Source organism: Cydia fagiglandana, chromosome 13, assembly GCF_963556715.1.
Source record: "Cydia fagiglandana chromosome 13, ilCydFagi1.1, whole genome shotgun sequence".
Taxonomy (NCBI): Eukaryota; Metazoa; Arthropoda; class Insecta; order Lepidoptera; family Tortricidae; genus Cydia; species Cydia fagiglandana.
This window is the reverse complement of record NC_085944.1, coordinates 11,638,232-11,709,180: the sequence shown is the minus strand read 5'-3', so window position 1 is coordinate 11,709,180 and position 70,949 is coordinate 11,638,232. Positions and strand designations below refer to the sequence as shown.

Here is a 70,949-nt window from a genome sequence, read left to right as displayed (position 1 = left end):
TGTGTTTTTCAATTAAAAGACGTCAAGATTGTTTACCTTATTTCTAATGCTAAAAAAAACAAACTATAGTAATAATTGTGTTTTTCATTCATAGACAAAATCCATTATTTTTAACCACAGGAAATTTTATACATTTCTTTTTTATTGCAGTGAGGATGTCCTGATTGTAAAAATAAGAGAGATTAGGTAGAGTATAATTTCTAATTTTCTTTGTCAAAAATAAACGAATACGTGTAGCCCATACTTAATCAATCGATTAATGATAATAAGAAAAATTAAATAAAAATAAAAAACAATACGAAATTTAGATGTAACAAAAATACAAAAAGTTATGTTCCAGCATACAATGACTGGGGATCGAACCGAGAATCTTCCGTTTGTAAGCAAAAAAGCGACTGTCTGCATAACACGCCATGATAGTTCTTAGTTAAGCTGACGAACTTCGGGTACTTATTCTCACTTAGGTCAATTAAGTACCTGTCAAACGTCAGTGTCAACAAAATTGCACTAAACATGACGGCACTCCAAATTCGCGCCGTGGTCAGCCCGGCAACGTCGGAAATGGTATGGCAACGTCGCAAATGTATCTGTACACGACATTTGTGACACACACATACGTAAAATTGATGAAAATTTAACTATGATTTTTGCATGATTTCTGTATGAAACATTGTTTTCCTGTTAGTTTCGCGCAAACGAATATTCGAAGGAAGATAAATGCGGAAATATTTATGTACTAATAGTGTGTAGTTACTTAATGAGCTTTGATTGAATTTTGTATGAAAATCGAACCACCTTAATCAGTGTTGATTTGCGAGTTTATAAAAAAATACCTGAATTCGACAACCTCCACATGCGCACGTAGCCGGGGAATCCATGGGTCGGGGTGTCTTTGATCACTTATACGTGGTGAAATTGATCAAAAGATTAAAGAATAATTTTGACAGCTTACAATTTTTTTTATGTATTCTTTTCAATAGTAATGTAATAAATAGGCATCGTTTGAGTCAGTGGAAGAGTTAGAGGTTGTAGAATTATAAATTTGTATCTAGGAGTTGATCTCTGGAACTGCTTATTTGATTATAAATATTCTTTTACCCGTTTCTTCCATACCGTTGTCGTATGGAATTAAGTTTATGGGTGGAATTTGGCTGTATTTTATCCTGCGGCTTTGCTTTAGGTGTTTTATTATACGTGCGTAAGGCCACCAGCCCACCAGGGCATTAAATCTACAATAAATAAATATGCATTGTTTTTTTATAGAAATAATGCCATAGATTACAAATAAATATCGGGTAACGAGACTACAAAAAATACCAAGAAGAACAACTTAATGATGCTTTCGCAAACATTGGCACAAAATCTATTCGTGCCGCATCGAAAGCACACAATATTTTTTATAGAACTTTATACAATAAGTATAAAGGTAACATATCAAAAACCCGGGTGCACAGACCAAATTTACTGACACGGAAAAGCTTGCAATTCAAAAATCTGTTGCTAAGTGCGATGATAAGTTTAATTCCTACGTTATTTATAGTAAATAAGCGTTTATTTTTTTGTATAATTATTAAGTATTTATATCATATTATTAAGTTGTATCATTTCATATGATATCAAAGTAACCCCACACCTTAAAAATATAAATAACTTAAAAAGTACTTAACCGATTTTATTTTTTTTATTTTTACGGGCTTTTTAGCGGGTCTACTTTAGATTGTCAGCAAAAAAATAAGTGGTTTCAAAGTAACCCCATTCTCAATATAACTTTGATCGCATTGTTTTTATTTTTTTCTGAAAAAAATTTAAGTCCTAATTTTTTTTTATTTGGTAGGCGCAAAGAAGAGAAAAAACCGATTATTATATTTTTATTTCATATTTTTACGTATATTAGGATCGTCAAAAAATGCTGCCAAACTCTAAAATTGATCAAAGTAACCCCGGTTTACGGTATTGCCCGAAATGGTGAATTTTTCCTTTAATATTAAAATTTCTTTTTAAAGCTGTCGTGTCGCTCGGAGCTCGAGAGAGTTTAGATATTTTCGACCTTAGCCTGACGTGGTGTCATCTGCAGACTTCTAGTTACAGATTTCCATGTTAGCTTTAAAAGTAGACGAGCTTTGAAGATAACCTATGCATGATTTTCAAAACCCAAGTGCAAGTACAATGATAGTATTTTCACAAAACTAATTGAATTTTTTAAAAGGTTGCGTACCGAGCGAACTACGAGTACATACTTAATCATTTCTTTTCATCATCATTCCTTTCATGTCCTCAATCATTCCTTTAAAACTTTTTTAAGGGCTCACTAACTGCGGCTAGTCAAGTTCTGATTTACGTTTTGAAAATATAAATAGCACTAAGGTGGCAGATTCCATACGCAAATAACTAAATTGTTAAAATAATATTGAATGTCATCTACAACATCGATTCGCGGCGTTGTACGGGGGCTGTTAGTTTTCTTTATTTACTATACTCTAGTTAAACGTAGATAATTAAAATAAATCTGTCTCCGATATTTTTATATTAATAAATAAATCAGATCAATAACTCGTTGGGAGAAATCTATTCTACTGGACTGTAGGTATTCAAAACTTCTCTTTCCAATGCACTTGCCTAATATTTTATCGGTTTATCCAACCGATTAATAGGTATACAAAGGACCAGAAATTCGTATTCTCGAGGAATTTCGATTAAACTTTAGTAGACTATTTAATATAAGGCATCTCATTTTAGATAAAATCTATTTTGCGATATCGTTGTAAATAGTTAAGCAAATTTTGTACAATAAAGGAAATTATAAACTGCTGTCATTTCATTCCCGTTAATTCTTTACATCGAGGCCGCGAGAAACAAGCGTTTAAAAAAATATTTACATGTAGTACTTATGTATAGATTTGCAACAGTATAGAATTTATTGCATGAAATTGATGTATTTGCAATTGTAAACCAGTATACCGGGTGAGATCACGGTTCGTGAGATACAGCCTGGTGACAAACGGACGGACGGACGGACAGCGGGGTCTTAGTAATAGGGTCCCGTTTTACCCTTTGGGTACGGAACCCTAAAAAGGAAGGAATGGAAAGATTTGTACGCTTATGTCAGGTTTCGGTACTTTCGGTAGATGGCTAACACATTCATTGCCACTAATATAAGTGCTACGGGTTACGCTCGTAGCGCGTAGCCACGTGTTTGCCGTATGTAGCAGTGTACCCGACAGTCGGGTTCTTGGCCCTGAATGTTAAGGGCGATCGGACTGGTGTACCGGAAGATGGCAAGTTCGAGTACCGTAAACCGGGGTTACTTTGATTTGCGGGTCGACTTTGATAGCAACTTCTCTCCGCTACTAAAGTCCTTGTTTTAGCGAGTTGAACAAAAACTACGCAATATTTTTTTCTTTATTGGCAACACTGATAGTTGTTTCACCGCGCAGTAAGCGGATGCGAGTGTAATATTATTATTTCGTCTCGAAAAAAAATATTAACGGCGGGTACGCTTTTCTTCCTGATTTTATTGGTTGAAAAACTTTGACTGTATTTGTGTCAATAATTAATACATGGTGGTTCGCCTAGGTTACTCAAAACTTAACTCTCGCTAGATGGCACCACATTTGCAAAATTTCAGGTTTTATTTTTTTGTGAAATGGTCATGGTATTTGTATACTTAAAAGTATGTTTCGCGCACTCTTTAAATAAATATTGAACTATTAAAATAAACATTGAATACTTCATTGTGCAAAAACCGCCTTTTTAATTCGACGGAGTGTTGCTGTCACGCTTTTTCCTACTATTATTCACACATGCAAACAGTGTTTCCGTGATCCTTGTAGTAGACAATTTCACACAACGTAAGTATGTTGCAATAGCGTAACGGTATGTTCGTGGAAATACGTGCAAGAGGATTGGGGTTCAAGACTGGTGCGAGTAGGTAATTTCTTTTTGTTTCTCCTTTGTGTTATCTTACCTTTAAACGAGCAATTATTATATATATATGTTACTGTAAAAGCCCGAAGTACGGCAGAACCTAGGATTTACCGATGCCGATCGGTAAAAGCCCGAAATGTTAAATTTTACTAGTTTACTTCGGGCTTTTACCAACACCGATATGGTAAATCCTAGGTCTTACCACGGCGACCGGTAAAGTTTGAATCATGCACTGATTCTTGAGATTATTAGATGAAAGTGGGTAGGTTTGGATCTTCCGGTTCTGCTGAAGGTAAAGGGAACTCTACTAGCCTGCATCGTGGCTAGGCACCCAGGTTAAGGTATAGTTAACTTTAAAACCGAATCTGCAGCTGGCCACTGTAATAGAAACGCGTTCCGTATGTGTTTCGCTTTCCAGATGACCAGGGTGCCTAGCCAAGATGCCAATGGTGTACGCTCCATAGCCAACGAAGCGCAACCGTGTCTGTCGCATTAATATGACAGAGTGATAGAGAGAGGTATTACCCTAACGTTCGCTACGGAGCGAACGACTGGCATCTTGGCTAGGCACCCAGATTTAGGTATAGTTAAGATTACCGCCGAATCTGCAGCTGGCCACTGTATTGAGTAATAGAAACGCGATCCGTATGTGTTTCGCTTTCGAGATGACCAGGGTGCCTAGCCAAGATGCCAATGGTTTACGCTCCGTAGCGACCGAAGCGCAGCCGTGTCTGTCGCATTAATATGGCAGAGTGATAGAGAGAGGTATTACCCTAACGTTCGCTACGGAGCGAACGACTGGCATCTTGGCTAGGCACACAGATTTAAACGCTTTTTAAAAATCAAAAACTTTTTATTACTTATGAAAGCAGAAGAATATAAATGATCGTATTTGATTTATAATTGTTACATATTTGCCGTAACTTATTTTTAAAATGTGTTTTTCAATTAAAAGACGTCAAGATTGTTTACCTTATTTCTAATGCTAAAAAAAACAAACTATAGTAATAATTGTGTTTTTCATTCATAGACAAAATCCATTATTTTTAACCACAGGAAATTTTATACATTTCTTTTTTATTGCAGTGAGGATGTCCTGATTGTAAAAATAAGAGAGATTAGGTAGAGTATAATTTCTAATTTTCTTTGTCAAAAATAAACGAATACGTGTAGCCCATACTTAATCAATCGATTAATGATAATAAGAAAAATTAAATAAAAATAAAAAACAATACGAAATTTAGATGTAACAAAAATACAAAAAGTTATGTTCCAGCATACAATGACTGGGGATCGAACCGGGAATCTTCCGTTTGTAAGCAAAAAAGCGACTGTCTGCATAACACGCCATGATAGTTCTTAGTTAAGCTGACGAACTTCGGGTACTTATTCTCACTTAGGTCAATTAAGTACCTGTCAAACGTCAGTGTCAACAAAATTGCACTAAACATGACGGCACTCCAAATTCGCGCCGTGGTCAGCCCGGCAACGTCGGAAATGGTATGGCAACGTCGCAAATGTATCTGTACACGACATTTGTGACACACACATACGTAAAATTGATGAAAATTTAACTATGATTTTTGCATGATTTCTGTATGAAACATTGTTTTCCTGTTAGTTTCGCGCAAACGAATATTCGAAGGAAGATAAATGCGGAAATATTTATGTACTAATAGTGTGTAGTTACTTAATGAGCTTTGATTGAATTTTGTATGAAAATCGAACCACCTTAATCAGTGTTGATTTGCGAGTTTATAAAAAAATACCTGAATTCGACAACCTCCACATGCGCACGTAGCCGGGGAATCCATGGGTCGGGGTGTCTTTGATCACTTATACGTGGTGAAATTGATCAAAAGATTAAAGAATAATTTTGACAGCTTACAATTTTTTTTATGTATTCTTTTCAATAGTAATGTAATAAATAGGCATCGTTTGAGTCAGTGGAAGAGTTAGAGGTTGTAGAATTATAAATTTGTATCTAGGAGTTGATCTCTGGAACTGCTTATTTGATTATAAATATTCTTTTACCCGTTTCTTCCATACCGTTGTCGTATGGAATTAAGTTTATGGGTGGAATTTGGCTGTATTTTATCCTGCGGCTTTGCTTTAGGTGTTTTATTATACGTGCGTAAGGCCACCAGCCCACCAGGGCATTAAATCTACAATAAATAAATATGCATTGTTTTTTTATAGAAATAATGCCATAGATTACAAATAAATATCGGGTAACGAGACTACAAAAAATACCAAGAAGAACAACTTAATGATGCTTTCGCAAACATTGGCACAAAATCTATTCGTGCCGCATCGAAAGCACACAATATTTTTTATAGAACTTTATACAATAAGTATAAAGGTAACATATCAAAAACCCGGGTGCACAGACCAAATTTACTGACACGGAAAAGCTTGCAATTCAAAAATCTGTTGCTAAGTGCGATGATAAGTTTAATTCCTACGTTATTTATAGTAAATAAGCGTTTATTTTTTTGTATAATTATTAAGTATTTATATCATATTATTAAGTTGTATCATTTCATATGATATCAAAGTAACCCCACACCTTAAAAATATAAATAACTTAAAAAGTACTTAACCGATTTTATTTTTTTTATTTTTACGGGCTTTTTAGCGGGTCTACTTTAGATTGTCAGCAAAAAAATAAGTGGTTTCAAAGTAACCCCATTCTCAATATAACTTTGATCGCATTGTTTTTATTTTTTTCTGAAAAAAATTTAAGTCCTAATTTTTTTTTATTTGGTAGGCGCAAAGAAGAGAAAAAACCGATTATTATATTTTTATTTCATATTTTTACGTATATTAGGATCGTCAAAAAATGCTGCCAAACTCTAAAATTGATCAAAGTAACCCCGGTTTACGGTATTGCCCGAAATGGTGAATTTTTCCTTTAATATTAAAATTTCTTTTTAAAGCTGTCGTGTCGCTCGGAGCTCGAGAGAGTTTAGATATTTTCGACCTTAGCCTGACGTGGTGTCATCTGCAGACTTCTAGTTACAGATTTCCATGTTAGCTTTAAAAGTAGACGAGCTTTGAAGATAACCTATGCATGATTTTCAAAACCCAAGTGCAAGTACAATGATAGTATTTTCACAAAACTAATTGAATTTTTTAAAAGGTTGCGTACCGAGCGAACTACGAGTACATACTTAATCATTTCTTAATGTACGTTTGATAATTATAATGTCATTTTTGTCAATTCCGTTTTTGATTCGATGACCGAACTATGCGGGCTCGTAAGGCCTACAGCTCACAGACACACTAAGTTAGTTAATATACCGGGTGTGGCCTGTAACATGAGCAAATAATTAAAACATAGATTGTATTCCTCAAACGGTGACACTTTTGTTCTACAACTTTTAAAAATTATGAAGTATTTAGACTCCCTATTTTTCATACAAAATAAATATTATCTTCAATGGACGCCATCGCCACGCCATATCATTGTGATTGACGTTGCTTGTTAAGTCTTAAACATAACAAACCTTTAAAGTGTATTAAAAATCAAAGTACAAGTTATTTTCAAAAGTCGCTGAACAAATGTTGATCAGTATGAGGAGTACAGGCCACAGTTAAATTTTTGCTCATATTACAGGCGACACCCGGTATAATAGATACCTAAGTCGATACATTAAATAGACACTGTCCACCTACCAACTATAACAGTGTAAATAAACATGTCTAAACCTAATACATTTAAGTGATTGATTACATAACCTAATATAATGTACTATTGAACCGTCTGTCACCCGCAATCATATCCTTGGCAGTTGTAATGGATTTTCATTAATCAACTTTTCCAATTTTCTACAAACGGGCCCTTCGGTATCTAAGTTTATCAATATCAGCGGGCCCGACCATGACATTTTATTTTAGGTACATTTGATGATTCTCGGTAAAATTTTGAGATGTTTTCCGTGCCATTAAAACGCATAAGGTAGATGTTGCTATTTAGACGAAAAGTTGACCCCTAAGGCGTGAAAAAAAAAGTATAAGATAGTATTCATCAGATATGAGAAAGGTTCCCAAAGAGTAGTATAATATTAATAATATAAAGGTTTCCTAGCTCAGAGGTGAGCGGCTGTGCTGACATATAAGTCAAAGCTGGTCAAAGGAATGATAATATTCATAATACATAAATTATATCATATCATATCATATCATATTTATTCATCAACAATACAAGATTGTGTTTGAAATGCACATAAAATACAATAAAATACAATAGCATAAACAACATTTGAAAAATAATAATAACAATAATATTAAGCACTAGTAACTTATTTTAGCCATTATAGGACGACATTCACAGTATACATAATGAGATCAAAAAATAAGGCATTTATGAACTACTTATACTCGTACAAATATTATACTCGTACTCGTATATGAGAAGGAATACTATAAAACAATGACCTCTTATTTTTTATTCAAATATCTAAAGGAAATTTCCACCAGTCAGAGGTATTGCAAATAAAATTAGGGTGTTTGTATTTTTGTCAACGTCAAGTTGTGAAGGTTTGTCACAATCAAGGCGGATAATGTTAACTGTCAATATGCTGTCAATAATGCTTGAGGAGAAAAAATTAGGTGACCCGATTTTCTTTAGAAAACACAAAGAACCGTTAAAATAAACACAAGACCTCGACCTGTCAGTTATCAATATTACTTCAAATAAATTAAGTATTTATTTGTTGACATTCTCTCATCATTCTGATTTGTTGCAGTTTTTTTTATATAATTTGGTAGTAGTTATTACTGAATCGCAATTAAAAAGGGATTGAGATAGCTGTCAATCCATATTGATTTAGACGTAAGTGTATGGAAATCTGTCATTTCTAATCCCTTTCTGATCGCGGCATGATAATACTTATTAGAGATTGTGTGGGGTTAGAGGAGGCAAGATATTGGCAAAATAGTTACTATTTAGTTATCGTTGGGTGACAAGCAAAAGTCACTAACACCATTAAAATTATTGGACAATAAACCGTGTTACAAGTGTAATAAAGTGCATAGTTACTTTAATTTTTTGATAGTACTTAGAGAGTCACTAAGTCTGATTGTCATCCGACGTTATGATCCCTTCACACGATAAGAAAGAAGAAGCGATTGTGTAGTTACAATAATATTATCCTGCATGTGTACCTATTCCGAATAACATATAGGTAGTTACAGTTAATTAGGCAAACTATTTTTAATTAAAACCTAGTATATTACTTTGCTTAGCATTTATTCTTGCGGTGGGAGGGTGGGAACATTAATTGCATGTAAAAAATACACAAGTAAGTATAACGGGTTAGCACTGATTGACTAGCACGTTATCTTGTCGCGGATTAGCAAAATAATATTTTTGGTTTTAATTAATATGGATTTCCGCAAAGTAAGGCCTGATCCTATTCACTTAACTATTTTTAGGTATTAGATTAAAAAAAAAAAGATAAAAATCCGTCGGAAAACGACTGACCGTTTCCCAGATAAAGTTCTAAAGAATCCACCAACTTTCAGAATAGATAATAAAAAGTCTGATTGAGTTGAAGCTGATGTTAAGTTCGCATTATCGAGACTCCACAGACTCCACACTAGGGACCCGCCCCTACCCGTTATCTGCCCGTCGGATTGTCAAGTCGATGTGAATCGCGATCCCAACTTGTGTGTACTTTCTAAACGAGGACGGAGCCTTGGAGCGATTCCTGAACGACTTGCTCAGGCTATGCAGATGGTTTAGAATAAGCCTTGTTAGTTGAGTGGCCGAGGATTTACTTTGATCGAAAGTTAGTGCGAGTTAAATTGGATTTTATATTCACAAATTCATAGGATGAAATGGATAGGTGTAATGCCATATCTGAGGATCTGAACATACGAGTATGTCTGTGTTTAGAATTATTTCAGTGAAAGTTTTGCAAGAACGTAGTCTCAGGAAATCGCTTTGTTAAAACTATTTCCTGATATTTTAGTGGTAAATGGTACAGTCAGCAGAACTATTATTAGTTTAGCATCCTTGCATACAAATATGTGTAATAATTTTGCTAACTGTACATCATTTTGTCATTTTATCATGAAAACAAGAAACATTGCTGATAAAGTACATCCAAGACTAATTAATGAAAACGACAAGGTTTTACTTTGTACTGTGAGTTTTTGTGGCTGCGGAAGCCACATAATATATAATGGCCCGACATGTTCTTGGTCACCTACCAGAGCTCGCTCATAGTATTCTAAATGCTGAAAAGAAATAATATAGTAAACAAAGTGGGCAAAGTTATGTTAAGTAGCAAATTTATATACTTTTACAGTACTAAACTTGTATAAAGCTGTAGTGATAAATTAATTGCATTCATAATTTGTCCATGCAATTTTTAAGTCGCTGTATGCATGACATATAATGTTTTTCAAATTAGTTTAATATCCGTCCACTCAAACAATAAGCTCTAGCATAATTCGGTGACCTACAAATTTGGTCATTCATTGCTCTGACGTATCCCCCACGCTATTGACGCCATACCTCGCCGTACCTTGTCCACTAACTGTGACATCATTCGGTGGCTATCTAACTCGAGATTTGTATCGAGCCGCACTCGTGTCAAGTGCGGTTATTAAGTGTGGAGAGCACTTTAGATAATAGGATTGCCTGAAAACGCATCCCACTACATCTGTCGCGGACACCTGATGGAATGTGTTTATTGATATTCTATATCAACGGATATAGAATTAGGTTTATCTAGTAGGTCTGGGATTTAAATAAATGTGACGCTTTTAGTTACCTATGACAAAAACGATCGATGTGCAGAATATGGGGTCCCTTTGTTTGACATAACTATTGAAAGTCATAATGTAATGATCGTCAGATTATCATTAGATATAATTCTGAAACCGTAAACTTTTCAGGATTTTCGTAGGGTTATAGTAGGGCGTATGGGTTAGGAGTAATTCTTTTCTGAGAAAAAACTAATTGTGACTAACGAAAATGTGGACGAACAATATAGCGGATGGCGCTGGAGCTAATATACGGCGTTGCACGAACAAGAGGTTTCCTTTGGCAGGATTGGTCCTTAGGACCCAGGGATGGATTTAAGAAGTGGAGCCACCGAGATTTTTGATGTAAATTTTTAGGGGGACTCTCAACTTGATCTTGATATCTGTATCATTTAAGCTACTAGGTCAAGTTTGGTATCGTTTCCGTATAAATCGGGGGTGTCGAATTCATTTCTGATATTATAATGACACCATTCCGAAGTAAAAATACATAAAATATAAAAATAAACTTTATTTTTTAATTCCTCTTCACGCTTAAACTGCTGAACCAATTTAGTTACAATTTGGTACAGAGATAGTTTGAGTCCCAGGGAATAATATAGCATACTTTTAATCTCAATAATCATCCCTTAAGGGTGTGAAAAGAGAGGAGGAAATTTGTATAGGGATTCAATAACCGCTGAACCGATTTAGATAAAATTTGGTATAGAGATTGTTTGAGTGCCGGGGAAGAACATAGGATACTTTTTATTCCAAAAAAAAATAGAGACCCGCAGAATATGCTTATAGGGGCGTTAGTAGCCTAGCGATAGGTAAGGCGTGTGACTTTCAAATCGGAGGTTAGAACTCCGACTTGGACCTATGAGTTTTTCAAAGTGCATTTATATAGGTAGTTTAATAGTTTTATCTTGATGGAGAAAATATGCAAACCTAGCATTCAGCCTTCTGAGAAAGTTAAGCAGTTTATAAATATCATTATAATTTATAACACGTTGGCCACCATCTCCGATACCTTGGAGTCAAGTTTGGACAGACTTGTAACAAGTGAGGGATTACATGAGAAAATACGTCGGAATAGTGTTTACAAAGGATGTCTTTCATGAGGCGAGTTGACGCGGGTAAAATCACAAGGAGGCCGACTTGGTGTTAACGATTTGATGCGGTTTTCGTCTTGTTTTGACTAGGGAATGCACCCGGTACTGAGTTTGTTTGGCGAGAACCGGGAATTCCCGGTTCCGGTACTGTGTTTGTATAGAAAACCAGTACCGGGAGCATTCCCTAGTTTTGACACGACCTTGAGTAGTACCATCAGCATAACTCGCAATCGAGCTAGCAAAACCGTAGCAAATGACAGTTGAATGTAAAGGTTAGCGTTCATATGTCATGAATCATCATCATGACTCATGATAACATAGTCACATTTTTTTAAATTTTAAAGTTAAATTTGTGTTTCAGGAAAGTAAATTATTAAATTACTTCTTTAAATTTTTGTTTATTTGATCTCCATTTGTTTACTCTTAATTTGAAATACAAAATAAATTCTACCTACTTATAACGTAATGATGTGTGTATAGCACAAGGATGTAAATACCTTATTTAGCGTAATCACACGCAAACAGATCTTAAATAATTAATTTAAAACATAGTTTTTGTATTTGACTTACTAAATACGTATATATGCGTCAACCTTAATCTGCAACTGCTACGGTTTTGCTAGCTCGATTGCGAGGTATGGCCATCAGGCATCTCACGCGAACTAATAAATGCGCCTTCTGCTTTGCCTTTTAATAAATAGCTGATTTTGCTTGTACTTGTTCGTGCATTAATGGCGCGAGCGGAACGTACTGGCGAATGATAACAAAATGAAATGAAATCATTTTGATATTTCAAATTCTTCTTAATATAAGTTCTCTTGATGCCATTTCGTCAACACCGATCGTTTTGAGACGGTAAAGCTGATTGGTGCTCGCGGTCGAGGTCGTATATTTTTTTTAAATATAAAATTATGAATACAGAATTGGCCTCTAGCGACGCTCTTACATAATTCAAGCCCTCATGTAACTCGTGTAATAGTTGACCTGTTGATATTGTTAGCTTTGTGACAGGAATTATCAATATTATCATAGATTGTAGGTACATTTTTTTAACGTTGTCAAATATAACAGTTATTCTTAGGGGTCATCCATTAATTACATCACACGTTTAGGGGGAGGGAGGGAGTCAAGAAAATGTGACATGTTGTGACAAGGGGGAGGGGGCGGTCATAAACTTTGTGACGTCACTTTAACTTTATCAGTAACCGAAAATGTATTTAAATTATTTTATACGCTAATTATCATTCAAATAACGGTTTTGAAACGATAATCGTATTTATTCGTTTAATTTTATTTCTTAATCAGTTTTGGATTATAAAATTACTAATATTTCTTTTGTCAAAAATATTTTGATAAAATATTAAATAAATATACGATTTCGTTGAAGTAATGTGACGTCACACCAGGGGGGAGGGGTTTGCCAAATGTGACCAAGTGTGACAAGGAGGGGGGGAGGGGTAAAAAAACCTAGAAATTCGTGTGACGTAATTAATGGATGACCCCTTATGTTCGTGACCAATAAAATTAACCTTTATATAAAGAAAATCGTCTTCAAAAAGGGTAAAATAAAATATTACCCCTTTTATATAAAGCTAGCGAGTCTGAACTGATATGTTGCAAGTTCATTTTGCTGAAGTCGGTTAAAAATAGACTCTAACCAGATAAATAAGCGTATCTTTATTAATAAATCCTACACAATATCCACTCTATCTGGCTGTCCATAACTTGATAAACGATAATAGAACCTTCATTTGATTAGGCCTGGCTACCTCGCTGTATCTATTGATTGCAAACGGCCTGGCTCATTGTTTTGCAACGAATAGCTTTAGCAAAAAAAATGCTCAGTTAATTAATTTTTCATTTCATTGTTTGCGTACGTAATAACCCCCCCTCACCCCTATTCATAAAGGTGCTAAAAACCTCAACTAGCTAATAATCGTTTGTCTTTATCTGTCATTTTGACTTATGTATTTGTAAGAAAGGGATAAAACATTAATTTTCCTAAATCAGGCCCGTAAACTTTTATGAATAAGAGGGAAAGCAAGAGTCCATGATTACAAAAAAAACAACGCTATGTTTTATTTACCGCTCCTGTAATGAAGCCTAAATTATTTCAGTAAATTAAGGTCCAGCGTTTCCCGTTGGATATTGAACCATCATTTATAATTCACATCAACTACTAATAATAAGAAGGCAGGTAATATCCAATTCGACGTAAATCTAAATACAGATATGTTTAAGTCAACGCAAAACAGTAAGGTTAACATATCGCCATAATTTTGTATGGAAAGTATAAAATCTTCTAAGACATTAAATATCATCCAACATAAAAGTTGCTACCAAAAATAATGTCATACCTAATTCTTAATATCTCTTAAATAAACCACGGAAATAGGACCAACTGTTATTTTTGTATACATATGTTGTAATAATGTAACAGGTACTTCATGTATTAAGGTTGCTCTATAGTTCGTTTTTTTTAGCATTAGAAAGAACTTCGCAGAAGTAAGCGAATTTCGAATGCTAATAATAGGTACCTACGCAAAGACATCTGGGACACTTTCACGGGTGATGACACTACAAAGGCGAACGCTTACGTTACGCTAAACATTTTTTAAAGTAAATTGCCTGTTTGTTTAATCTTGCTGTGCCAGTCTTGATTAAGTACCATCGCCCACACTGTTAACTGTACCTCGGTGGACCTTATGCCTTTTGTAATAAGGTAGGAGTGTTGCTGTTTGTACCTATCCAACTTAAATTCAATAGAAATATAATATATTCATCATAAAACTGACAACAGGTATTTAAGAATGAGTTACCTAGTATAATTTAAAAATCAACGCCTTCGAAATTGTGTAAATTGTAAAAACATGAGTTAACTAAATAATGTACATAAAACTAATAATAATAGACGTTCAAGTTAGTTGAATGATACTTTTCTGACACTGTAAAAACATAATTTCATTTCATGGGCGGCTCAATTTCTCAGCGGGATGCCTTTAAGTTGAGCTCTATTTGCTACGACTGGCAACTTTTCAATTGATGCTCAATAAAAAAGATTCAAAGTGCTATCAATTGATCTCTCAACGATTTGTAGTTCATTGTTTAGTTGGGTTAGGTTAGTATTGTAGTTAAAACAATCATGAACAGTTACTTGACACGCAAACGGACTCCCCTCCTTTACCTATCTGAAAAAAAAACTTAACATGAGTTAAGTAAAGTACTATTTAATTGCCTAATAGGAAGTTATTGTACTTTTGTTGAAACTGCTGAACATGCTAACTAAATGAAAAGGAAGACAATTTTTTTACATTAATAATAATTATTTTAATTGAATAATATTATTACAAAATATTGCGATCAAGCAGTAGTTATAAACCTCACCTATTTAATCTGATACTAGTAAATTCAAATTACTTTGTAGTATCAAACTACTTAACTAAGACTCTCAACTCCAACTACCTAGTTTCACTAAGAATTTGAAAGGATTTCATCTTCACTTTGTTTCTAGGAAGGTAAGTTAATATTTCAATAAGGAAATTCATGTTCGCTCCTTGCGCCCATTGGCGGCTGTAACGCGGGGTTTTCTGTAAATTGTAGGTTATTTAATTAACAAAAAAGAGATTTATTCCCAGTCCGGTCATAATTCTACTCGTATTACGTCAATAAACCGCCGAATAAAAATAATTGGAGTATAATCACAATGCCGTAAATTAACAGTTGGCATGAGTAATTTATTATGAATGTAGGCGGAAAAATAAAGAGAAAAATAAAATTATGAGGTTCTACTAACTCTTCAATATATTTACCAATGCGTATCTTATCTAGGCACTTAGGTCTAACTGAAACTAGTGTAAACAGAATATTTATTAGCGTTGAGGTAGTTTTAAATTGGTTTTAAAGCACCGCTGTACTCCTGTCCCGCGCCCGCGCCACCAGCGAAGACTCAGTCATCCTATGTTCACTTGTAATATACTTACCTATAGGTACATAATAAGAAAGGGCTACGCTGGGACGGTAGGACAGTGCAAAATGATGTACCTGCTGTGATGTACTTATAAAATGAGCGAGCTCATTGCCAACAAACTGCCCCGCAGTTTGGCGAATCTTTGTATTGCGGTACGCATATTTTATATTTCCGTGTTATTAAAAAAAAAGAAATATACATATACCTCGATAAGTATACATACATACCGGAAAATGTCAATACATTGTCACGACATTATATGTAGGTATACCTTACATTTTATACACAAATCTGTGCCAGTACAGTAAAGCTACAAGAAAAATTTTATTTAATTGTTTAGTTTGTAAGTCAGGTTCTATGAAACTCCATAGGCTTCAGTGGTTACCTATAGCCCAGTGTTATTTATGCATGTCATTCAAATGACTCAAGAAGCTCATTACTCGGCCGTATCTCCCACTGTACTCCGACTAAATCATTAGCACCAGGCGCCGACGCAACAATTAGGGGCACACTGATGTGCTCAGATACTAAAAGTAAAACCAGCTGTTAATAAAGATGAGACGAACGTGTTTTGCATACGTAAACAGCTCAAAGACTTGCAAATGTTGACAAAATATAACCACGAGTGTCCGGCGCCGCGCCGGATGAAAGCCGGACTTAATTTTGTACGTGACAGATTAGAGCGGTGTAGCACCAGAGAGCCAATTTGACTCGAAAATTTCACAGAAGGTTACATGGCTGCCGTTTTGTTACTGATCACAGAAGAAACTATGTTGTGGCAGTAGCAAAGCTAAACTGTTTATTAGTCTAGACTAATAGGACTAGTCCTAAAAACAACTTTATGATAATTATGGCCCATCTCGCTTTGGCCATTAGGCACTGGTCCCACCGCGAGCTAGTAAGCTATGAGCTACCGGCTATAAACACGAACAAAAGATAAGCACTCCCGTGTAAATAAAAGAGACACGGCGATATTTATAGCTCACCGCTGGGCGAGTAACTATAAATATCGCCGTGTCTCTTTTATTTACACGGGAGTGCTTGTCTTTTGTTCGTGTTTATAGCCGGTAGCTCATAGCTTACTAGCTCGCGGTGGGACCAGTGCCTTAGCAAATAAAATATGCCGTGCCTAGTAATTTTATTTTATTTGTATTAAGCTATTTATTACGTAAAGTGTGACGTTTAAGGCCAAATAAGTATCTTATTTTATCTTATCTTATTCCATTATGTATAATTATTTTCATATGTGTTATTGTACATTTTCTATCTTTTGTCATTTTCTCGAGTAAAATCGCCGGAGAAGAATTATAGCAAGCCCGCGAGGATCCTGTCATTTTGTCCCTGCATCCATCCCACTTATTTCCTTCCCACCATCCCATCCCACTTATCCATCCACCTGCATTTGTTTGCTCAAATTTCATTTGGCTGCATTCAACCAATTTTTTTGCTGTATCTCATAAAAAGTAAAACAGTTGGTATTGTGAAACAGACTGAAGTGATTACTGATCTGATTAGGTGAAGCCGCATTATTTAATTCAGTTATTCTAGGCGATACGGTTAAAATTACGTGGAAATATAACAGAATAATATAGCAAGTAGGTGCGTTACTTTAACAAGATTCCTGACTTAATTACCGAGATGTTGTGTCCTAGGGTGTGAAATTGCAAATTCTTTAAAATGCAAATATGGTTATGAACAGCGCCGCAATAAAGGCGAGAATTCTATAAAGCTAATAGTTTCAAAGCTCAAAGTTAAACCTATTCAAGCATATCATTCATGAGACTTGCGGCACCTCTTATAGGCTACTACAATGTATTTGATTGCCTCACAGGCGTATTCTGATTTTAATAACAGGATAACAAATCAGATTCAGATTCAGATTCAGAGTTTTATTTGCTTAAACATGGTATTTACAATAGGTCTTAAATACTAATACAATAGAGCTACATGTTTGGTCATAGAGACATTAGATTTGGATTAGCCATAGCTGATCTGCCAGTGTCAAAAGTGACGTTTCTGATTTTGGATACTGACAGAGCAGATTCATAACTAATCCAGATCTAAAACAAAATAGGTAGGAAATAGGTAGGTACTTAGTCATACTTTTTTAGTTATACCTACTTAACCCTATTAGTTATACTTTTTAACTACCTATAAGGTATTCAAGCGAATCTTAAATCAAATATTGAGACTGCAAAATCATTCACATTTCCATAATTTGTTACCATTAATCAATCCTGCCTTGGAGTATTTTTGGAATAATAAATCACTAATCTTCGTTATAAAAATATACCGGGTGTGGCCTGTAATATGAGCAAGAAATTAAACTGTAGGCTGTACTCCTCATACTGACCAACATTTGTTCAGTGACTTTTATTAATAACTTTTGGTTTGATTTTTAATACGCTTTAAAGTTTATTCTAAGACGCAATGTATTGCGAATTTTGTTATGTTTAAGACGTGACAAGCAACGTCAATCACAATGTTATGGCGTGGCGATGGCGTCCATTGAAGATAATATTTATTTTGTATGAAAAATAGGGAGTCTAAATACTTCACAATTTTTAAAAGTTGTTGAACAAAAGTGTCACCGTTTGAGGAGTACAATCTATGTTTTAATTATTTTCTCGTGTTACAGGCCACACCCGGTATAAGTACTCATAGATAAGAGGTAAAGTAAAGTTTTTTCTTTATAGGACTTGGTACCTATATAAATTTTTGTCGAGTTAATTAAGTGTGTATTTCGTATGAATCGATAACATAAAAGTACTGTTAAAGTCTTTATTGATAAATAAATATTACCTTTAGTAACTTTAGTCCACAGCTTACAACTAATAAATGGTCAAAATTCATGTTCCAGTAAAATATGTAGGTATAGGTATTTTTCAAATTATATTGTGTTATGTTTGCAGAAAGAGCATTAGTGTATCTAAGCTCCAAAATAAATGTAACGAGAAAACATATAAAGGTTCGTTTAGAATCAACGTTAAAAACTGGACCATAGTTGTACTTAAGGACTTTAGTTACATGATTTTACGGTACTTTATACATATTACTCCACTTATTCTAGTTATCGCGCAATACCGCAATACATGTTAACATACTTGCTTACTCAGACGTGAGACATGTCGAGACGATTCGAATTCAAACACCTGGAAAAGTTAATTTTCCAATAAATATACACTTTCTGTGGGTTATCTCTTAAATGAAAATTGCATGAATTGGTATTGGATTAAAAAAAATAATAATTGAAATACGATTTAGATTTGGATTAGCTCAAAATCGACGGAATGTTGTATTTAAGTGTTTAAAGGAAGATGTTTTTTCGTAATGTTTTTGTCTTCCTCAATATATTACGTGTGAAGTGCATGGAGGTGTAAATAAGATTTTTTTGTAGGTACCGCGACCGTGTGAAGATTAGCAATGTACAAATTACAGAAATTGCAGTATTGTTCCCGGAAATTTCAGAGATACTACACGAAAGAAACTTAGAAAGTTCTCTGTGAGAATGTTCCCATGAGAACTTTAACGTTTTGTGTAATATATAATATTACACGCCACATAACAGTAAAGCGGGCAGGCGAAATATTTAAAATGGTATGTGTCTACGTCAGACTTGACACGATTAGATTGTTTATTAAATTTAAGTTCCAGAGAATATTCTTCATAGAAGTTTCGGAACTTAAGAAACTTCTCCTCGGTGCATTGCTAGTGAAGATTAGTATGCTATTCATAGTTACTTCTAATGTGTCTACTACTCACTGTATCTTGGTTTAACATTGGTATTTACCAAAATTATATTTAGGCCTCAGGATTAAGTATACTATGTAAAAGTCCTGTTAAATAAGATTTACAGTAAGTACTATATTATTCTGGCATGGAATAACAAAAGTGTTTTCCTTGACTCAAAAATCCGAAATGCGTATTTAATGAAAAAGCCATAATAATGCTAAATTAAAATGCTTTTAACCCTCGTCAAACAATCGTTTAGATAGATGTTGCATTCTTCTTTTAACATTGGTATTTACTTTTAGTCCGTTTGAATAAAAAATGTTGTAAAAACAACAAATTAAAATACAAAATTCGAGAGTGAAAATCATTTAAGTTCACTGTTACCACCTACGCGGGCTCCAAGTTTCATCGTTAAAAATAATAATTAAACTTTTAATTGTTAATTGTTTAATTTCGTGCAGACAAACTAAATTCTAGTTTTAAACACAGTAGTGAGTAGTAGAAAAGTAATGAATATAAAACTTTAATTACCTACCTAACCCTTATATTATACCTAAGAACTGTAGGTCAGTTAATGAATGCTCAAAAAACGTTGTAGAGGGAAATGCTAGGAACACAATTTTTGACTCCGTAACTTTGTTTAGACTAGTTAGGAGGTGAACATATCAAAAGTCCCCGGCTGTAGCCCCGGTGCTGCGGGTAGAGGGGGGTAAGAAGGTCGAATTTTTCGGTTTTTCATTGATATCTTGGAAACTTTGCATCTTAGCGACATGACTACTAAGACAAACCGAAAGCTCATAAAATTAGTTACAAGTTTTATCTAGTCAAGTTTTTCGATATCTTGAATAGTTTTTGAGATACCCGCTCTTGAAAGTTTATTTAGGGATTTTAATTTTATCTTGATATCTACATCAGTGATGCTGTTAGGCCATGTTTGGTATCATTTTCGAATAAATCGGGGGTGCTGAATTCATTTATGGTATCACATTGACACTATTCCGAAGTAAAACCAAAATTAAAAAATATATATTTTTAAAAATCCCTCTTCACGCTTAAACCGCTGAACCAACTTCGTTGAAATTTTGTATAGAAATAGTTTCAGTCTCGACACAGGACATAGCATGGTTTTTATAACCAAAAGCATCTTTTGAGGATGTGAAAAGTGGGGTGGAAGTTTGTATGTGGAGTGACTAACCGCTCAACCGGTTTAGGTGAAATTTAGGATGGTATACATCTGTGATTTAGATGAAAATGATACCTAACATGACTTCAAACTTTACCTTAAGCAGTATTTACCTCAGGAATTCAGTTTCGTCCACGAAGTTGAATTCCCCCCATACTCCATTTCACAATTTTAAAGGATGATTATTGAGATAAAAAGTATCTTATGTCCTGTCTTGGGACTCGAAATATCTGTATACCAAATTACAATTAAATTGGTTGAGCGGTTTAAGCGTGAAGAGGAATAAAAAAAAAAGGTATTTGTTTAAAGTTTATATGTTTTTTCTAAGGAATGGTGTCAATGTGATACCAAAAATGAATTCAGCACCCCCGATTTATACGAAAATGATACCAAACACGGCCTAGCAGCTTCACTAATGTAGATATCAAGATAAAATTGAAAGCCCTAAATAAACTTTCAAGAGCGGATATCTCAAAAACTATTCAAGATATCGAAAAACTTGACTGAATAAAACTTGTAACAAATTTTATCAGCTTTTGGTTTGTCTCAGTAGTCATGTCGCTAAGACGCAAAGTTTCCAAGATATTAGTGAAAAACCGAAAAATGAGACCTTCTTTCCCCCCTCTCCCCCCAGCACCAGGGCTACGGCCGGGGACTTTTGATATGTTCACCTCCTAACTAGTCCAAATAAAGTTACGGAGTCAAAAATTGTGTTGCATTTCCCTCTATAACTTCTTATTTCTTGGCCTACTGATGTAAATTGCATTTGTATTTGTAAAACTGTTCTGCAATGTAAACCTAGTCTTAACCACTCACATGCTTTTGGCAACTGTAGTTGCCAGCTGTCATCCTTAACATAACTGGACTGAAGCTAAATGCGGATAAATATAAGACATTATTTACATCAATGGTACAGGTACCAGTCCCTAGGGAACGTAAAAGGAAACAAGAAATATTTACCCTCCCGTAATAATTAAGGTAAGTAGATATTATTTTTATTGATCAAACAAGGTGCACTTACCTATATTTTGTAAAATTTTGATTTTGAAAGTACTTTGGTAATTCAATAACGTGTTTTTAATCGATTTTCCTCATTCATAAGTTAAGCTAAGTAATCAATTCCAACGTACTTACTTCGAGAATTCACTTTCAAAGTCTCTTCAGTGGTCTCTTTGATGCTGTCACTCATTGAGTTCGACCAAGAAAAGTCTGCATCGATTTTGATAGCCCACGCAGTGCAGGTGTTATTTACACGTCATCATTTCACAGAAGTTTGACGTTTAAAATAACATTTGCAGTATTTGCACTGCGTGGGCTATCAAAAAAGCTGCAATTTTTTCTTGGTCTAACTCTACACAGTTTTATAAGGAAGATGTAAGGTAAAGGTACTGGTGCTCGACGCGATCTTAGTACATGGTCATCTTGAAACTTAAGTCATTGGCAATAGAAGTGACAGCAAGGTGTCATCTATTGCACATTAGCATGTCGGGCACTTAGTACCTTTACCTTATGAAGTTTATTTATGTCAGCTGCATATTTACTAGTGGAACTAGTGGATTTCGGAACGATAATAATATAAAATACTATTTGTGGGAGCGAGACAAAATGAATATGAATATGAGCCAGCTAGATTCAGATTTTAGAGTTTTTTTATTAAAGTTAGATCTTCTTATGACATACATTGGCACAATCCGTAGTACATCTCTCGCTCACTAACAGTGTGAGCAATTGAATCATGTCAATATTGCGTCATGTCAAGTTTAAAGTCAGAATACCGCTCCACTACTCGTGGTGTAAGTAGCATAAGCGTAGACTCGGTACAAAATACCGCTACGAGAAATGCTACGTACGTCGGTGCTACGGCGTAGCTAAGAACATATTACTGTTGGACTCGCATTTCAAGATGAATAGAACGAATGATGACTTATTGTAATTATACTACACAGGTAACAAAAAGTATGGAAGTAAGAAGTCTAAACTCGAGGTGCTTTTGTATTATTGTTCTTTTTTACAAAGCGATACATACAAACAGCAACACTACTAACTGTACATGGGGATAGTTCGTAGGTTTCTAATAGAGCCCGAGCTAATCCTATTGTCTATTGTTAAATAAAACCGCTCGTGCCACTGGTTTCTTGAGCGTTGGACTAGCCCGCGCTCAGGTGCCAAATAGAATGAGTATGACCCTTTTTTGCAGGTTAGTAGCACGTGCGGTTTTACTTAACAATAGACACTAGGATTAGCCGCCTGGGTCTGTTACACAGCTACGAACTATAGACCTTATTACAAAAGGCATAAGGTTCACCGATGACAATTAACAAGTAGAAAACTGATGTGACCTTTGTAGTTTGCGCAAAGATACAGAAAACAATAAGTTTTCGAATGTAACATATGGTTGTTATGCGTGGCGGGACATGACAAGTAAGGATTCAAGCGAACCCAAAATTATACGAAAATATATTTCCGAACTCTTTTTGTAAGTTTTTCCAGTAGTACAGTCACCACACGGGATTGTTATGCCATTTAAGGTTCTTGCTAAATTGGAAATTCTATAGCGCAAGTAGGTATTGAACAAATTTAGCTAGGACCCTAAATTGCGCAACAATCGCGGAGCGTGATGGTACCTACATGTGAGAGAGAAGTAATATTGACTTCTAGCAATATTGTTAATTCCAGTCTATTGCAACTCCAGATTAAGGAGTAAAAGGCATCTTATCATAATTTCTACGTTTCGCTTACCCCCAGTTTCATTGAAGACTTATCCACTAGCGATGGAACCCATATTGAAATGCCGGCAACAAATGTCAGTTCATTAAAATATTTTTTAAATTTTTTAATTTATGTATTAAAGTGACATGATAAAATATGATTAAATTAATTAAAGTTAATTACAAAAAACACACATTTAAAAAATAAAATGTTAGTTCTACACTTAGCCTAGAATAACCCCCCTTGCATCGTACCTGACTCACAGGCCTATTCGGATTCCGAGATAATCACAAGATCTAGAGACGATTTAGAGATCAACTAGATCTACATTAGATATCGACTAGATGTGACTTGGATATCTAAGTCATAACCATAATAGTCATAATAATAGTCTTGTATAAGTCATAATAGTCTTGGATAGTTATAGTCATAAGGTAATTGAATTAAATTCGCGTTAGACCCGTCTATAATGTGAGTTAATAAGTCATAACTTGTCGAAATCGTTCAAGAGGACCTCCAGAATCGCGGAAACGTCAAATTTGACATATCTATCTTACAAATATCTTAAAATTATCCATATCGTAACTTGTTGAAGTCTAGTAGAAATCTAATTCATTTTCCGAATCGAGCCGTCAAAGGTCCCCATAATGCCTGCAGCATTCCCCCGCTGAACTGTTATGGAGACTTGTTGGACCACTTGGGTCAAGTACGACCCAGAATTAATTTATGTACAGTCAACTGTAAAAATATGGGTGTAGCCAACTTATTCAAAAATATGTCCCATAGTTCTTAATTCGCTGACAGAAGAGCTTAGGACATATTTTTGAGATGATTTTGGCACCCATATTTTACAGTTGACTGTACTTACCATTTTATAATCGCCTAAATAGTGCATCATTTTACTACTGTTTTTGGAATTCCCTCATTGGATATTTAGTAACTAACCAGACACTGCGAGTTAACGCTAATGTTGCTGTTTAATGATACCCAGCTACAAAGAGCGACCATTTTCATTAAATGGATACCTGTGCACTATTCAAACTGTGGTTAGTTAAACTATGAATCAACATAAACGATAGGTAATAGCTTGAACGTTTTCCTTATTTCTAGTAAACACTAAATATACGATACACAATAGCGCGGAATACAAAGCAAACGTGAAGAGTGTGTCGATGCGAAACAAAGTCCATGCATCCAATGCAGGTATGTGACTAGGTATGAGTTACTTCCATAAGGGATAAAATCAAAAAAATAGGTGTACACTGTACAAGTGTACACGTATTCAAGGAGTTACAAATTGACCTTTATGAATTGTTTCATTATGTATGTTAAGCTTTGAGGTACATTGAGCTGAAAATCTTGCGGCGGTAGTTAAGGCAATTATATTTTTTAAGTTCTAATATGAGCAGGATCGATCAAGGGGTTATGGAGTGAGGAGTCCTAAATATTATTTGGCGAGGGGTATTTGGTCACCTCGTTTGCGAAGTTCCTATGCATGGCTATAGCACTATTGCTATAGCCAAAATTAAGTACTCATGACCATTGACCAGACGACGGTCCATCTATCCTACCTTAATACATAGGTATTAAATCCGTAGTCTAAATTGTAAAAAACTGATGTTGCTAAAATTCGTAGTCGAAGCTATATAAAATAACCGCCATCTGGAATTTCTAATTTTTTATTCAGTAACGCCAAAAATGTATACCTAACAGATATCTGATATAATTCTGTGGTCCATAGACTACGAGATTTTGTAGAACCGCGAGTTCACAGTCAGCGGCGGACTATTAGGTATTACTCGTTGGTATGCAATATTACCGCCTTATATTGTTGCTCGATACAGGCATATCTCTTCATATTGTACCTTTACGTAGACAGACTTTATAATGTCTGCTGCAGTCTCCATCCACGGACACGTTTTATTTTTATTTTATATTTAGAATCCACTTTATAATGTCAATAGCATATTTTATCGATACTTAGAATGCTTATACAAAATATGCTTTAATGGTAAGTACAAAACTCCAAAATTTGTTAATGAATAACATAAAAAGGTATCTAAAGATACCTATTTTATATAATAAGTATCTTATACATAAGGTGTATTCGGGTAATACCGAATGTCCGATAATTCCGAAATTCAGATGAAAATCACCCTTAATTCCATCATAATAAAAGTCTCTTTTCGGAATTATCCGACAGTTTTCGACATTCGAAATTACCCGAGTAAACCTTACGAGCAATTCCTGTATATTTATTTATATCTATACTCGTGTATATATTTATATATCTTTGAGATCTAAGGGGGTTTTCGGGGGCGAAAAATCGATCTAACTAGGCCATATATATCTGAGAAAACGAGCATTTTTAGTGTTCCGTACAAAACTTTGTTTACGGAACACTTATGGGATCACTTCGGTCTTGCAAATCAGTTAAATACGTTTTTCTCAGAGACCGTTTGACATAGATACCTAAAATTTGGAACAGTTATAGCAATTACCACCACCACACTATATTGTAAATAAGTCAAAACTGCTTATTTCTTATTAAAGGGGGAAATTTAGGGGGTTGAGAGGGGTAGGCTGAAACTTTTTTCATTTGTAAGAATCGTGTGGGGTACCATTAGAAAGCTTGCAAAAAATTGAGTCGATGGACTGATTTTGACTTCATTTTAGACTGCAATAGTTTCGTCAAAAAATGCATTTAAAGTTGCAAGTTTTCATACAAAAATTTTCACCTCTGTCCTGGCGATTTTCGCGAAAACTATAGCTAACAGGCAGCTGACCAGTCAATACCCAACTTAAAGAAGCATGGAGACGGCGGGAAAGTTATCAGCTTAACTTTATCTTTATTAGTTTTTCAACTGCAGCTTGACCTTTGGTTGCTTAGGGCTAGCTAACTGATGCTTACACTGGTCAATTCATATTAGGCGAGAAACATCCTTAGTTAAAACTTTGGCATTGAAATTTATGACTAATGTCTTTGACACAAAGTTTAATTCTGCTTGCTTATTTTTGTGGGATATTTAATTTTATCTCAATAGCCTACTATAAGTATGAGAGAGATCTACAAAATACGACCTTATTATATTGCAAATAAGTTTCAATTTCGAACGGGCTTTCCAACCAATGGACTAGGCATCTCAAAAATCTGAAAAATTCAAATTAAGAATTCCGTTCTTGACTGTCGTTGTGTTTTTTTTTCCACAATAGGACACATAGAGTTAGTAAGGCGTATAGAGATAATAAAGTCATTTAATATTTATGAACAGCTTTGGCCTCATGTATAGATTTTATTGAGAGTATCTGATTCGTCGAAACAATATACACAATATTCCTTTTCATTAAGTACCATTACATTTATGTATTAATTGTATAATTATAATATCTATTAATTATATTCAGTACTTATGTATATTTTTGAACGGATCGGTGAGCAACAAGATTCAGGGCTATAACCGCGAAAATAGAAGTTCGCAAATTTCGAGCATTTTTCTCTGTCACTCTAATTACGCCTTCATTGGAGTAAAAGAGAAAGATCCCCGCTAATTGCGAATTTCGGTTTTCGCGGTAGCCCCTCAGTCCTGTTACGAGAAAATAATTTTGGAAGACATTAATAGTATATGACAGTTAAATATCACAGTTTTTAGAAACAAAGGTAAAATTGACGAAATATTTAAAGTAAGCCGATCTTGTTTTTTAGCAGTTCTAGCAGTTTTTAGAACTAGAAACAAAATCAAATAAAAAATAATAATGAGTTCTAAATACAAATTGAAGGAGTATACATTTTTTAAGGTTATAATACCTTGAATTTTCTGCGATATATTACAGCGCGATTCTAAAATCGTGTCGCAAAAATTAATATCGTGGTGCGCGCTTGGCCTTACTCTAAATTATTATAATACATCAAGCATTCGCGAGATGCTCGACTTCGGTATTCAAACACAAAGCAATAGTACAAGAATCTAACTAAATGCAAAGGCCGAAGGAGCGATTCGAAGATCCGAAGCGTCCGACAGACGCGCGCCTCCCGTAACTTTTCCAAGTATTTTTAAGTACAAGTGTCTAAGTCGTAAGATCCAAAGGCTGAAGTCGCATTGGGCCGAAAGGCCGAAGCATCCCGGAGGTCAGTTCTAAACACAGGTAATTAATACAAGTGTCTAAATGCGAAGGCCGGAGGCCGAGCTCCGCGTAGGGCCGAAGGCCCGAAGCCTGCAAGATGTCAGTGGTTAAACACAGAACTGACAGCCTGGACGCTTCGGGCCTTCGGCCCTACGCGGAGCTCGGCCTTCGGCCTTCGCATTTAGATACTTATACTATTGTTCTGTGTTTAAGTACTAACATCCTGGATGCTTCGGGCCTTCGGCCCTACGCGGAGCTCGGCCTTCGGCTTTCGCATTTAGACACTTGTACTATTCATCATCATCTCAGCCTATATACGTCCCACTGCTGGGCACAGGCCTCCTCTCGAGCGCGAGAGGGCTTGGGCTATAGTCCCCACGCTAGCCCAATGCGGATTGGGGACTTCACATACACCTTTGAATTTCTTCGCAGATGTATGCAGGTTTCCTCACGATGTTTCCCTTCGGCCTTTGGCCTTCACATTTAGACACTTGTACTATTGCTCTGTGCTAAAGCGATGACATTTTGCTAAAGCTCGGCCTTCGGCCTTCGCACTTACACTTTGTACTATTGTTCTGTGTGTGTAGTTGAATACGGTATCCTAAAAACAGGCAAACAACCTCTGTAAAATGTAACGATGCGAGCGGTACGGCTACCATCAGTTTGGCATTGACATAAACGCTACCGTGGGCGTGAACGTAATTTACTTTCTATGCATCTCGCTCGTACTGACATATTAGTGCGAAAGAGATATACCTATAGGAAGTAAATTACGTTCACGATATCGTTTATGTCAATGCCAAACTGATGGTAGCCGTACGGAACACTAAATGCCTCGAGCTATCTCGGACTTGGCCAAATTATTTGAGTTTTAATATGGCTACCGAGCAAAGCTCAGTCTCCCAGATATTATATTGTATGTACAACTAGATAAGTATGCATAAGGTAATTTTTTAAATGCAATAAGGCCAAATAACGGTCCTTAGATTTAGTGATAATATCGTACATTATATTTACTTTCCCTTTTTGACTAACATTTCATTCCTCCGCTACCCAAAGGTTATCAGAAAGAGGTCGCTATTCAGTAATAAAAACCGCCTGTTGTCGCTGTTATCTGCCCCTATCTTCAAATATTTGTTTTCATCAATGTAGTAAAAGATACGGCCGCTGAAATTTAGATTTTATTCGTAACAAGTCTCTCTACGTAGGTACCATTAAATAAATAGCATTTAAGTTTCATAATTTTGATAGGCTAGAATCGAAATGAGAAGCTCTGCTCATATTACTTAGGTACCTTACCACTTAAATGTATTCTCCAACAATGAGCTGTCACACAATTAATTGTATTAATTTTGCCCGAAATTTCACACCTTGCATAGTTATTATAGTCAAGGGCGTCCTTGCTTCATCAGCAGATCGGGTAGCGAGAAGGTAGATATATAAATGCAATTATGATCCAAGACTTGAATTGCGAAGTTCACGCACCCTGTTCTACATGACAATATTAAATCTATATCCGAACTTACATCATAAATATGGAAATTAGTTGGTGTATTGGTTTCATGGTATATTGCCCTACTACCGACTTCGTCAAAGATCTTTGAACTAGCGATGTGCAAACGCCTTAACTCATTTTGCGAAAAATACTCCATCTTTAATGAAAGCCAGAATGGTTTCCGACGAAACCGTTCAACTGTACTAGCCACATATAAATATATACAAGAAGCGCTAAACATTTTAAATGATAGAAAATACGCGGTCGGTATTTTATTAGATATGTCGAAAGCCTACGATAGAGTACAATACCAAATTCTCCTGGACAAGCTACACGAAATAGGTATAAGAGGTACAGCGCATAAATGGTTCACCTCGTACTTAGAGAACCGTAAACAATACGTCGAGATACAATACCTAGACCACCAAACTGGAATGATCGACAATATTAAGTCAGACTTTCAATCAGTCAAGCATTCCATCCCCCAAGGATCCTGTATCGGATGTTTATTATTTTTAATATACATAAACAATCTTCCTAGGAATCTGGATGACCTATGCGTACTCTTCGCGGACGATATTTCGATCCTGATGTCTTGTCAGAACGACCAAAATCTACAAAATGACATAACTAATACACTGACAAAACTGACAGACTGGTTGACTGACCATAATTTGGATATAAATTTTTCTAAAACCAAAATTATGCAATTTAGACCATACCAAAAAAACGCGTTAGATATAAATTACTCCTTTAACGGGCAAACAATAGAATGTGTAGATACATTCACCCTCCTTGGTTTGAATATCGATACGCACATAAATTGGAAATCACATATCCAAAAATTAGTCAGTAAACTTTCGACATTTATATACGCTCTAAGAGAATTAAAAAGATCAATGAACTTCGAATGCGCTCTAGCGGCTTACTACGCATATGCCTTTTCGTGGTTTAATTACGGCATAATCCTTTGGGGAAACAGTACAGATATAGAGGAAATATTCTTATTACAAAAAAAATGCATACGAACACTAGCTAATATTACAGTACCAGACAGTTGTAGACCCTATTTTATGAAATATAAAATCCTGACATTAACATCAATCTACATATTTGAGATTTGCAAGTTCGTCAGAAAATATCCTCATTTTTTTCCAAAATTTGCCGACCGTCCTCGACGATACGAAAGTAGATATAAACATAACCTGGCCCCACCCGAACGTTCAGAACTACAGCTACACAAAACAAGTCCAAAAATGATGGCCATCAAAATATATAATACACTCAGCGACGACATTAAACTTCAGACATCAGACAAACAATTCAATAAACTGTTGAAGAACTTATTAGTTAACAAGTGTTACTATAAATTGAATGATTTCTTAGAAGATAAAAATGACCACGAATGTTATTAGTTTTTATTATTACTCATTTTATTATTTTTAAATCATTTATTTTTTTACCTACTTATTATTAAACATTGTGTAAAATTACTTAAGTATTCTTGACATGACTATTAAATAAATTAATATTATATACTTACCCTACAATTTCAATGTTAATTTTAATTATAAATTATATTTCCTAGACATTAATTGCTATAAAATTTTAAATTACAATCTCTTCACCATTGTTAAAAGACCTAATTTTATAATTATTATATAAATATACTGTCGAATGCCTAGCATAATTTAGTTTTAAGACTGTTGCTGTGCCCTACCAGGGTCCATGTGAAACTCACTATAACTATGTAACACCAATGTAACAACCATGGATGCAATAAATAAATTATGAATTATGAATTCATACTTGATATTGACGAATAACTTGGATTGGTAGGTTCTGCGTTCCGGATTTACGTTTCCCAAATATGATAAGCCAATTGTCATTTACTTACCTATTGTTTCGTGGTGTTAGAAACGGAAATGTATAGGTATACACTTGTTTCTCTGCGGCAAGGATTAAGTAGCAAAAATGTTATTGTGCACTGCAATCCCTGTTTAACCGCCTTAAAAAAAGGGGGTTCTCAGTTTGACCCGTATGTTTGGAAGTATGTATGTTTGTCCGCGACTATGTCGCCTTTGGGTGAAGCGATTTTGATGCGGGTTTCAGAAACGTGTTTGTTGTATCATTGATAAAAGGCCACTGAGACTCGTTACACTAGCGGCTTGGAGGCCTATGCGAATTTTAAAAATAAAAACTACGAAATTAATATGTGTGTTAAGTTAACGCATCTCCTATTGATGACTTTTTAAATATTAATGCTTTATGAAGCCGCTCGTAGCCATACGTTTTATTAAATGAATCCGCTATCGAGTGGCTTGTAGCTACTGATACCTATACCTATAGCTTAGTTTGTTTAGGTATTGCAGTGTTGAGCAATGTTATTTTTCCAAGAGATTTTGCGTAATAGAAATTTAGATACAAAGATTAAACAGCTGAAGTTGACAAACCAATAAAAAAAGAGAATTAATAAGTGATAGAGTATCAAATTAGCGTATTAGGGCTGGATTTTTCAAATTTGTAGTTATTTCACTGTTACGTAAAACTATCATAATTTATTGCACAATCAACATTTACCAGGGTAACATCGAATCGAATAAACATAAACATCGAATAATTTGTAGTAAATGGTACTTAGGTAAGAATAGGAAGGTATTAGCGCTAATCCTTATTATCCCAACTCCATCCATATTTACTCGCATAATTACGTTCGCGACATTTGCTAAAATGCTTCAAACCTGTTACGGAATAAATAATATCAAAAGTCAATGGACAGATAAGGTCGATGGCTTTTCCGAGGTAGATTGGTAAGGAAAAATATCTGGGAGACCGAGCTTTGCTTGGAAAACATAAAAACTCATAAATGCTCGTTTTCCCAGAGATAAGACCGAGCTAGATCGATTTTTTGCCCCCGAAAACGCCCATATAGCAAATTTCATCGAACTTTTTAGAGCCGTTTCCTAGATTTCCGAAATATATATACAAATAAACAAGAATTGCTCGTTTAAAAATAATAGATAAATTAGATAGATAATATAGGTAATAAACGGCATCAGTATTAATTAGCAGTGTTAAATTAAACTGCTAATTAACCCAATTTCTCTTGACCCAATGTCCCTTTTATTTCATTAGACGATACGAAAAGCTTTTCCTGAAAATAAGTACATATATTTTTACACTCGTATTCGTTTTCTAAAGATAAACAATCAACTGAGGACAAAGGGAGGCAGTTAATGTAACTGACAGAAAAACGTCTAAATATCGGATTCGTGCACAAGACCACCATACCTTATATGTAGAGTTTTTTAAATACCATGTCGGTGGCCATACAGTTAATATTAAGTATTGCCATACAACGTGGCAATGCGGCCAGCCTTCAGGGCACACTGCCCATCGGCAGTGACTTGGGGGACGTTTTTTATTTATAGGCTTTTTATTTTAAGTTTATTTAGTTTAGAGATAGTTTGTATTATTATTTGTAAGCTAATTTAATGTTTTATATTTACTTAATAGTGAATAAATATTTAATATGTAATATAAAATATGGTCATTGTCAGCTGACAACAAGGAACCGAGCTGGAAGTGGAGTATATATGTAGTGAATAATTGTTTTCCATCGTTTTTCCTCGGAAACGTTCGTATTTGTCTTGCTACTTCAGTCAACCTCAATACTTTCTGTACGGAGACTGACTGAGATAGTTCGTACGTTTCCGTGAAAATATGATTGAAAGTAATAATGCACCACCTACACATGGATACACAAAAACAAATGCAAACAAACAAACAAATGCAAGAGTTAAAAGCTGCAAAAAAACATTCCCCACTCAACCGTCCGGCCCGCGAGACTGTTTTTACCCGACTACGGCAACGCAAAAGGAGGGTTATGATTTTGACCGGTATGTATGTGGGTATGTATGTATGTATGTATGTTCATCTGTTCCCTCATAACTTCTAAAGTACTTATTATAATTTAACAAACGATATGTCATTCGAATCGTCTTAATTGCCCGCTGGTTATAGGCTATATGGCGTCACAAAAAAATGAACACGGCGTCCTCTAGAGGTCATAAAGTCATGAACCAAAAAAAATAAATTATGTAATGATGACGTGTTATACATCATTTTAAAGAGCTCAATTAGCACATTTCAAATATATAAATATTGTTAGCTTTTGCACCCGGCTTTGCTTGCATGCACTATATAAAAAAATATTTATTTATCGGTTAGGTAATTCGAACTATGAACCTACAAGCGCTCTGGAATCTATCCGCGTGTTACGCGACTACGAAGACACAAGAAGGTTTTTGCAAAAGAAATTTGATTGGCCGCTATACATGGTGTTTTTATAATGTCCTGCAACATTTTATAACGTGAATAGGTATAGAAGTCCTGATCAGCCAAAATGTATGAAACAGTAAATTTTTTTACAAGACACGTACCGTACGCGGTCCGAAGACGGGCGCGTTCAAAAGTCGGGCGCCTTCGGCGCCCTCATACTAAAAGAGTCGGGCGTAGCCCAACGTATGCATTCCAAAGCCGGGCGCCTTCGGCACCCTCATACCAAAAGAGTCGGACGTAGCCCGACGTACGCGTACCAAAGCCGGGCGCCTTCGGCGCCCTCATACTAAAAGTGTCGGGCGTAGCCCGACGTACGCGTTCCAATGACGGGCGCCTTCGGCGCCCTCATACTAAAAGAGTCGGGCGTAGCCCAACGTATGCGTTCCAAAGCCGGGCCCCTTCGACGTCCTCATACTAAAAGTGTCGGGCGTAGCCCGACTTACGCGTTCCAAAGCCGGGCGCCGAAGGCGCCGTCATACTAAAAGTGTCGGGCGTAGCCCGACGTACGCTTTCTAATGCCGGGCGCCTTCGGCGCCCTCATACTAAAAGAGTCGGGCGGAGCCTTTTTAGAGCGCGATTTGCAGTAGTCGGGTTTTAGTTTTTGAACTTATTTTTTATCCTGTCAACCGTCCGGGTTTTTTTAGCGACGCACGCCCCGCGCAGCGTTTTCACAAATTTTTTAATTTTTTTTAGAGCCAACTATTTAGTTAGGCTACGTTGTCGCATCAAGAGAATTAGTAAATAATGCCGAAATATTCCGTTAGATGGCTCTGAAATCAATTCTTTCTTCCACCCCTTTGGATAGTATGGTTCCCGCGGACGGTTAAGAGCATATTTTTTTCGGATACTATGCTATCGTCGGACGGTCAAGTGGTTATAGGGCTTAGATGTGAATTGGATCTCTAAGTCATATCCTGTGGAAATCGTTCAAGAGTATCTCCAAAATCGAGCAAATGTCAAATTTGACAGGTTAGATCTTAAACATATCGTTATCGTATCTTGGTGATGTCTAAACTGCAAAACGTAATTCAAGACCAAAAAAAGTAAGACAATGTTGCCACTGCAATAATTTGTTTGTACCTAAAATAGTAAATTCCTTTTGATAAATAATCACGCTAAGATAATTAATTTATTAGTAATTTAACTCCTACGATTTAAAAGAGTACTTTTATTTACTTATTTTTACATAAATACAAGATGCGCTAGTAAAAAAGTGGCAACATTTCTTACTTTTTTTGATCTTGAATTACGTTTTGCAGTTTAAAAGATATCTAATAGATATCTATTTCAAAATCCGAATCGGGCCCATCCTTAAATTGGCCGGTGACAACTGCCCACTTATCGCAGTATTATAGTTTGCAAACCCGAACTTACTCTAAATATCTTATCGCACTTAGCACAGTAGCAGAGTTGACCAAAACTTAGTAGGTGTAGTTATAAGAGGTTTTCGAATGAAACTTTTGTATGGAAATATCTAGAGTTTTTTAAATACCATGTCGGTGGCAAACAAGCATTTGGCGCGCCTGATGGTAAGTAGTCATCGTAGCCTATGGACGCATGCAACTCCAGAGGTGTTACATGTAATACAGAGGTGAATTCTGATGTTGGTACAACAGAATGACATGAAATATACCGACGTCAAAATCACGTATAATATGGTACGTTTTATGTTCTCAGGTTTAGACCACAAGTAAGTAATCATTTACTGTCAGATTCGTCAAACAATTTGCGGTTTCTATACATGGGTCCAAAGCTTTGTCAACTACAATAAGCTTGTCAAACGTCAAATCATTCTTGACGTGACTTTAATAGCCATTTCCTGTAGCGCTACGAAACCCAAAGTCAACAAGTACAAACTGCCGTATTCTAACTTCAAGATATTCACAAGAGACGACACGTACTAGATCCATTCTAGATACGTTATAGTTTAGATATCAACTAGTTCTCTTTTGCAGCGCAATTCGGGCAACCAATGTCACTTTTACGTTAGATAGAGTAAGATATCTATTAGATGTGAATTGGATCTCTAAGTCATATCCTGTTGAAATCGTTCAAGAGGTATCTCCAGAATCGAGCAAATGTCAAATTTGACAGGTTAGATCTTAAACATATCGTTATCGTATCTTGGTGATAAAAGATATCTAATAGATGTCTATTTCAAAATCCGAATCGGGCCCAAAGCTAATACCTTCGTAATCGTGCATACGTAACCCTAAACTGCGGCGTAGCCCGTAGCACCTAAGACGTGTTTTTTAGCGAATATAATTATGTTTTTACCCTTTGGGTACGGAACCCTTAAATTAGTGTATACCTAATGTCTCCTCAATGCGTATACGTTCTCATTTCTTCTAAAAATATTATATCTCGATGAAGTGTCTACTAAACTATATATCTTAAAGCGAAACACGCTTGTTACACAAACAAGTTGAAAGACGTTACAGAGGTCACACAAATACATATATGCACAGGCACCACTACCTTTTAACTTGAACTTATCTCTACGTCCGATCAATCAATATTTATAACTTCTTACGGAGTTTACTAAATTTTGTGTATCGAGTTAAGTACGTTTAACTCTAAGTGTCAATTACAACTGGAACTTTTTTGTACATAATTATGTACCGTCGCCATCAGATATAACGGAGCGGCCAAGGTGCTCAAAAATATCTGAACACGCACTCTAACGCATTGGCAATAGAGGCGCGTTCAAATATTTATGAGCACTTTGGCCCGCTCCGATATATCTGATGGCGACTGTGTATGTCGAAAGAAGCGTTTAGTTTTATTAACACTTTCTAAAGAAAATAATAGAAATGCGTTTACTCGTACGTATGCAAATTATTTTTTGGGGAAATAGTTTCAAATATAATTTAAATATTATAACACATATATTGTATTTAAATAAATTATTAATTACGAATATTAAAAAAAAAAAACACATTAGCGGTATATCGATGCTACCAAACTATGCACAGTTTAAAATGTAAAAAGTAGGATATAAATTTTTGGAACATAAATATACTAGTATTCTTCTAATTTTGTAGAGCTCAAGTAACAAAGGAGATTTTGAAATTCAACCCTTAACGAGATTAAAATGAGGTTCAAAGTTTTAACAACTTCTATGGAAATAAAGTCACGGGCAGAGACTAATATTAAAAAAAATGATTACAACAACTCTTTTAATATCTTAATGAATGAGAATTTTACTAACATTAAATTGCTTAATCAATTAAATTAGTAAATAATTATTAACTTTGCAGAAAGCTCAGACGAGGAAGCTTGAGCGATTATTTACAACTTTTGTAAATGCTTTAAATATTTGCTTTAATGCCAGAAACTATATCAACTTGTAACTAATTTTTCCAATGTTAAAAAGCGTTGTTATGTTTATCAAATTTTATTTTAATATTTTAATAAAAGCAGATTTGATAGGGCCGATATGTACAATTATAAAAGGTCCTGTTAAAAAAAAGGCGTGTTTCAGTGCCTTTGATATTTAATAAAGTGAACTAAAACAATTGACGGTTGTGTTTACAGTGCAAGTGAACGTGGGGCGTAGCTCCGCCCAGCGGCCGGTATATAAGGGCGCGCGGAAGCCTCCACGGCACACCGCCACCAGCCACCGCCGCACCCAGCCACCACCAACACCACTGAGGTAGGTACGCTATTTTCTATGTTGTATTTTATGCCATCAATAAATATTTAAAGCATATGAACGTATTTTGTGCTGGACATGTAACTACTTATGTATCGTTTGTAAAAAGTTAGGCGACTTGAAAACTTTTTTAAACTTTTGATCGGAACTTAATTTCTAGTTTTGCATTTTTGACTAATTGTATCGCTGTTCAGGTTAGTATTTTGAAGAAAATTGGGATATAAATAAGCCAAATCAATTTTCTTTTTTGTTATACTTCATGCGATACAGCCAAAATTCGGTGATAATTTCTAAAACATAATTCAAAGAAAAGCAGGATGTGAAAAAGCTCAACAAAAGTATAGATTATAAATTAAATTTCGATAAGAAAAATAATTGGTCGATAGCAAAAATATATTTCCTGCTAATTGTAGTTGTTATTTAATGAATTTGATTTATTATCCCTTCAATTTGTTAAAAAAAAACTATTCAGTGCCATAAAGATAATAAGTAAAAAAAACACCAGTACCTAGTTACTATACTATATGCGTCAAAAATCCCATTAGTTATGAAGTAATTTGTAAAGTAAATAAATGCCGTATATGCCAAGAAAGTGAACTGGAAAGTGATATTCTGTTACTGACTGTGCCTAAGCTAGACTAGTGGTGGAGACAGTTTCAACAGGTGTTGCTCCCTTGTATAGCGTGTGCTGGCTAGAGTAAAAGGCATGAAAAAGCTCAAAAGCTCAACAAAAGTAAAGATTATGAATTAAATTTCGATAAGAAAAATAATTTGGTCGATAGCAATATTTTCCTGTTGATTGTAGTTATTATTTAATGAATTTGATTTATTTTCCCTTCAATTTGTTAAAAAAAAAACTATTCAGTGCCATAAAGACAATAAGTAAAAAAAAACACCAGTACCTAGTTACTATACTATATGCGTCAAAAATCCCATTAGTTATGAAGTAATTTGTAAAGTATTTATAAATGCCGTATATGCCAAGAAAGTGAACTGGAAAGTGATATTCTGTTACTGACTGTGCCTAAGGTAGACTAGTGGTGGAGACAGTTTCAACAGGTGTTGCTCCATTGTATGCGGGCTAAAGTAAAAGGCATGAAAAAACGGCGTACTGAAACCATTAAAATAACAAAAAAGACAATTAAAAGTTAACAGATAATTTTAATCAAAATATATTATTATTTAGGTACTCAAATGAAAATTTGTTATTAGATAAAGTAATTTTCAAAAACCATGTCTTTTTTCAATCAAAAATAGACGTTTTACATAAACATTTTTGACAAGTAGATACATTTCGCTGCTGGTGGGCTGGGATAAATTAGTTTTAATGTTTGTCAATAAAAAATGTTAACCTACTCATCAAAATCCCTCGTATCATTTAAAAATAAAAGCGTGCTTTGATAAGTACTATTACTTATTCTGTGGTTTAGATACCTTTTTATGATATTTTGTGACATTGAACGCCCAGTTTATACGGCTTTCAGGCGAAAAGCGGCCATTTAATTTGCAGTTTGATATCAGTTTTAAGTGTCTATAATGGTGCTAACATTTTGCGCTATATTCATTTCTTTTTGTCATTCGAGTACAGTCGATGTCAAAGATACGTTTACACTTTTGCCTTATAACAAAGGAGTAAGGTGCAATAGTCTAAACATTATATTTAACGACGACTAAGTATTCTAAAATACCGAGTATCGTACTCAATTTTGAGTATGCAATCAGCAACAAACAAATAGAATATAAAAATAAAAGCACGATATTTATTTTCTTACTACACTCTTAGTTTCATTTTTTATTATGTTATGTTTAATAGGTTTCTTTTTATTAAAAAGCGTACATATAGCAACAATTTTCACCAAAATGTAAAAGACGCACTCATAAGTTTAGAAAATAAACCAAAAACTATTAAATCGTATGAAAAATAAATGGGTTTCCTATTTGACTGTATTGTTATACGATTAATTTAAATCATATCTGCCTTTTTGTATCACTTCATTGTTGTAAAGCATATTTCTCCGGCTCATATTACCCGACTTAAAGGATATCGTGGATGTAAATCTTAATTCAGAGAGGCCGATTTTGACGCGGTCATATTTAATAGTCCCTGGGGAAACTGAAGACAAAATGCCTCTCAACCATTGCTTATTAAGGTAAAATAAAGCCTGATTATTCAAATACTAATTGTACATAGCGCATCTATTATATATTTATGATCAGCAAGAATACTGGTTTGATAATAGTTCTTAATTTAAAAGTTATTCTGTCATTTGGACGGACAATTTCTCCATAATATTTACGACTGCAACACGGGCTACCCAGGCTCTTCCAGATGACTGCATGCATAACTTCTATTAAAGTCGGAAAATCAGTCAAACGTAACTAATGCTTTTAATGAAAGGACATTGGAGATAAATAGCAGCTTTGCCAACACATAAAGTCGATTGTTTATTACGAGAATATTTAATATTGGTAAAATAACAATTCATAAGTATACAGTTTTACAGAAACAGCTATCGAATATCCATCGTCATTTAACCAAAATATATTACTGCACTGTATCAACAATGTCCTTCAACATTTAGAGATATTCCAAAATGCGTTTATAACCACATATCGCTAAAAATACTTCTTTATGCCTCGACTTTATTACATCTAACGTTAAAGGGCACAGAGTCTCTATTTTAATCCTCTCTCAACAAGCCCACTATGTTTAAAAATAGAAAAATATATGTCAATTGTATAAATTACGGTTCATTTATGGAGATATAAGGTAATTGTCGTGATTGGCTGCACGTGTAACTGATACTTAACTCGATAACGTCAATAAAGTCGTGTGGGGAAGGATATAATACGCCGTCAGGCTCGGGAGAGCGCTTCCGATAAATTACTACGACACACTTCTCAGCCGAGTTCCGCCTTAGCGGGATGTCGTCAAATACCGATATTTTGCAACATATTATATAGTCGTGTGCTTTACAGGTTATTTCTGTTACGTCTTTACTCAATCTAGATACTTATAAACGTACTTATAAATGCTCGAGATGCTAATGCCCAATAGATGACACCTTGCAGTCACCTCCATTGACAATGACTTAAGTTCGAAGATGACATGTACCGGGACCGCGTCGAGCACCAGTACGTTTACCTTATTCGGTTAAAGTTGAATGCATTCAAAAGCAATGAAAATAGTAAAACTTACACCAATTCACCTCATACCCAGCTATTTAGACTTTTATATTTTTTATCCTTGAAACACCAATTACTATACAGGGTGATTCAGGAGACGTGAGCAGGACTAACACTGCGCATTTCGTAAATTATAAGCAACTGTTTCCTAGCAGTATTAGTGAGGTTAACGTAAATTTTCTAGTCGTGTTGAAAAAAAAAGTTATTAATTTATTTACGACAAGGATGGTCACCCTAACATTAGAATACTAAACTACCGATATTCTGTGTCAAATTGAATGTCATCACTGTCATCACGGTCTGGTTACTTTTGAAAACTCGTATCTCACTCAGGTTTGACATTTTATTTTCTTCGTAAAAGAGGTTTTATGTTTATTAATTAGGTCTTGTAGGGTGACCATGATTGTAGAGAATTAAATTTGCCCTCACCAAAAAATTGAAAAATAGGAAAAAGTGTGGTTGTTTCACCTAAATACGACGGTGATCGATCAATTATCAGTTACTGAGTGTGCAGGATTAGTCCTGCTCACGTCTCATGAATCACCCTGTATATTGATGGACCCGGGTATGTCCTTAAACTAACGTCCAAGACCACCAGTGGACGGGCAGCAGCGTCCCTCAAATTCGGTGTACTCGACTGCGATCGCCAACCCGCCTGCCAAGCGTGGCGATTATGGCATTCACCCCCCATATAAAGGGGAGGCCTATGTTCAGCAGTGTGGACGTTTTATGGCTGAGATGGTGATGATGATGATATATAGATGAATTATGCATATTTAGTAATAGTTTTAAAAATAGTCTCATTTTGCTTTTTATATTATTTTTAATAGTGTGTAATTGTGCCTGAGAAAACAATTAGAAGCCACGTTCCACGGAGCCAAGATGCGCGTTGATGTCTTTCCAAACGTCTTAGAATTCAAATAAGTAACCATTTTTTAAAGATTCTACATACAAAAGAAAAAGTGGATCATGTCCGGCCTTTCATATAAATATGTACATACGGTCATTAGGTGATCTGTGGTGATATGGTAAATCCCTATAGGTACCTAGTATTCCGACTGGTGTTTTACGCGCGAAAAAATCTATTAAAAAGTCGCGTCGTAAGTTTTGTGATTGTTGTAAGTAACGTAGTTTCTTAAAAATAACCATAAACTATTTTTATTTCTGTGTACCGTGTCTTCCAAACAAATTTACTAAAATTTTTGTTCAAATGTTGTTTTTCTAAGAACTACAAAAATAATATATAATCCAGACTCATTTTTTCCAATCATAATCAGAGTTTTCTTGCGTAAACGTATTATAAACTCTGTATTGCACTTGACAGATTCTAGAATGGGATTTCGGAGAACCTGTCTGTAAAAAAATATTCCTATAAGTTTTATTTATTTTCCAATTTATAAATTAACTACCTACACAATTTCTAAATTTCTATGCTAATTATGATCTCCTACTTTGCTACTCAAGTATGCAAATTAGTTCAGCAAAAGTAGGGTTTAGAGGGCTTATACCTTCCTAATTTTAATTGTAGCTCCTATTTCATCGCGTATGGTTAACTGCCCATAAAATATTTAAGGTCATTAAAATTTTATAAACGAAATATGGCAAAATCCCTACAACTGGCTAAATCTTCCTCTTCACGTTATCCCGGCATTTTTCCACGGCTCATAAGAGCCTGGGGTCCGCTTGACAACTAATCCCAAGAATTGGAGTGCCTACCACTGGCTAAGTACGATTATTTAACTATACTCAGACCTTTCCTCACAATTACTCAGAACTTATTAAGTTACTAAAACTCAGTCAATTTTAGAGCCCAAAGACGTAATATCGTAGAGTCAGGAAAATTTTATTTATTCATATACCTACTTGTTTTTGTACCATAGGATGGTACAAAAACAAGTCAAAGAACAATAAATAAAAATAACTTAAAATTAAACTAAATACAAACTATTCTAAAATAAAATAAAACTAATCTTAACTAAACGTAAAAAAGGCCCCTGTGGCAAGGTCCCCAAGATACTGGCTGCGTTACCCCGCTGAACTGCCAGACTGAAGCGTTGAGCGAGGTAACTGCTAGTTCTTGGGTCCCCAGTAGTCAGGAAATACATTTATTGTGTAGGTAATCTTAGCAGACAAATTCCACTATAATTTATTTTTTTACGGTTTTTACATCTGATAGGTATAATCTGCGGGCAAATTAAAAACACAACTGGAGTCGGACCACGCTAAATTTCATGCCACGTCAAGTATGGGGCATAAAGGGATATTGTACAGGCTGTGGCCCATTTTATAAAGCTACAAGTTACAATTTACAAGCGGAAGTCTCTTTCTAACCCTATGTGTTAGAACGAGACTTCCGCTTGTAAATTGTAACTTGTAGCTTTATAAAATAGGCCACTGGTCTACGCGTTCTTACTGTCAAGTTTGTGCAAAGTTAGCGTGGTCAGAGTTTACATGCTCCCTATAGATGTCACACAATTTAAAGACGGAAGGGCTAAATCCTACCATACAGTTCTTTTTCGTACCTATGTAATCCAGTGACATACGAGCAATAATTTAAAGGCTAACTTTAGGTAGCAAACACAATAATTAGAGAAGTTAAAGCGTGGACACTAACACTGAGACTGCAGAGAGCTATTAGTAGGAGTATATTATTATTCACACGGAAGGAATGCAATTTATACAGCTTTATGAGATGGTTTATTCATTCTGCGGTCTTCAAATGTCGCGATAAAATTTAAATTATGACCATACTAACAAATACGTCTAAATGCGAGCATAACTTAATCATATTTTTTTATTTATCATGTAGCGTCCCACGGTCCTAATATTAGTACATAATATAATAATTTCAATGGGGCCGTGGAGACCTAGCGCGCGTCGCCTCTATGGGGAGTTATCAAAGCGCCTCATAGAGGCCTCCGGTGACCAGAGGGCTGGCCTATATTTTGCCCAAAGGATCAGCATTGCCATCCAGCGGGGCAATGCGGCCAGCCTTCTGGGCACCCTACCTACGGACCATGACTTAGGGCAAATTTTTTATTTATAAGTTTTAGTGATTTGTTATAAAGTTGTAAAAATGTTATTAAATAAAATTACTCCCCTTTTTTTATAAATAATTAATTTCAATTATTTTTAATTGCACTTGTTTTGTTTCGTTCAATACAATAAAATGTTGATACAAAAATACCTATAATATGAATTAAGTCACTGGAAACTATACTAGATAATTTTTAAGAAAAAAAAACCGACTTCTATGGGGGCCGGTGAAAGATTATTGTAGATGGTACACTATGTAGAAAAGGAGGTAAAACCACCCACTTTTTTACTAGCATTTCGCTTCTGTAAGGGTCGTAGTTCTAGCCTAACCTAACCCACTTCTCTGATAGCAGTTCAGTTCTGTGAGGATCGCAGTTCAAACCTAACCTAACCCACTTAACGGCCCATGCGGTGCGGTGTACGGGGGTTTAAGCGGGAGGGGCTAGTAAGATTGGCATCATCATACTTATATACTTACACATTTTATGGTAGGTAATCATAGTGGTTTATTTAGTTAAGGTATCCTAGTGGTTTTCCGGGTCAAGGTCCGGGTCCGAGTCCGGGTCTGAGTCCGGGTCCGAGTCCGGGTCCGAGCCCGGGTTCGAGTCCAGGTCCGGGTCCGGGTCCGAACCGGATCCGGGTATGAGTCCGGTTCTGGGTCCGAGTCCGGGACCCAGTCCAAGTCAAAATCGAAATTCGTAATCACCAAATGTGTACTATGCGTTGTTGAAGAGTTCTATTCTGGTCATCATCAGCAGTTCCATTTCATCAAATGCGACAGTTTTTAATGTAAATGCTTGATTTTATGATGAAAATACAAAAAAATCTATGCGTATGCCTTTAATATTTGAGGAGTTCCCTCGATTCCTTATGGATCCCATCATCAGAACTCGAGCTTGACAAAAATGTGGCTTAAAAACTTAACTTGCTTAACAAACATAACGAAGAGGAAAAATCGCCAAACGTGAACTATGCGTCGTTGAAGAGTTCTGTTCTGGTCATCATCAGCAGTTCCATTTCATCAAATGCGACAGTTTTTAATGTAAATGCTTGATTTTATGATGAAAATACAAAAAAATCTATGCGTATGCCTTTAATATTTGAGGAGTTCCCTCGATTCCTTATGGATCCCATCATCAGAACTCGAGCTTGACAAAAATGTGGCTTAAAAACTTAACTTGCTTAACAAACATAACGAAGAGGAAAAATCGCCAAACGTGAACTATGCGTCGTTGAAGAGTTCTGTTCTGATCATCATCAGCAGTTCCACTTCATCAAATGCGACAGTTTTTAATGAAAATGCTTAATTTCCTGATGTAAATACAAAAATCTCTATACGCATGCCTTTAATATTTGAGGAGTTCCCTCGATTCCTTATGGATCCCATCATCAGAACTCGAGCTTGACAAAAATGTGCATTAAAAACTTAACTTGCTTAACAAACATAACGAAGAGGAAAAATCTCGAAACGTGAACTATGCGTCGTTGAAGAGTTCTGTTCTGATCATCATCAGCAGTTCCGCTTCATCAAATGCAACAGTTTTTAATGAAAATGCTTAATTTTCTGATGTAAATACAAAAATCTCTATACGCATGCCTTTAATATTTGAGGAGTTCCATCGATTCCTTATGGATCCCATCATCAGAACTCGAGCTTGACAAAAATGTGCATTAAAAACTTAACTTGCTTAACAAACATAACGAAGAGGAAAAATCTCGAAACGTGAACTATGCGTCGTTGAAGAGTTCTGTTCTGATCATCATCAGCAGTTCCACTTCATCAAATGCGACAGTTTTTAATGAAAATGCTTAATTTTCTGATGTAAATACAAAAATCTCTATACGCATGCCTTTAAGATTTGAGGAGTTCTCTCGATTCCTCATGGATCCCATCATCAGAACTCGAGCTTGACAAAAATGTGCATTAAAAACTGAACTTGCTTAACAAACATAACGAAGAGGACAAATCGCCAAAGGTGAACTATGCGTCGTTGAAGAGTTCCGTTCTGATCATCATCAGCAGTTCCACTTCATCAAATGTCACTCTTTTGGATGTATATGCTTGATTTGATGATAAAAACCCAAAAATCACTATATGTATGCCTTTAACATTTGAGGAGTTCCCTCGATTCCTCATGGAACCCATCATCAGAACTGGGTTTTGACAGAAACGGGACCAATCTGTATGCATATACATTCAATCAAAAAAATAATTTTCAAAATCGGTCCAGTAATGACGGAGATATGAAGTAACAAACATAAAAAATAAAAAAAATAAAAAAAATAAAAAAAATAAAAAACATACAACCGAATTGATAACCTCCTCCTTTGGGATTTGGAAGTCGGTTAAAAATACAGGTCGAGTCGGTCGATCTGTATTGTCAATCACTACTTTTATTTACCTATTTATTTATTCATTTGGGAAACATACAGTAGGTACAAACACAATAAGGTACAATATATAGTTAGAACATAAGCCAGAACACAAACAGTTTCCACGTATAGTTATTACTAAATTACTTTGCTCCGAAAAAGAAAGTACTTACAATTATTAGGTACTAGCTGTTGCCCGCGACTTCGTCCGCGTGGAATCTTATCTTCAACATTTTACATCTTTAGTACCTATAATTTTCATATCCAAGCAATGTTGAAATTATAGTAGTTTATGTGACTGCTACATAATGAGAGGCATTAAAATACGAGTGTGGGTTTAAGAAACGAACGTTAGTGAGTTTCTTAATAGGATCACACGAGTGTTTTAATGCCTAATTATGTACAGTTACATACACTACTTTATCTAAACACATACTTAAAACTAACTAAAAGATAAACTGTACGTCAAATGGTGATGAATGAAAACTTTTTTCACGCATGTCACACATCCTTAGTTTTTTTTTAATTCTAGACAAAAGAATGAAGTCCCTATTCTCATGTCACTCGAGATCAAATGTCGTGCGGTTTATATTTAAAAAACATACTAAATTGACGTTTCGTATCGATAACTGTTTTAATATCTATGGATACTAGAATAGAGACCTACTTGAATTTTGACTGCTGTTCCAAATTTAAACTCATAACCTACAAAAATCTATAACGTTATGTACATTAAAGTACAAATTTTCCTACTACCACAGATAAGAAAGTTCTCATAGTAAAATTGGTTGTAATAAAGCTTGTCATTTCCTACGGTTTCTGAACGTATTATAGAGCACTAATGACATGTGTAGATAAAGTACTTTTCTTTTTTAGCAAGTTGTATGAAGTTTTAAGTCAAGTGGATTTTGATGTTGGTTGCTGAAATTACTTTTTTTGTATTCTCATAATAGGTACCTATGCCCTTATACAAAGATTCAAGTTCGCCACTCACAAAATATCTGATCTTCATACAAACTTTCAACCCCTTTCTCACCACCTTGGGGGATGATTCAAAAATGCTTGAATTAGTTTTCATGTTTTTAAATTTAATACCTGTTTTTTTGCAAAAAGTTCAAGTTCCTAGCTTAAAATTAAATTTACACCCCAAGACGAACTTTCATCCCCTTTTTAATCCCCTTAGGGCTTGAATTTCCAAAAACGTTGCAATTACTTTTTTTGTAATCGGCTTATTAGCCGAAAGATCATGGTTTATTAGGCTTATTAGTCGGCTTCTTAGAAAGGCATATTTGTCTTTCTAAGAAGTTTCAAAGCATTTGTAATGGATTCAAACTTTGAACCCCATTTTAACCCTGCTAGGGGATGAAATTTACAAATAGCTGAAATCACTTTTATTTTCATCTAATAATATCCCCAAATACAAAGATTCAAATCCCGCGCTGGAAAAAATTTATGATATCCATACAAACTTTCAACCCCGTTTTCACCTACATAGGGGATGAATTTTCAAAAACGCTGATATTAGTTTTCTTGCATTTTAATTTAAAACGTTTTTACTAAGTTTCAAAATCCTTGCTTAAAATAAAATTTGCACCCGCAGACGAACTTTCGTCCCCTTTTTAGCCTCCTTAGGGGTTCAAATTCCAAAAACGTCGAAATTACTTTTTTTTTGTAATCGGCTATTATGCCTTGCTAAGAAGTTTCAAAACCATTTGTAATGGATTCAAACTTTCAACCCCTTTTTAACCATGTTAGGGGATGAAATTTACAAAACGCAGAAATTACTTTTTAATACAGTTGCTCAAAAAGTGCTACTTTACGTAGCTGTTTAGCGTGCGGAAAGTTGGTTATCTCGAACTAGTGCTTTTTACTTTTCCAATTTTTTTAAATTTATACTTGTTCCAATTCACGACTACTTATTGATGAGTGTTAATATTAGTTTCCTTTAAACGTCGTAATCAGCATAAAAACCTACCGTTAATGTAAGAATACGAAAAATATTACATATTTCATATTTAATTACTTACCTCTTCATCATTATAACACGTTTATTTTTTAATATTCAATATTGAAAATTCCGTTCTTAATAAGTTGACTGAATGGAACGGAATAGCTGCCAAACGCCCATAGATATAATATACTTAAAGACGACGTCTAACCGAGCTGTCACTGTTACCACTTTTGTTTAGTGTACGATTAACAATGTTTTTCTTATTTTTTCGCAACTGTATTAAAAAACGTCGTTCGATACACGTGCGGAAATGTCATTCTTCACTCGTCCCGAGTCTTGCCACTCGCCTGCGGCTCGTGGCAAGATATCTCGGTACTCGTAAAGTAATGACATACCTTCCGCACTAGCATCGAAATGTACTATTTCCTGTCTTCTAATAATATCCCTAAATACAAAGATTCAAATCCCACACTCGAAAAAATGTTTGATATCCATACTCTCTGAAACTGACACGGACGCAGAGTAGTAGCAACCCCAGACGACACTTCCTGTCTAACCGCGTAGTGAAAGTGTGGAACGGTTTACCCGAGTCAGTGATCAGTGCACCTTTGATAAACTCTTTTAAAAACAAACTCGATGAACACTTTCGTAGACTACAAAACACAAGTGGACATTGATGTGCACGTATCAGCTTTAAGCTGCCTGTGCATTTACATATAATAATAAACTTTCAACCCCTTTTTCACCACCTTAGGGGATGAATTTTCAAAAACGCTGAAATTAGTTTTCTTGTATTTTAATAATATATCTTTTAACGAAGTTTCAAATTCCTAGCTCAAAAGAAAACTTTAACCCCATACAAACTTTCATCCCCTTTTTAACCCTGTTAGGGGATAAATTTTACAAAACGCTGAAATTACTTTTATTATCTTCTATTAATATCCCCAAATACAAAGATTCAAGTCCAGCGCTCGAAAAAATTTTTGATATCCATACAAACTTTCAACCTCTTTTTCACCACCTTGGGGGATGAATTTTCTAAAACGCTGATATTAGTTTTCTTGTTTTTGAATTTGATACGTTTTTACAAAGTTTCAAGTTCCTGGCTTAAAATAAAATTTGCACCCGAAGACGAACTTTCATCCCCTTTTTAACCCCCTTAGTGGTTGAATTTCCAAAAACGTTGCAATCACTTTTTTTTCTTATCGGCTATTATGCCTTTCTAAGAAGTTTCAAAGCATTTGTAATGGATTAAAATTTTCAACCCCTTTTTAACCCTGTTAGGGGATGAATTTTACAAAACGCTGAAATTACTTTTCCTGTCTTCTAATATTATCCCTAAATACAAAGATTCAAGTCCACCACTCGGAAAATTTGTTGATATCCATACAAACTTTCAACCCCTTTTTCACCACCTCAGGGGATGAATTTTCTAAAACGCTGAAATTAGTTTTCTTGTATTTTAATAGTATATCTGTTTACGAAGTTTCAAATTCCTAGCTTAAAAGAAAACTTTAACCCCATACAAACTTTCATCCCCTTTTTAACCCCCTTAGGGGTTGAATTTCTCAAAATCGCTTCTTATCTCTTGTACACTTTATAAATGCAATCTGGTGTGCAAATTTCAACTTTCTGGCTTTTGTAGTTTCGGCTCTGCGTTGATGAATCAGTCAGTCAGTCAGTCAGGACATTTGCATTTATATATATAGATTTTGAATTTAACAGTAACATTCAGTAACGAGCATGATTGAAAATATAACCAATAATTTAGAATTTGGAAAATAGGTACCAAGCAAAATACCATTATTATTTTTATGTTTATTCTAGGTACATTGTATTTATTTGCGACTGCATCGACAAACCACTAGTCTCTAGGCGATAATATTTACCTTTATTTGGTATTACAACTAGCAGCACAAAGTCTCAGACTACTCTTTTATTCTGCTGCTTTTAAAAAATAACGAGCAGAATAATGAAAGCACTTTAGACCGGACCCTGAGGCCGCGTTATGTATATTTTTATTAAAGTTTACTTGTATTTTTAAGTGTATATACTTCAGGTTCTCATGAGACTGAACTAACGCCTTTTTTAAAACCTCTCTCAACTTAAAACATGCAAGTATGCATTCTTAATGAGCGCGGAGCGCCGCGCGAAATAAAAGGAAACAGGACATACTAGGGCAAAATAACTTTACAAGAAGGCAAGACTAAAGCTACAATCAAAACAGACGCTGTTTTTTGTACGAGTAGTATTCAAATAAAATCGGAACTACATAGACGTGAATTTAGGTTAGTGTGCGAGAAAAGAACGCCAAGATCAAATCACTAGACTTAACCTAAATATATTATGTAGGTAATACCCTTACCAAAATAATAAAGATCTCACTATTCTGATATACAAAGACCCAAAATACGGGTCTTACGGGTAAGACCCAAATTACGGGTCTTTGTTCCCTCAAAGGCATGGGTTACTTGTGACATACACATTTGGTGGACTTCTGGATACCTGGTAAAGGTCGCGGGAGTCCGCTGGATGCGGGTGGCGCAAGCCACCGGTCTTGCCGCATTGTGGCACTCTTTGGGGGAGGCCTATGTCCTGCAGTAGACGTCCTCTGGCTGATATGATGATGATGAAGACCTACATTTATTTGTTATATTTGTTTATTTAGATGACCATGATGCGTGTTGCCGGCGGAGCGCTGGCCGTGTCTCTCGCGGCTCTCCTAGTCTGCTGCAATGCTGATGCTCATCAGGTACTCAAACAAATATGTACTTTAAGTCTTGTCCAGAAAATGCATATTTCGTCACCACAGTAGTAATTCCCATTTAACTTTACTAATTATTGTTGTGCGGAAACTACAATTCCATGAAGTTTTATGGGCCTTCCGTTTCTAGAACTTCTATTAAGAAGACTAGGATGCTGAGATAGCTTTTCAATATATTATACTGCAGCTAGAAAAGCATTACAATAACTGAAATATTTACTTTTTTTTTCACTGTCCTTATAACCTATAATTTATAAAACTCAAGGACTGCATAGTATTAAGCTTGTAATTAATGTAATTATATACATGATTTTAACATAAAAACAAAAACTTAAAACCGAATATCAAAGAATACCCCTAGAGATTTGAACATAAATTAGTATACTAGCTAGGTTATACATTAATCTCGAGTTGTGTATGTAAAATGTGCCGCGAATTAGTTGAGGCACAAGACGATGTTGCGGGTTTACTGTTGCTATACGCTAGGGTCTCTTGTTACTGAAGTAGCGCTACTTGGGATGTGTTCATTAATGTTACGTGTATGTATCGTTATAATGATGCCCAGTCAATTTGCGCATTACAAGTAGACTTTGCACAAGTTATAGGATACAATATTCTTGCGTGTTTCGATATTTTTATAGAATAATAATTCTGAGAATATATGTGACGTTCCACGGGTAAAGGTACCTTATGGAGGTTGGCGCTTACGCTATTATTAACATCGCTCCAATATTATTGCGGCGCTATACGACGTAACCGCCAGCCGCCATAAGGTACCTTTTGCCGTGGAACGTCACATATGTAATCTACTCTTGCTTGTCACGAATAAAAAAAACAGTAGTGTTTTTAATTCAGCTACTACAAAAGAACGTTTATAATAATATGCTTTTTGTTTAAACTAGTTGAATTATTGATTCAATTATTTGTTTTGTTTCGAATTTAAATAACTAGGATTCAATAATTATCTCAATGTTTTAATACTTACTCACGTAGCTCAATCGTGAAATAAGCCAGAAATAAGAAAATAAATAAACATCTAATATTTTTAAAGATATATTTGTCTTCCGCGATGAAAACGTTTCCAATGCTAATTTATCAAAGCGTTCTCAAATAGCGTCCTCGAGTAAACAAAACTTATACTATATATAATAATACAAATATTATGTAAAGAGAAATTAAAGGAAAGGTATATAATATTTAAGAGGTATTTCGATCCTTATTTAATACCCATTACTTGTGACGTTTATGCTAAGTGGTATATCGTTGGGACCCGAGGTATTGCCCTCTATTTCACTCAATCTAAAGAAGGGCGTAACATTATAATTATAACTTGTGGACTCTTCGAGTCATCAAGAGCTTTGCGGCGCTCTGTCCCGACGCGTATAATAACTAGTTAAGCCCCAATCAGATATTTAATCTTGGGGCTTCATACTCAAATAACAACTCGGACTGACGAGCTTATGACGGCTTTTCCACAATTTCCTCGCAAACAAACCAAGCTTAATAAAGGCCACAAGAGCTTTTTTATCACCCACAATGTGGGTCATATACTCCAAAAAACAATATCTGCTAATAAATTAAATCTCACTCTTTGTTGTGTATTTTATTGCACACTCTACTCTCTACATATACAGTATGTAACTGAATAAAAAGCAATTACTCAAACCCGTTAATGTTTAGGTAATACTGAGCAACTTTTACTATGGGACCAACTACGAAAAAGCGGAAAAAAAATTGGACCATACTTTTTGCTGGTCTGATGTTGAAATTTCCTATGGGAGAGTCAATTTTTTTCGTGATTTCGTGGTTGGTCCCATAGTAAAAGTTGCTTAGTATGACCTAAACATTAACGGGTTTGAGTAATTGCTTTTCGCTTTATACATACTGTATATTGAATAAGATGTTATGAAAAAGTTGTAACCTGAATAAGAATAAGAATAAAGAATAAAGATCATTTAATTCAGCAAAGGTTACAGATGTACCAGGGGTCTCCGCACTAGGCAATGCCTGTATCGCGGAAAACCAAATTACAATTAAATAACAGAGCTGTTATAGTTAAAAATTTTTGAACTGATCTTGTTCACTTACCTGTACTAACAATGGCATTGTTCTATTACAATCCTATTATCTGGTGGATGGTAAACCACAAATTAGGATAATCACCTCGTAGTAAAAGCAGATTATAACCGCCTTGAAATGTTAGTATAGATTAACGACTCTATTTCTTTAAACAATAGACTACAAAATACACTAACTAAATAATGGCTAACCTAACTTTTTTGCATTTAACCACCATCGACACTCAAAAAGAATGCACTCAGTAGAAAAACAGCTATGAGATACCATAAAATTTCATTATATTATCGGCTCTATAGTCTTATCATAAGGATAAAATTGCTTTGAAGGTAAGAATAACGCTTCATACGTTTTGCATTTAGAGATAACAGATGTGCCGCCAGGGTCGTACTCGCATTGTTGCAATTGATAAGCACGTGGTTTATCTGTTTATGTCGGAATGTTATTTAGTGGTAATTTTTTCTGACCTATACCTAAAAGTATACCTAATAAAAGAGCGAGCGAGACACCAATAAAAAATAATTACCTGGCCTGTTATCAAATTGTGTGTGTTAAGATTATAGGCATATTTTTGTATAAGAATCTGTTGATTTTGGACACATGCGATTATTTTTTTATATATACACTTATGTAACTTTTTTTGCCTCTAGTAGCATGTAAAACATTTCGCAGATTGAATATTGATATATATTTGTATAAGAACTTGTTGATTTTGATTAAATGTGATTATTTTTGTTAACTAATGTGTATAATAAATTATTATTTAATAATTATACATTTTTATCTTTCTACATATTTTATTTAACACCAGAATACGTCCCTGTCGTGGCTAAGGTGCATGTGACTTTCCAAAAGATTGAATATGATATTATCTTTTTAGACCATTTTAACCCCATTCAACAAGAAATAAGGTTTTAAATTCAATATACATGCAATGTACTTCGAACTTATTTTGTAAGTAGATTGGTTGGCGCCTACGAGAACAAAAGCAGATAATAGGATTGTAATAGAACAATGCCATTGTTAGTACAGGTAAGTGAACAAGATCAGTTCGAAAAATTTTAACTATACAATTAGTCTAACATCTAGTAAGAAACTACTTACGACTAGTACCTAATCTAAACTATAAACTAAGGCTAACCCTAGACACAATATTGAAACTAAATCCTGTCAAATATGGCTTCTGTCTCGGCATAATTTTGTGAGTGCAGCAGTATGAAAATAGTATGAATATAGTATGAAAATTCATTATTCAATCTGCTTTCTATTTAATGTTTAACAGGAACAGGACGTCAGCGCCGCCGAGCACAACTCCGATCGCTACGACTCGGGTAAGATCCGACACAACTTTCAATGTTCACATAATGTTTTCACATAAAGTGTGACTTTACTTCTTCTCGCACACTGTATATGCCAATGAGATTTTCCTAACACACCTCCACAACTTTTACACTTACCCTACACTTTTACTCACTTTAACAACACTAAGTATAAATATCTTATCACGAGTTTTGTTTCCGAGTTAAAGCCAATCGCATACCGAATGGTGACTTTGTATGTAACCCTTTGTCCCCTTTAACCCCCATTAGCACTAACATAAAAAACACCAAGATTTCATTTTTGCACAAAGTTTGTTGCTTTTTGAACCTCGTATATCTTTTCAATGAATTACGGGCTTTATTAACGTGAAAGCAAGTTAAATAATTTAATGCTCACTTTAAGTAGCTACTTATAAAGTTTCACGCACTTAGATACGAGTTTTGAAGAGTTCGCATTTGACACATTTTGTTTTGTAAATATTCCCACCTGTGACCTGACACCTGTGTTTCTTCCGGTGATGGATCTGCGCACCAATCATTCACTGATCCTCCGCACAACGATTAATCACAGTCTCACAACCCTTTTGTGCACTGTGCATCCGTTTTCCATTTAGAGTGGTAAGTACTATTTTCCTGTTATGCACTTTTTCTTTATACTATGATTCATGTTTGAACATAATCTGTACACATGTAGATTTGCCGGTTTGTTACAGGGTATAAACAAAAGGAAGAGCTCGAGGATTTCATACGGTTCCTCATGCAATACGACAACGCATTAGAAGATCGTAATTTGGCAGGTATCGGAGGAACTGGTTTAGTCGGTAGGAACTTGAACGGAGTGGGAGGCTCAACAATGCTTGGCAGAAATCTAGACGGTCTCGGAGGATCCACTATGCTTGGCAGAAACGTAAATGGCGTCGGAGGTTCAACCCTAATTGGAAGAAATCTTAACGGCCTTGGAGGTTCATCTTTGCTCGGGAGAAATCTTAACGGTGTTGGAGGTTCTACTCTTCTCGGGAGAGACATTTACCCCCAGAGGCAGTCAAGGTTCATAGATTCTCTCGGTGGAGGAAACTTCGTAAGAAACCTTGATTCCTTAGGCGGCAATAGCTTTGTTAAGAAGAACCTAGATCAGCTCGGTGGGCCGAACTTCGTCAAGAGGCACATCGATGCTCTGGGAGGCAACAACTTGCTTAGAAACTTAGACTCGCTTGGAGGCAGCAACTTCGTCCGCCAGCTAGACGCTCTCGGCGGCGCTAACTTCGTATAATCGGCCAAATTAATACTTACTACCGTTAAAATTTATCTCCTGTAACATACGTATACCTATCATTCCTCATCGTACAACGCAACATGTGATACCTTGAAATAATTTTTGTTTAAATGTCGATGTTAGATTTGATCTACATATCATAGAAATAAAGTTATTGCAGCCACATTCGCCTTTTATTCCCTTTTATATAAACAGTTCCTTTCGAGGTAAGATTTATATGTTTTGATTGATATAAATTTAAACGTTTGTTGGCGGTAGTTACCGTAGCCCCCAGCGAACGTGCCAATGTGTGACTAATCTTAATCTTGATGACGTGGTATAACTAGGTCACAAGGGCCCAAGCGCGGAGAGTAGTCACGTGAGGCAAGTTCGTGAAACTCACCACTCCGGTCTTCTGCCTTACCTGGCTCGGCGATACGACACCAAGTAAGTCACCAATCATTGTATGCTTCTACTTTTACCTATGATGTCTAAAGGCGAAAGAAAACGACACTTTCCATCGTAGTTTAATAAAAATACTGAATACGCGGCATCATAATGAGTAGGGTGGTTCTTATTTCGTCGATGTTATATTTTTCTACGGGGCACCCGCTTAATGTAAAATCTACCCTGTAGCTTTTTTAAAAATTTCGGAGACAAAACACATTGGTTTTTTAATACACTCTGACTCTTAGCCCCATAACGAAAAATCTAAAAAAAAAAAACATTTTATATGGAGGGTCCAAATATTCAAAGTGCGGTAGCGACCCTTAAAATGTATTTAAAAATTCTGAAAACAAATTACATTGGTTATAATACAATACACCCTTATTCTTCGGCCCACAACGAAAAAAAGGGAGGGTTCAAATTTTCAAAATGCGGTAGCGACCCCCAAAATGTATTTAAAAATTGTGAAAAAAATAGGTACATTGGTTTTTAGGGGTATATTTTACATTAAGCGGGTGCCCCGTAGAAAAATATAACATCGACGAAATAAGGACCACCCTAATAATGAGCCGAGTAACATCTAAAACACTTCACTATGCTATATCACGTTGTAATTTTTTCGTTTACCTTACACAGCTTTTATTCAATAACCCTCATCGGTTACATCACCATCGCTTCTTTTTGTCACTCAGATTACATGACGTGACGAATCAATGGTATGCAATGCGCCTATTAAACCAATTTGCAATCGCATTGCATTGTCATATTTCTCGGTAACTCCAATAAATCGATAATGTATACAGATTCCCAACTACTAGCTGCTTGTAAATTAATTTCATTAGGGGCATTATAAAACGCTAGTGGGTCAAAGTATTGAGCTGGACTGCACCTCCATTTGTCTGAAACGTATCGGATTTTGCTTTCAAGGGTATTTTCTCCGCGCGGGGGGTAGATTATTCAGAGAAAGCGGTTAAGGCCCCGCTGCGATGCATACAATGGTCCAATAAAGTGCACATTAACTGCCTTAGCGGCATAACAGTCCATATTGCCCTTAATCAACAATAAATATTTCACATGCAGTACATATGGTGCTACATTATCGCCCTGGTGCGGTATAGTTAGCACAATACATAGGTGCCTACGTCGAAAATATACAGGGCCAATGTAGGCTGTAGACTACCTCCTCCAAATACTTTCTTCAGTCGCTGCAACCATCATCTGCAAAGATGCTGTGGCCAATGATGATATGTACTGTAAAACGTTGTACAATACACGTGCGAAAAGGTAATTCGCAACTCGTGTCGATTTAGAACTCTCCTTTCGGCCATGCTTCAATTTATCGACACTCGTAGCGAATTTCCTACTTTTCGTACTTGTATCATAATGTACTATTGCATGCATATGTAGGTACATAGATAAGTAATAATAGCCGCTTAGACTCCACATTCACGAACTCAAATGCGTATTTCAATATAGGTAGATATTTGTATCCAGCACACAAATAAAACGACTCGGTTTCAACAACTCGAACATGAGACTTTTCCTTTTAATATTAATGTTTGAAAATGAGTAAACAAATGGCATACATTTCGCTTTATTATTATTTAATATACAAATTGAGCAAATAACTTGCTTCACAAGCCATTTATATTAATATAAACTGTTAACAAAAGACGCATGTATTGAGTTAAAATTGAGTTTGTCATTGTATGAAACCACCGCAGTGCTGTGTGGACGACATCTGGGCTCATCAATCTCATCATCGCTACCGCGAAAACCGAAATTCGCAAATTGCGGGGATCTTTCTCTTTTACTCCAATGAAGGCTTAATCAGAATGACAGAGAATGATGCACGCAATTTGCGAACTTCGATTTTCGTGGTTATAGCGACACGGATGTGGGGAGTGGATGAATCGGGCACAAGATCGACAGGAGTGGAAGAAGAGGGAAGAGGCCTACATCCAACATTGGATAACCAAATGGGCACCATGATGATGATGACACCATACCGCATTTAATATTTGTGTTTTGTTGAAATGTGAGCATGGGTTACTGTGCCGTTGGAAACCTCTAGGGACACCCCGCGGCAAATCAAATGGCCACTTTTTGAATGAATGCATTCATAATAATATATGTCCATGTAATTTTGCCACTCGCTGTAGGTACTTAATTCTTTGTAACAGTTTTTAGCTTTGAGAATTTATGGCCACCCCACACCAGCGTCTCCCGAGCGTCGGCGTCTAGTAAACTCTATGGCTGCTATTCGACGCAACGTTGGCGCAACAGCGCAGCGACGCCATTTTCCATAGCGCTGACTACCTCTATATGCCGACGCTCAAAAGACGCTAGTGTGGGGCGGCCCTTATAATAACCAAACCAAAAGTATAGATGTAGCAAGTTACAATGTTATAGATGTAGCATAGATTGACTTGCCTCAATCACGTTACTTATCGAGGTTATTGGCCTGTAAAATTTTACTGATAGAATTAATTAATAGGGCTGGCTGTACGGCGTTTAAAATTCGATAATTAACTACTACATAACTACTTATACCACCTAACTTTAGCACTAGCTAATAGCCCTAATTAATAAGCTTCACAAAGACCTGGTCATGAAAACCAATATTTAACATTTTCGTCTTACATAAGTATATCATCAGAAGCAAAAGCTTTCGAAGATAGGAAAGCCGATGATGTAATTTCTCTATACGGCTTTTTGCTAAACCATTACTTCAATAAAACATCAGTTGGTAAATGGTTTCACGTGTACGGTAATTTCCTCTATCATAATTTATATATTTCACCAACAAGAAATCGAAAACTCACTTGATTAAAAAGTTATCAAAGATTCCTACTAAGGCTACAAGACACGTCCAGCGGCCGCCAACATATACAAATTATGTTTTTGATATGATAACATGCCTAAAGGACACTCGTACCTCTTTTAACACAATTGGGTACTCGAGTTATTTAAAGGGTGAAGTCAAGAGAGCAGCTACACTCTCTAACATACCTAACATAGCATGTAATTCTAATTAAATTTTATGAAAATATTACTACCGGCTCCAGTAGGGACACTCAGTTGCTATGGCCAAAATCGGCTAGGATTTCATCACCATCGTTATCAAAGATTTACTTTAATTATGGATTTTATTGATCGTAAAATTGAACAAAGTACCTGCTGTGCATTATAATCAAACAGTCTTAACATTTTAAATTAATTGTCATCTCTTTTATTCAATTAGGGTCTTAGGTTAGCATTTTACAATGTGAGTATAAAAGTAAAATATAAAAACACTTACAAAACATTACAAAAAATATATAAACACATTATAAAAAACCTAAACTGGGGTGCCGCCAGCAGCAGAGCAGGGCCCAAGCTGCCGATGGTCAGGGCCGCAGAGTGCGGAACCGACGTAACTATACGCGCCGTGTCCAAAATCACCGCCTTCTGCATCTGACCCTTTTTATTATTTTTCCTTAAAAAAGATTCACATTTTAAATGAATTAACAGATTCAATGTTACAAACCCGACCAGAGACTGTTTTTATTCCTCATGCCTATTATCTTTATCAGTCATTCGTTAACACTAACTGCTCATTTAATGGCCTCGCCTGATAACTGACCCGCGGAGTCCTTTGTTCCGCGCTGAGATAACAAAGTGTACCATGGAACAAAGTGTTCCATGTGTTTGAGGGACAGGAGTCAAATAGTTGTAAAAATAAATTATTCAGTCCCTCGACACTTGGAACAAAGGGCTGTCTCCGTACAGTGTGGACGTTTTAAGTATCGTTAATAAACTTTATATGCCTTATTATGACACATTCGTCGGAAAATATTAAATCCATAAAATAATAGAATCCTTTTTTTGAGAATGGTAGGTATACGAAATTATAAGTTAATTTACGATTGAAAACATTGCATAAAACTTTATTTGTTATCTGGCAATTAGGCAAGATGACACCAGGTATTTAAAGAATACAAAACGGTAACTCTCAAATACCTATACACGAATATTTTTAATCGGTGATCAGGAACATTTTTTTCTAATTCAGTAATTGATGTAGATCACGTTGAAGTCGTAATTATATGGAAACATACTTGTTGGTTTTTATCATAATTTTAATTTTGAGATCAATTTTATCCTAAAATCCTTGTCACTCTACTAATGGGAATCTATGAGTTATAGCCTCTTTACAAACTTAATAGCAATTGATAATTAGTTTTAATTACGTTTCAACTTTTAATTAATTAAACAATGAGATAATTGCGGGAGACCTAGCCTGATAAGTTGAATTTGAGCTAGATATTCATATTTTTCTACTCCTGATCACCGATTAAAAATCATCGTGAATACATCTCTTATGATCATGCACTCTTTATATCTCATGAATGAATGAACAACAGTGTGGTACCACAGCGAAAACACACCTAACGATAGAAAACTGTATCAAATGGAAGTCGCCTAAATGACTGACTGGTTCCATAGTTCCTATACCTTTTCATGTCCGTTTCATTTGTAGCCCGTACAGCGACAAGCAGATGTGGGCGCTGGCAGGCGGCTACGGATATTACGGAGAGCCCCCCAAGCGCAATTTCGACGAGATCGACCGGTAAGTGGGGATTATCTGACCTAGACTTATAGCATGTTGGCTAGCATTTTTCTATTCGTTAACATTTTAACGACAGACTTGTCGATTGTGTCTGTAATTGACATACATCTTATTACCTTTGTACGATTGTTACCTTGCCTAGGCCCCCAGAGGCCTAGAAAATCGTTAATTGAAAACGCCAATCGACACTTAAGACATGTATGGAAATGATCACTTTGGCGCATACTTTTCGGTTGGCGTGCGTTATCGACGCACCTACGATTGGCATTTTGGCTACGGCGCCTGCAGATTTTATTTACTTGTTTAATTAAAATGAAAAGGTTTTATTGTAAGGCCTATGGTCCTATAAATAAAGTACCCAGGTCGATTTTTTTAGGCTATTGTTTTCTCTCTCTAAAACTCCGGTGATTGTGTATCATATTGTCTTCAACAACAATGGAAATTCCTTTCAGGGAATATTTCATAGGTACGTGCTTTTACGAGTTATTTCGAAATTATCCATTTTTGAACAATAACTAACTTTTTGGCATTGTTATTTAACATAATTATATTTGTTCTACATAAGAGAACTAAAATGTTACATCCTACGTGTTTACTAAAGGTAAATTAAGTTTAAATTGGGCGAAAGTTAGTCAAACAAGGATCTAAATAATTTAAGTAAAACGTGACGGGTAAATTAATTAAGGTAGTAGTAAATTTTACGATCGTAATATGGTGAAGTTTTATTAGGTTTTGACACATTTGCATATTGGTTATTCATTATATTTATAGAACACGCGTCGTACTATTTCACGTGAGGTGTTTATTACTGTTTATGTTGATATTTTGGCGTATTTGGAACAACATTGAAATCAAACTAGATTAGATGTGTTAATATTATTGTATTATTTTTAATTTTTCATTTCTAAAATGGGTGACATATACTGTCAAATATTCCCATAAAAATGACAGTAACAAAACGAACATAACGAACTAATAGAACGTGCCTCTTACAAAGAAAATAAAAAAGTGTTAATTATTCGTCATCTGCAAACATAATTAAGAATCTCGTAAAACGTTTTCCTAAAATATTTGAAAATATCCTCAGTAATAATGCCATTATAAATTAGAACAATTCTAATGAATTCAAAGAACCAGTGTATTTCGCGAACAAAAAAATTGCTTGAATGTCATCAACAAGACTCACTTTTTAATTAACTGAAGTGATGCGTCACACTATCTCATTAATTAAGTCGGCTAATGCAGATTTCCATAACGCTAGTTTGAAAAGGCTAAAGGAGTGTATACGCTTGTTGATTCGGAACCGGCGGCTTTTGAAATCACCAAACTTTCCGAATTTTAGGTAGGTATCATTCGAAAATCCTGCGTGGCCTATACTTTGCTAAACGATTTATAATTGTATAGGTATTATAATCATCTGTTTATTTCTTGACATGTTACAATTTTAATTAAAACAATTACATATTATAATATTTGTAATTGTGTATGTTGTGTAACACATAATGACACGTTCGCATAAAACATAGAGTTAGACCAAGAAAAGTCTGCAGTGATTTTGATTGAATACGCAGTGCAAGTGTTATTTGTACATCATAATTTCACAAAAGTTTGACATTTAAAATAACACTTGCACTGCGTATGCTATCAAAATTGCTGCAGAGTTGTCTTGGTGTAACTCCAATTATTCGTTGCTAGCCGGTGTGGAGATGAGAATTCCAAATTGAAACAAAATTGGATTATTTTACTTGCAAAAAGCAAATATGCACATTCAATCTGTTCCTCATCAATTATTCCATGTTCATTAATGTATTAACTCCCTTCACCAGCAAGATTTCTCATACGTTCTTAGTATGAACATAAATATCACATCGTCGATTTTCCTGTCTAAATGCCCGATTTGTACCTGTCACATTTACCTTATTATCCAACGTTTCATAAGGGGAACCTTAACAACAAAGGGAACCTTAACAACCTATCCTGTTGATAAATATATACAATACGATGATTAATTACATATCAACATTGCTATACAGCGAGGAAATGCCGCCAGAATCCCTGGTACGAGTACAATGCCTCAGGGGCCTACTTTAGATTTAAGCTATTATATTTATTAATTTCGTTAATACCACTGTATATATCTTGTACAGTCAGCCAAGAAAGTGGTCTACCCCTTTTCGACTCTATCATCCGATTGATAGAGTTGAAAAGTGGTAGACCACTTTCTTGGCTAACCGTACGTAAATAAATGATTTTATCTCAATAAAAAAACTACATATTACAATCACGGCCCTTGCAGGTGCGTAATCATATTCAGAGTTTCAGGATTCATTTGTTTAATTTTTGTCTGACCACGTTTTAAAATAATTAGTTATAAAAAGAACAGGACACTTGCAATAAATTTCTAATGACACTCCCACACTTTGTTCTGTCAATGTCGGTGACAGAATATTTTATTTAGTTATTCCGTTTCTGGAACATGTCTATTTTTTGTACATTTGACTGACTATTTTATTTGCTGCTTGGACATTTATCGCATTTTCTCGGCAGATCCGAGCTGGGTTTCATGAGGAAGCGCAACTTCGACGAGATCGACCAGACGTCGATGCCGTTCCCGTACGCCAAGCGGTTCTACCACATGTTCGGCCCCAACTACCTCGACACCCCTGTGTAAGTTACTACAACAATTCATCATATCTAATTAAAACATCATATGGCCAAAAAGAATAGATAGTATAGAGGGGTCCTGTCATTGTATATTTTGTAGTCACAGTATATTTACTGCCATCTATCGACATACGACTAAAACTCAAAATGAAAACGTATAAAATTATCAAAAAATGTATATATATGGATAAATGATTTTATTATTTTTATATCATTTTGATCCATGTGCATTCACTGATATATATGTGTTAAAATTGTCAAATATGAAACGGTGTCGTCACGCCATCTAGCCGAGGATAGGCTAAAGGTGTGTGCGGCATCTATCCGAGAATGACTTTCTTGATTTCCGAGGCACGTTTTTTTCTTAGACTTTATTCATCTTATACGAAGTTACATATGTCTTTGATATGGCTCTTCTACACGATGGCCCATCGCTAGACCAGCAAGAAGCGCCTGTAATGCTTGAGAGCACGCACTATGGAATAGGCCACGTGTAGATGCGTACGCACCATCGCTGGCCCACCTTTGAGGTCGAAAAAACGACACCGTGGCCATCCATCGCCATCCCGCCGCGCCATAAGCCATCCGACACCACTACCGTCTCTACACGCTGGCCTATCTTAGTAGGTATGATGGCACATCGTGGAGCCAATAAGTGCCATCAAAATTAGCAACTATTTAGCTACTTAAAGACCATGAGGATTTGCACAACGATGCTCTCATCCAACAGTTTCCTCTGATTATAAGGAAATCGTCAGTTAACTGTTTAAACATGACATTTTGTTCTTTTGTGATATTATTATCTTCATTTGACATTTTAATGACAATCCCAAATTATTTACGTCGACTTTAACTTGGTTTAAATCAATTGTTTGACACGTTTTTCTTTGTACATAACGATCTTTATCAGGCGACAGTTAATTTTATTATATTAAATTTATAATGAAATGTTTGACAATCATGATGAGAAGATAAACATAATTTTGACGAATTCTGTACTTAGCGTAATTTTCATCGTGAAATATAGACAATCTAAATCTATTAAGAGCTCTCCTTAGCTGCGTCTTCCGGCAAAGGGTTTCGACCTAAAGTACTTGGGAGGTCATTAAATAAATCTGTTTATTTCATTAAAAAAGCATGCATATTTACAAACTTAACTACTAATCTTAAATTAAAAAGATTTTAATTAAAAAAGATCTTTAATTAAAGATTTTGATTTAAAAAAAATATATTTTTTAGATTAATCTCATCCCTTGTAACCCCTTCATGTCACGTGAATTAAAATGATTTTTTACCCGAAGCTCAACCTAGCTACCCTAGGTATGACTAAAGTATGTGCGCTACGCGCCTACGGCGTAGAACTGTAGCGCGTGAATGAGTCATTTGAGTTGTGCTACGCCTTAGGCCCGCGGGGCTCATGCATATTGTATGGATATTATTTGCACGCGTATTCCGGAAACGAGATAATCACAAGATCTAGAAACGATATAGAGATCAACTACATTTACATTAGATATCGACTAGATGTGACTTGGATATCTAACAAGGAAGGGTACCCAACTGTCCGACTCCGATTTGATTTATTTTGTTATATGTTATAGAGTAGTCTAAAATAACGGACACATATTTTTTATTAGCTGCCCAAACTCAACCTGTTATGAGAATAGAAGAACCTATATATATATATATATATATATATATAATAAATATATTTTTATATAAAAAATGAGTTTGTGGTGAAATGACAAAACACGTCCCCATTCTTTATTCATGTTCTCCAACATATAACGAAACCAGTAATTAATAATCAATTTTTTTGAAAAAAGTTTTTCATAGAAATTAGAAGGTTTGGTCAATTTTCAGTACTTTGAAGGCCATTTTCTCCTAACAGGTTGAGTTTGGGCAGCTAAAAAAAAATACGTGTCCGTTATTTTAGACTACTCTATAACATATAACAAAATAAATCAAATCGGAGTCGGACAGTTGGGTACCCTTCCTTGTAAGTCATAACTTGACGAAATCGTTCAAGAGGACCTCCAGAATCGCGGAAACGTGAAATTTGACATATCTATCTTACAAATATCTTTAAATTATCCATATCGTAACTTGTTGAGGTCTAGTACCTAGAGATCTAATACATTTTCAGAATCGAGCCGTTGGTTTAGAATTTATTCACATTCGGATTGCCTGTTCGCACCTACTTTTGTATTATTTTGTATATCTGGACGCGGATAAAACATCTATCTCTCACGCATGCAAAAAGCGTACATTAATACTATAGTCACGAAGAGACGAGTGCATTCCTTATTATAAGTGGTGTTAACGCCACCATTACCCCGCTTCTATCCGATTTGTCTTGTCACGCATCGTACATACCAATGATATGAATCTTCGCTAAAATCTATAAACTCAAGGGAGAACTTTAATCATATTTGCATTTTATTCCATTCTGGAGTAACATACAGACTCCGCTTCTTCGCTGCAAAGGCATCAATCAGTTTGGTCCTAGACATTTTATACAACAACAGTCCATCTTAACCCCTGAAACTTTAAACTAAATTTTTCCTTTTTTTTATTACATTTCACATTCGTAAAACGTTCTAAATATTTTAGTACCTAGGAAGTGTAGTACACCCACATGGGTGATCACAATTCGTTTGAATGCTTTATCTATGTGATCTGTAGGAATATGTAATATACCATTTATTTCATCATCATCTTCAAACTTCAAACTTAAACATTTATTCAGCAAATAGGCCACAAGGGTTCTTTTTGTCAACATTGAATTTACATACCAACAAAGATAAGAACACATCAACAATTTCATAAAATACTTACAACTAACTGCAACTACCATAAGTTTGGACCTCGACGTCCCGTTACATTGGCTCTAGGAGATACTCCCGGGATTGAATGGAAATACCCATTACTGGACTGAGTTAGTATAGAAAACTAGTAGCCGGCTAATTGACTCCCCAAAAACTCAACTCGCTTGCGCATAGTCAATGGAAACACCGGTTACTAGAACATCTGTTATTTTGTCAATTAAATAACATGAAAGCTTATTATTTTCTAGCTTTCAGTAGCAGTAATAAACCTTAATAGAACGCAGGTGCCCCTCCTAGTTGGAACTAGCACATTACTCACTTCAGTGAACCCAAAACGGCAATTGAAAATCTTCCAACTTGAATTTGAAATTTCGCTCGTTAGTCTTATAATTTTCCTCATGCGAGTCAGAGAGACTACTAAATGAATCAAAGTACTGTGTTTAATTATGTTTTTCCTCTTTAACGCTTTTATATTTTAACATAATTTGTATTTAATGTTTGTCTAATCATGCTAATTGCAATTTATCTACATCTAAAGTAACTAATCGTAAAAAATATGCAGAGATTTTCCTTATCGTCTTATGCCAATTGCTTATCGAAAGAAATAATAGAATAAGTAAAAATTATAATGAAACTTTAAAAAAAACATTATACATTTCTATATGTAAGTATTCTAGATACAATTTAGTGCTATCGAGCTAATATGTTTATAGTACTTAGGGAGAACATAGCTCAATATTTACTAGTAAACTGAACTTATAATTGTTTAAACAATTGCGAAACTTTAAGGGCGAAAGTATAATCGTAATTGACGCGTGTTTCATGACATAAACCTCATCATCTCAGCCATAAGACGTCCACTGCTGAACATAGGCCTCCCCCTTGGACCTCCGTTCGTACCGGTTGGAAGCGACCTGCATCGAGCGTCTTCCGATGGCTTTAACAAGGTCGTCTGTCCATCTTGTGGGTGGACGTTCTACGCTACGCTTGCTAGTCCGTGGTCTCTACTCGAGCACTTTTCGACCCCATCGGCCATCTTCTCTGCGCGCAATGTGGCCTGCCCATAAACATACACTTACATATTACATATTCTTTTAACAAAACTACCAGTACCATGATCAAACTATTTGGCAGCGCGACGCTAGTAAAGTAAACGTCTGATTGAACAACTCAGTCTTTTTTGTTTAACTTGGTTTCATCAATTTCGTTTTCTACCTGGTGGTCCATCGTTTACTAACCGCTCAACGTTCGTCTAACGTTAGTAAATAAAACTTGGATGCGGATGTTAGATAGTTTTACAAAAAAAAACTTTTATGTACTTTTCCGATTTCACTCTACCTATCTATACCTACTTATTATTGTTACCTAATTACCTACTACAATTAAGATATCCTTCAGTGGCGATTACTTACATGAATCGGTCCATGGCCCATAGACACATAGACCAATTAGTTGAAATATAAAAATATTTACAAGTAACAGTGTAACATTTAAAAATATTTACAAGGGCATCAAAATATTACATTTTGTTGCCCCTGAAGACAGCCACTCAACCATTGTTGCTATCTTTCTTGCTTACAAATTTATTACCGTTGTAACAACTTACCCTGGTAACTTCTAGACCCGCTCGCCCCTACTATACAGTTTCGCATTTCTGCAGTGTTTACAATAAGCCACGACATTATAAATTTTCATCATCTAGTCAATGGAGACTTGAAGTTCTGCTAATGTTAAATAAATAAGCGTTAAGGGGCCCACTGACTATCAGTCCGCCGGACGGTATCGGCCTGTCAGTTGTTCGGAGCTGTCAAAATTTTGTTCTAACTGACAGGCCGATACCGTCCGGCGGACTGATAATCAGTGGGTCCCCTTAGGGTGTCAAGTTCCAGCGGTTCCGCGGCCGGCTCCCTGACACTGCGGGGTTGCGAACTGCATCGCAGCCATAATTGTGTGTTTTTAGTTTTAAGATATATTTTGTAATAATATGTGTGCTAGTTTTAAGGTATTTATCTATGGGCCAATAGTTGCCTGAAAATAAACGTTTTCATAAATGTTTATATCATATTCCAGGTCGATCTACGACAAGAAGAGGAACCGACCGGACTACCCCATGGACGAGATTGACCTCTCCCACTTCCCCATCGGCTCCAAGCGCTCCATGGACTCCTTTCCCCTCTCCCCCCGCGCTCGGCGCTAAACTGACGAACACTTTGGCCCTTCTGTGATGTGCATTTATTTTCACTCTATCGAACGGGAATTATAATTAAGGAATACACACAGACGAGACATCCTCCAGACTGAGCATAGTATCTCTACCCCCTCTGCCAAAAATACGGTAGTTTTTCTCAATTTTCGAGTCGAAAGTGTCTTTGTGTGACGTTCGTGTCCGGACCAATCACGGCACGGGACCTCGCTCACCTCGTCCCCCGCACCTCCGTATTTTTGGCAGCATCGCCGGTTTCATGAAATAATTGCTCTAAACTCCGTCTAGAGGATTCCTGGTCTATGAGAATACATAAACATCTCGTGTGTGACATTCACTAAGTTTTTAAACAATTGAACATCTGTGTAAAATAATATTCCTGTGCATGTACTTACTACGTTTGGGACTGAGCTGAGAATTTAATATCCTTTTATTAATGTTACGTCCATCCATAGCATCCATACTGTTTTAATTTATATCGTTTAGTGTCACTTGCAGGCTCATCTAGTAACGAGTGTATAGCGTACCAATTTCTTTGTGAACTCATTAAATATAACTAAGATATATATAATAAAAATTCAAGTGTTTAAATGGACGTTAGTTACAAAATTGAATTATCTATGATAAATAACTTTAACTATTGTTAAGGAGAGGGAGGTTTCAATTCTCTAGATGTTATATCGATATTATGCAAAGATTATTATAAATACCTAAAATATGTACCTGTAAATTATTTTTCTCATGTTTACGTAAGATGCATGGCATGTAATACTTTTAATTAATTTATTTTTATTATAAATATATTGATTGAAAAGTCTTTTATATTTTAATTACATTAATCCTTCCAATCCAATTCCATTTACATATAAGAAGAGATATTTTGAAAGAACAGCAAAACTGTGTCAGACACATCATACGGGGTGGAACATTTCTAGGGACTAAGCTGAAAGGATAGTGTTATCTAAGTGATCTACAATCGAGTTATTATAATCGTAAAGCTGGATTAAAAAGTAAAACAAAATCATTAAAATGTTTTTTTTTTTTAATATCAGTGACAACCCTACAAAGTTATTTAAATTTTAAATTGACACATTTCATGTCATCCAATAGGATCTACTTGCTAGGGTTGAAACATACAGATCTTTACAATAATGTTTAACAAACTGTATCTCAAATACGGTTAGAAATATTAACGTAAATAATGAAAAATAAAGTGCGTAGCCTAAACAATTCCCCAATTCTATTCTATAAGTATTTTTATTCTAAAACTTTGTAGCAAAATAGGCTTAATTAAACTGGTCGTCCACCTAATACGGTCGCCGAATGTCAATTATGAGGTTGCCAGTCAACCAATATTGTTTGCACGCGGTGGCAGAACTAGTATGATTGGCCTATTAGAATGACAATAGCTTTGTAACAAAACCCTCCAACCCCGAGGTCACCTAAACATATTATTTTTGGGCTGGCGAGCTAACAGCGAGACCGAGTGGAACTTAAATACGAGTAGAAAAATATTTTTAAATCGCTATGCATACGAGTAAGTACCTAAGTATGTTATACAAATACTTACTTATGCATAGTGATTGAAAAATATTTTGTTAGAGACAAACTTATTTAACTTTATTATGCTACTTTTAAGATTTTATCATGGCATTTAAAAACACATAAACATTTAGTAGAAGCAATCAACTGTTCTGTGTGTGTGTTGTGTGTAAATAAATAAATAAAATAAAATAAAATAAACAATTTTTATTTTATTTTATTTTATTTTATTTATTTATTATATTCTGAGTGACAAAAACAGATGAGAGTAGAAATTTCTTAAAATATAAGCAGGTGGCGTAGCACGGTGGCGTTATTATCCCTTGTCACCATACCTGTCACATTCTGACAAGTATGTAAGTGCAAAAGGGACGCGCATAGTGATAGTCGATAAAAATGGAACCGTGCTGCGCCCGCAGGGTAAATAAAAGTACCACTGGAAGTGTCGCGCCCTCGTGGTCTAAAAGTTAACTCCACATTCCCAAGATCATCGCCCCAAAGCCAACAGTAAATTTCGTGTCTAAATAATATACTCAAGTGCAATTTAAATGGGGTCCTTTTTAGGGTTCCGTACCCAAAGGGTAAAACGGGACCCTATTACTAAGACTTCGCTGTCCGTCCGTCCGTCTCTCACCAGGCTGTATCTCAAGAACCGTGATAGCTAGACAGTTGAAATTTTCACAGATGATGTATTTCTGTTGCCGCTATAACAACAAGTACTAAAAACAGAATAAAATAAAGATTTAAATGGGGCTCCCATACAACAAACGTGATTTTTGACCAAAGTTAAGCAACGTCGGGAGTGGTCAGTACTTGGATGGGTGACCGTTTTTTTTTTGTTTTTTTTTTTGCAATATGGTACGGAACCCTTCGTGCGTGAGTCCGACTCGCACTTGCCCGGTTTTTTTCTTCTTGAGAGACATAGTATTAAATCTCGTCGTGTATGCAAATTCTCGTGAAGTGTCGTAACATATACATGGAATGAATATTTGAATAAGCACAATGTTGCATTTTTACAACCACCGTGGCTTTTATTGTAAATTTGTATAATATATAGAGATTGACTCATCTAATTTATTCTACGACCTCTGCTTTAAAATAATGAATAATCTTGCCCTTAAACGAAAACCGTGCAAGTTTTAAAAGATGTCCAAAAATCGTTAAAATTTAAATTCATAGGTATTTTTAAAGATTTTATTTTCAAAGCACAGGGCAGACAGCGTCTAGGTGTAGGTAAGATGAAATCAAATATGTTTCACCGTTCCTTTTTGTTCATCTTAATTTTAACATTAGGGTAACATTCCATTTCTGACCGCAGCTGCACTACTAGTACGAACGCGTCGTTGTTATTGTCAATTTCCTTAGTAAAATAAATAGTAGTGCTGCTGTCGTTGGAAATGGACTCTCACCTTTAATGCGAAGGAAGCATGAGGAGTGACATTTGAGCCCTAATGAGTCGCCGCGGGCTTTGCCGGCCAATTTAACAACATAAATAGGGCTCCGAAGCATAAACATCACTTTATCTGGTAACAATTTGTCTTTTATAAGAACATCTTTTCATCACTTTGAACGAACTTGAACCTCACAATTTTATTACATACTTCATGTTTGTTTATACCTATCGTGAATGCTACTAATAGTGTACTGTTAGTGCTTGAAAATGGAGACCTAGGCTTTCTGAAACATGTCGTGATAGT

General features: G+C 35.5%; 1 protein-coding gene across 2 annotated transcripts; it reads left to right on the top strand.

Annotated features, from left to right (window-relative positions):
* Positions 1-36,864: 36,864 nt before the first annotated feature.
* On the top strand, positions 36,865-67,751 carry LOC134670245 (orcokinin peptides-like). Of its 2 annotated transcripts, XM_063527974.1 has the most exons (7): positions 36,868-36,999; positions 50,214-50,297; positions 53,668-53,716; positions 55,304-55,403; positions 59,926-60,015; positions 62,563-62,682; positions 67,578-67,751. In XM_063527974.1, the coding sequence occupies exons 2-7, from the start codon at positions 50,214-50,216 to the stop codon at positions 67,702-67,704; spliced, it is 570 nt and encodes a 189-aa protein (XP_063384044.1). In that variant the 5' UTR covers positions 36,868-36,999; the 3' UTR covers positions 67,705-67,751. The 2 variants fall into 2 exon arrangements, with proteins under 2 accessions (XP_063384043.1, XP_063384044.1); XM_063527973.1 differs by lacking the exons at positions 55,304-55,403; positions 59,926-60,015; positions 62,563-62,682; positions 67,578-67,751 and adding an exon at positions 54,418-55,140 and having other exon boundaries at positions 36,865-36,999.
* The last annotated feature ends 3,198 nt before the right edge of the window (positions 67,752-70,949 follow it).

What these genes read in the sequence shown, in the direction of transcription:
- LOC134670245 (XM_063527973.1), top strand. Translation starts at nt 50,214, where the DNA reads ATGACCATGATGCGTGTTGCCGGCGGAGCGCTGGCCGTGTCTCTCGCG. An exon ending in GCAATGCTGATGCTCATCAG is followed by an intron (nt 50,298 to 53,667) that starts GTACTCAAACAA and finishes AATGTTTAACAG; the next exon opens with GAACAGGACGTCAGCGCCGC. An exon ending in CTCCGATCGCTACGACTCGG is followed by an intron (nt 53,717 to 54,417) that starts GTAAGATCCGAC and finishes GGTTTGTTACAG; the next exon opens with GGTATAAACAAAAGGAAGAG.